The following is a 70,094-nucleotide window of genomic DNA, read 5'->3' as shown; positions in this document are numbered from 1 at the left end:
CTGGCTTTTCCAGAAATAAAGCAGCTGCTCTGTGGCGCTGGGACAAAACTACAGGGTAATATTTTAAGAAAGCAGCCAGAGGGACTGCCTGCAAAATGCCTGGTGAGAAGAGGAAGGGTGTGAAGAACAGGTGACAAGCTGACTTGTCATTTATAGCTTTTTTTTTTTTCCCCTTCAATAATTGACTGTTTCTTGAATTGGCCTCTACGTCTGGCACTGCGGGGACCAGCAGAAGCGCAGAAAGGCTTCCTCAAGTCACCCAGACCTCCAGCTGGTACGCCTCCATCCAGGCCTCTTCCCCCAGCAGGATTACCTGATCTCCAACTGGTTGGGATCTGCACAGTGCAAAGATCATCTGAGGACTCATCCGTCGACGTGCCGATGAAATCAAAGTTCAGGCAATTATGAGTGAGCTTTAGAAGCTGCATGAGCAGACCGTGCTGGCTCTCATCATTGAGGTTCAGGTTCTTCCCAGAAGCCTGTAAGAGATGGAGGATTTGAAAAGCATAGGTAAGAAAATCGAGGTGCCAGCTGAGGCTGGGAGCCCAGCTCAGCTTCATGGGGATGCAGCAGCCACAGGGCTCACGGAGCAGCCAGCCCTGCTGCCCCACAGACAGCATCTACACTCAGTCTTCACACGAGGTGGGTAAACACAGGGCTTCCTTTGCCACCTGCTTTGTGCTGCACAGGAGAGAAGCAGCCAGGCCTGCCAGCATGCAATTCTACCGTGAGATTCCCAAGATACAGAAGCTCTCATTGAGGTTAAACTCAAGAACACGCGTTGTGCTGACAAGCACCGGGCAGCAGGGCATCCTGTCGCTCCTCCCAGCCCTCAGATGGAAAGGAGTGCATTCGCTTGTGCTGCACAGCTGATCTGTATCAGCCCTGCTCCAGTTGCAGAGCTCTGGCAAACACGCACACTCTCAAGTGGCACAAAGAACTCGGTGGGTCTGAGACACGAGGTGGCTTCACTGCAGCTTAAATGCAGCACTCGGGGCTGCACTCCAGGGACAGGCCGGCCTCTCTCTGCTTTCTATCGCTGCTCTGTGCTCGAAACAAAACAAACCTCTCCCAGCTTAAGCCCGTTGCAAATAACACTGCAGTGTGCTGACACTGCCAAGAGCCGTGCCAGCAGGGCTGGAATGTCTTCTTCACTCCCTCCACAATGAGGGGATTCTTCTGGGGCTGCCTAACTGCCTGCTGTTTTATGGATGCTGACAGAAGCGCGATCGCTGCTTTCTGGCAGCCCAGCGTAGCTCCAGTTACTCTCAAAAGGATTTGGGCGTTCAGATTAATCCAGTCCTGCTTCAACGCCTTCCACAAACACCAGCAAGGCTGCACTATGCTCCAACCCTCAGCTCAGCCACCCGGCCGGGTGCTTCTCTTCACAGAAGTGGAGGAAGCCCACTCGAATGCATCCTCAGCTGAAAGAAGTAGCTGAATTCAGATGTTACCAGAGCTGCTCAGGGCGCACAAGGAATGAAAACCAGGGTAAGTGTGCAGGCCGTGCTTCCTTTGGAAATCAGGGTAAGAAAAAGAAGCTCAACTCACTCCCACATCCCCGCTTTGTTACTGGCAGAACGAGAACTGCTGGTTTGAAACCATCTTTAAAATAAAGCCTGCTTTTCGCTCTTTGTGCTATTTGTCAACGCCGACACGTCGTTCAGCTGGAAGGATAAAAGCTGAACCACTCAAATCTGTGCAATTGCTGCACAGATAACAGAAACCCAAGCGGAAGCTTTCCTAAAGAGCAGAACAGAGCACACAGAGTTCCGAGATCCGCGTTGGCAGGAATGTCAGCCCAAAGGCCGCTGCCCCGACTCGCAGCCCCCAGGAATCGATGGCTTCCTTACCTGCTTCAGCAAATTGCATGACAGTGTGAAAATATCAAATAAAGATGAATCCCGGAAGGAAGAGGCTATTTTCCTGTGCTTGGTCAGAGGATGAGTAGTGTCAGCCTGGGCAGAGAGAAAAGCAGAGCTTAGAACCGGCGGGCAGAGGTGGCACGAGGCCAGCAGAACACACAGCAGTGCTGCAGCAGCTCTGGGGACACCAAGGCCTCCCTCCAGCACGGCACCAGGGGACACACTGCCCTCTGTGCTCCCTCCTCTGCACTGCTGGCTCACAGCGGAACCCCTCACCTACAACCCCGTTCTGCTGGATCCCTGGGTTACGCTCCAGTTCATCTGAACCCCCTCCAAAGCAGGACTGCAGGTGGCATTTGCAACGGGATGGAATCATGGAACAACTCGAGCACTGCTTTGTGAAGCAGCCCTGAGGGCTGGATCCTACCTGAAGCCGCTGGGCAGACACTCGGTCAACTACTAGCAATTAAAAGGCCACTTACAACATCCCCTCCTGCACCTGCACAGACGGGAACAAGACTAGCAGAGTTAACCAGCAGCACACAGTTTGGACTTCGGTGTATCTGTCCCAAACTCCAGGCCTGGATCTCTCATCGTATCGGAATAAAAGGTGACGCGTGGTTTGGGAGGCAGATCAACACAGATTGCTGGACAGGGGGTGACAAAGGCACCGATTCAGTGACTGCAGTCTGAACTGGATTGGCTCGTGGCAGCACAGACTGCCAGTCTGCAGGCTGCTTCGTCTGAGCGCAGGATGCTCGGTGATGGGCAGAGCAGCAGGGCTTCCCACAGCCATTACAAACCTCCCTGCTCATAGCAAACAAGAGTTTCCCTCTCCTTTAGCACGGGGTGTAACTCAGAGAGCTCCTGGAGGCACGCAGCACCTCCAGGCAAATCCGTGCAGCTCTTCAGGATGAAAACTGAGACCTCTACACAGTTCCTAAGCGCTCTATTCCATTTGCGCTGCCAGCTTTTAGAACACCAGCTTTAGTCAACAGAGCTTCAGCAATTTCTGCTCTTGCACAACAGAAATGGAAGTTTAAATAGTTACCAGAAAAAGCTTGAGGACAAGGTGGGATTTTTTTTTTTTGCTTGTTTGTTTGCTGTGTGCTTGACCCCGCTCTGACGAGTGGGAATGTGGACAGAAGGGTTGTTGTGCAAGCAGTGGCACTTTGAGACATTCCAAGATGAGTCAGTGGATGCAGCCCTGCGCAGGGCCAGCACAGAGCGCAGGAACGCACAGCAACCTGAGGCAGATTTGATACGCCAGGTTTTAGGGAGGGAATTCTGAGTGCAGACTCGGAGTTCGTTGCTTTTCTGTTTGTTTTTACATCCATCTGTAGGGAGCGGGGAGGTGGAACAGGTGCCAGATTGTGGCTGATGGCTGCTGTGTGCACAAGGGCAGCCCTGCAGGGATGCTGACTGGGGGGGCAGGCAGAGCCCCTCCATCCCTGGTGTGAGGAGGTGCAGGACCTTCCTTTGTGCAGATGAAGTCACTGCAAGGAAACTGTGGCAGCAGCGAGGCAGGAGGAGCTGCAGGTTGGGATTTACTGACCTGGCCAGGCTTAAGAAAGTGAATTTGGGTCTGCAATGGTTGCAGATGCTGTTCAGGTTACAGAGAAGGGCTCGGGAAGCTCAGAGATGCTGAACTTTAATTTCAGCAGGAGAAACTGGTGCTTTGACCTGGCCAGGATAACACCTCCACCATTCCTAGTTCTGCAGACTGCCTGTCATCATCTCTCAAACCCCACACACGGATCAGTGCATTCTGGTGCTGGGATTAGTCCATTCATTAGCAGAAGTTACAGTTTTCCTTAGTTAGACACTAAAAATAAAATAATCAGCAAAACCCACTGAGTTCTATGGGCAGTGGAAGCCACCAACGGTGCTGTGGCAAACTCTGTGCCACTCGGCAGGGAAGCGATGCAAGACAGCACCAAGCAAAGCCACAGCACTCCTTAACCCCAGTGAACCTGAACTGTTTGGGAAGGGGCCAAAATCCAGCACTGAGTGACCAGGCTGCTTTAAAAGCCTCCACAACCTGACAGACCCTCTTTGTTTTGTCTCTCCTGGCACAAGAACCGAGCTGTTAACAACGCACAGGGTCTGACCAGGGGAGCTGGCAGCGATGTCCCGATGCTCTGGGCCTGGATTCGCTGCTCCCTCCTTTCTGATCTCAAAAGGTTACATGGAAGTATGAGAAGATGGAAGATGCCAGTGAAACAACACAGCTCCTCAGGCCAGGAGGAAACAGCATCTTACGGCCCAGCTATGGGACTGGGTGAGAAACAAACAAGGAAAGAAAAAAAATCCCACCCGCTACACAATGCTCCCCACACCAACGAGGAAAAAACAACCCCCAGAAAGACAACCAAAAACCCCCACCAAGGCACAGACACGGCAGGACACAGCAATATGAATGAGAAAATTGGACACTTACTTCACTGAGGAAGGCTGTAGCACTTACTTGATTAATTTCATTAGTTAGTTGGGACAGGATTGTCACTCCTATGATGCAGTGCTCTACACTATCCTGAGGAAGGAGGGGACAGGGAAAGGAGTTACTGCTGGGCTGCTTTCAGCAAACATCACTGCCACTCACAGGTCTTTCTGCTTGGAAGACTTCTAGACATCTTTCTCTACAGCTGCTTTATCCCTGGATTATTACGACTGGGAAGAAGCCTGGGAGCAGCAGCAGATGAGAATTTAAATGCAGTTAGGAACGACTTGATCTTATGAGCAAGGTTTGATGAGGAACGTGGTGATGTGAGCTCGTAAATAACAGGCTCCTTTTATTTAGCAGCTTAATCCCCGCGTTTGTTTCATACCCCAACCCTGAGAAGATTGGTGACGACGATGGTTTATTTTTAAACCAGTTCCCTTGGTTTTAACAGCAGCTGTGCAGACATTGTGACATCAGGGCGGCTCCAGAGCTGTCAGGTGGCAACTATGGGAACAGAATTCTTCTTTCTGAGCTGCAGGCCTGGAATAACAGGAGCAGCAGCCCCACGGCCCATCTCCCAGGGAAGGGAGCCCATTCTTCACAGCCTTTTTGGCCTCTGGTTGCACTGCAGACTGCCCACAGGGGCCCTGTTGTGAAAGGAGCCTGCTACAGCTGCCTCTTGACTAGAAACAGCAGCCCACTCAGAGATGGCTCCAGAGAAGTGACCTGCATTGCTCCTTTGCCCCAGCTCCTGTTCTGTAGCTAACCTGCGATGCTTCCTCCCCTGGCTCCACACCTTGGTCAGCACATCCTGCTCAAACTGCCCTGATCTCTTCCAACTTCCAAGACCAAACTCACCTGCGACACAAATCCAGGCACGTTTTGGTCTGGGACTTCACCACTTCTTTATGGGAGCCACCTGTTGCCCATCAGCTCAATGTTTGCACACTATCTATACAGAAGGCACTGGGAAACCTCCCTGCTATCAAGATTAAATGAGGACAGCTGGCAGAGCAGGTCGATTTTTTAGCTTTTAAGCCTTGGAGTCACTCCTCGTGTGTTCAGTCAACAAATGCAAATCAAATGAAAGACCAAACAGAGCTGCAGAGCAACGCAGAGCCAACGCAGAGACTTTCAAATCCCACAAGACGTGCATTCATCTTAAATTCTGACCTGCAAGAACCTTGTGACATCTGTGATCACGTTCCTGAAGACATATTCATCCTTCTGACAGTCAAACCAGCCCAACTTAGTGATCCTGGCATACAGCTGGATCAGTGCTTGTGTGACAAACGTGGCCAGCTTCGGCCTGGTGGCAAGGTAGTTGAGCACATAGTTTCCTGGAACACAGAGAAGAGGTTTGAGACAAAAACACGGCAGCTGGAGGCGAGATGGTGCCGCTGTGTTAGGATCAAAGTATCCTTGTGAAAGCAGGTAAAGGAAATAAAAAAATCAACCCTAAGATGAGCACAGCAGTGGGTTGGATAAAAAGGTGGGTTTTGTTTGTGCCTTCGAGGCGTGAGAGCTGTGGGACAGATCTGGAAAGCAGGCAGCCAGGCGTGAGCTCCTCCCCCAAAGGCACCTCGCTGTGTGGCACCAGATTAAATCCCATCCTCTGTGCGCACGTGTGAGGAGGGAGAGAAGCTGGAAAGGTTCCTGAGATCTCAGGGACGATCGTTTATTGCATCACTTCTACAAAGGAAAGCAGATTCGGAGCCCTTCCCTGGAGGAAAGGAAGCATCAGCCACAATCCAGGGAAGAGCGCTGCGACACAACGGCTGCTCCCTTAGGAAACACTGCCTGATATTCCAGAGAGCCAGAAAAAATTCACTTTGGAAAGCGTGCCCTCCGAAGGGGAAATAGCATGTGTGTGTTCAGGTGTATTTTATATTCATTTACACATTTTATATGTGTATGTTAAGGTCCAAAGGGAACGTTTCCAGGATTCATTCACGAGCCTCACAGTCACCAATCCCCTCCATCTCCTCAGCCCTCCAACTTCAACCTGGAGCTCCACCAGGAGACTCCATGCAAGACAATCCTTGCTTTCCACCCCACGCCTCAGTGTGAGGCGCAGGAGGCTGCACAGGGCCTCCCAGGCGGGGATGACAGCGTGCACAACAACTTCTCACGTTCACTCGGCAAACCCAAGCCCTGTACTCACGGATATCAATTCGCTGCTCCAACGGTAGCGGGTTGTTTGTGCGTGACACGAGTTTCGTAAGGCATGTAGCTGCCAGGAGCTGGGAGTAGGACGACTGTGAAGAGAAACAAGGCACTGAGAGCACATTTCACAACAGGAGCATCAAGCGGCAGTGCTGGATGCTAAGCTAGCTGCCTGCTGGCAATCCGGGTTTCAGATATTGGTTTTACTTCCTCTGAACCTCTGTGCACACACCATCCCCCCCGCTGCCCTTGTAACACCTTCCATTTGAAGCTTGGCACGGCTGGGTGGCAGCCTGCAAACAACGCAGCAAAGCCCACCAAGAGCTGACAGCTACGTGCAGCTGATTCTGCTGCAGCGCCTGCCGTCAGCGCGCCAACGCTTTCCTTGGCAGAGGATGCCTACAAATCAAGACAGACACACAAGCACGCCGCGTGTGCAAGACAGACAGCGCAGAGCAGAACCCGGGGCCAGCAGCCCCATCCACGTCCAGAAGACTGAGACCCGCTGGAGGTGTTTGTGCTTTACATACACTCCCTCTTTCTAGAAGCAGCTGGCACTTGCTCAGGCAGTCGGGACTGTTGGTGAACTCAACCAGGGCCTTCTCTGCCTGCAGCCGTGTCGCAGTGTCTGTGGTCTCATACAGCTGCTTGCACAGGTTCTCTAGCTGGGCTAGGCTCTGGAACAGAGAGGAAAAATAGATGAGAAATGAGGTTTTGCAGTTTACTGAAAGCACTGTCACAGCTGTTTCTGTGCCAAGCAGCGGCGACCCCCCCATCTCTGTTCGGATTCCCTTTGCGGGGCAGGGTGACAGATCTCAGCACCCCAGGATGCTGGGAGGACTGAGAGGAAGCCTTCAGCACTGCATGCCAGACTACCTGAAGCACAAGAGAACCAACGATGCGACGGCTGCCTCTGTGAAGGGAAATAAAAGCACCAGGCAGGCTGTGCTCAAACAGTTGGGGAATATTCACCCTGAGCCAGGCAGATGGTTTTCCCCCAAGGCGTCCCAGCTAAAAAGCAGCTCCATGGATGGACATCAATACTCCCTCAGGTTCTTCCTGCTGGATTGACAAGCAGGTGTTTCCCACTGCTGTAGGGCTGCTTGCACAGCAGGACAGCATCGGCTGCTTGCTTTATTCCTGGACACATCCTCACGTCAAAACCACATCTGTGCCATGGTCAGTGCACAGCCCAACGCTCCTCATGCACAACTGCAGCAACTTCACACAAAGCTTTTGATGCTGCCAAGGCCACCAGATGACACAGCATCACAAGAGACCCAAGGAGGGACCCTGGTTGCCCTTTCCCAGGTAATGAACGCATCTGCTGGTAAGTCCTGCAGGTGGGGTCCCCTGCAGCGAGAGAAGGCAGGACCCCGCAGCCTTTGTTACTCCTGCTAAGGAGGCAGGGCAAGGAACTCAAACCCAGCAGATGAGTCCTGGGTGCAACTTCACTGCTTTCTGGCAAACCCGTGGCTGGCAGAGGGCTCCCCAGGCACTGCGTTGTAAGGATCCACTGCCAGTAGTGGAAAAGGGCTCTAGAGAGCGTGTGACACCTCTGGCAAGAAGCACTCGTCCCTTTAAGAGCTCTTTCTGCCCAGTTTTGCACCCCCTGCAGGAATTCCTCGAGCTCAGGCACAGAGCTTCCTCGCAATGGCCCTCGCAGCTCCAACAGACTTCAGGTCTCCCTGCTGTGGGGCTCAGCAGCACTGCCCGATGGCTTTTGTTCAGCCTGGCTGGGACCTGAGCCAGCCCATGTGCAGAACCCGCCGCCTTCACTGCATCAGAGCCGCACAGCTCTCACAGGGCTCCAGCAGAACCTCCTCAGGTCACCCAGGAGTCAGGGCCGCCGTCAGGGGATGCTGCAGCCACTGCAGCACAGCTTTCAGGTGAAAAGTGACAGATGTAGGAGAGCTGCCCCCAGTTATCCAGCAGCTCCGTGGAGAGTCCGTGTCCACGCCAGCTGCTGCCACTCATCCCATCTCCTGTGGCGCTGCGTGAGCCGTCCTGAGCATCCCAGCAGCCCAGACCTCCAGCTGATGTTCGCTCCATGCTTCTTTCGCACACTGTCCCCAAAAGCAGAGCTGCAGAGGTGGCACACAGAGAAACAGCAAAGCCTGGGAGGGCGACGCCAAGAGCGAGCCAAGGCTCCACGTGCGGAGCTTTCATTCTGCGTGCCCACGGTAAACCATCATCCTCCCCACCAAAGGGACAGCAATGAAGCCAGCTTCACTCCTGCACGGCGACGCTGGGGCAGCAAGGAGGCAGGGAGCACCTCAGCAACGCCTCTCCTTCAGGCAAGATAAAAAGGCAGCACTCAGTGTAACGACCAGGCAATGCGAGCGCCCTGCGTGCTCCAGATAAGCACTAAAGCATGAGACAGCAGAGCCTGTGAAGCACGGAAAGGCTCCGGCACGCGGGGCTTTGCTAAGGGTCAGAAAGGTAAAATGGCACCGAGGGCAATTCCAGCTGACCAACCCCTGGGTTTTCTTTGCTCTTTTGAGAGCAAGGAGGATCTGAAAACATGATTTACAAAGCAAGATTCTGCAGGGCGGCTGAGAAGGCGGCCAGCTTCTGGTCTGAGGGCGTGCAGCAGGAGCAGCCCCAGGCTGCTGGGGATGCAGGACGGGCTGCTGGGGACACGGGGACAGCAGTGGAAGGAGAAGCAGCGAGTCGGCGTTGAGGTGCTGAGTCACAGCAGGCAGCCCTGGGCTCCCAAACCTCCCCTGCTGCCTTTGGCAGAGCACTGCGAGCCTGGGGTTCAGGTGGGATGCTGGTACAGCCGCAGCTCCTGCGGCAACCCAGGCCCTTCGGTCCATGTTCTCTCCCACACTTCATGCTGTACCGAGGCTCAACGACAAGCTGGAACCCCAGCCAGCAGCACTGAGCTCAACTGTGAGCCCAGAGCACTTATAGGAACGCTGAGCTGTGTTCACAGAACTGCTGTGCTAAGGCTCCTCAGCTCAGACACCTCGTGGCGTCGCTGCCTCCAGCCCCACACCCTTTCCCTGTGTTCACCTATTTGGGACAGCACCGGCCTCTTTCTGAACCCTGGCAAGGTTCGTTTCGCAGTTCTCGGGTTGGTTTTGCATCTCTTCTCACCCTGAGCACAACAAAACTGGGGGCCTGATGCAAACCCACGGGCAGGATCCACATCAGGGATCTTCCACGAGGGCCGGTTGCCCTGCGCACACAGCAGCCCTGTGATGAGATCTTGGCCTCGGATTCCTGCCTGCCGAGAGCAGCTCTGAAGCTCAGAACGCAGAAGAAAAGCAACCCATCAATCTTATTTCTACCACGAGCTGCAAATAAAACTCATCACCGCGCCGGGTTTTCCCCACGGTGAAGATAAACAACGTGCGATCATCTTTAAAATGATAAACACTACAAGGAATGCAACAGCTACCTAAAAAGGAGCCCCTGGGGGCTGGCTGTGGAATTGATCCCATATTACACGGTTGCTTAAGCAACGCTCTTTACATCCAGGGGTTGCAATAAGCTGCAGGCAGGTTCAGTTCAATAGGGTTTGACTTCAGCACGCTGGCAGTTCCCATCTCAGGCAGGGAAGGCTGTGCTTGGCAGGCCCAAGATGGAGCAGCACGGGGAGCCCCCAGCACAGCCACTAACAGGTTCATCACAGCCACCCAAGCTTTGCTGCCGCCTGGGTGTCATCCTGAAGGATGAGCACGGCTGGAGATGCTCACATTCCTTCCTCCTGCCTTCTTCCTGCCTCCCTGAGCCACAGGTCCTTCCATGTGCTCAGCGTTATCAGCACCCTGAGCACATCCACCCGCTGTCACAACTTGTTCCCCCTGTGTGTCACCAGCAGAGGAGGCCTGGGAAGCAGAGGGCACGCAATGAGCGCAGCAGGCAGCAGCAGTGACTGTGTGCCCACCTCCACGGCGGCTGGGGACCCCCAAGCTGCAGGCATTACCTGGCCTGGGAGGAAGATGATGGTGATGATGATGCTGAGGTCAGGGCTGGGAATGACTGTGCTTTACCAAACTCATGGCAGCAGTCGGAGGGCTGCGGTGACAGAAGCGGCTCGGGTCACTTGAGCTATTTCAACCAGGAATAAAAAAGCTTTTAAATGGAGCAATTCAACTCTTCAGCTCTGAGGAGCACGGTGATGCATCTCCTAAGTGCTCACCATTGTGAAACCCAGGGCTCGTGGCTCATCGCCCTCACTGCTAAGGGAATCTCAACTAGAAACGGCCCATTTCCATTTATGCTGCTAACAAGAGAAAGAAAACTTAACTTACGCCCTTCCAGAATATCTCAAAGAGTTATTTAGTGCAGCAACGCTTCCAGGCATCTCCCAGGGCATCACTAAAGAGCTCTCGTTTATTTCCTTATGACGAATGGCCTTCAAGTCGAGCTGAAGAGGACTCCTCTCAGGTCCAGCCCTGCTATTTCGCCGTGCAGCCCCACAGCAGCACTGACACCCCTGTAAGCCAGCACTGCCAACAAAGCGCCCAGAAACAAGGATGGATTCCATCCCACGGAGCTTCAAAATGAGGACCTGATACCCTGAGCAACTGGAGAAACCACTGAGACACGGCACAAACCCTTCAATATTTCAGCTGGCTGCAAATAAACACCGCTGCTCCACCAAGGCTTTGCTCCGGCAGGATTTGCTCAGCTGCGTTGAGGAACCGAGAGCAAAAGGGAGCAAACAGGAGGCAGAGCCCCAAAGCTGACTGCTCTTCAGGGGCTGATGGGCGAAGAGTCAGAGCAACCTCTGCATTTCTGCTCCCTCCTGGCACGGCTGTGCAGCTGCACACGGCTCTGCTGATGCCCACTGACACTGCGGGAGCAGCAGATACAAATCCATATCCCAGAGCAGCTGAGGGATCGGTTCTGCCCCAGCAGGGCCCAGGCAAAGAGAACAGCAGCCCAACGCAGGGCGCAGGTGCTCCTTTCATTTGGGAACAGAACAGGAGGCTGGGCGGCAGCAGCACCTTTGTATGGGAGAATGAGTCACTGCCATCTCTCTTTGCCTTCTTATTTATGTGCCACATTCGTGTGCTGCTTCAGAAATTGCAGCAATTCCTCTTCTCTTTTTGAGGACTGAATGTTCCCTGCTCACCTGAAGGCTTCCCGCTTGGCAAAGGTCGGCCGTTTCCTAACGAGCAGCAACCAGGAAATTAGGAAACAGCAAGCACAAGGCACACGTGGGAGCAACACAGCGCTGAAGGCAGGGAGGAGGAGAAGCTCTTCCACAAACATCTCCCTGCCACGCTGAGCCGAGGGAGGCAGCAGAAACCCTCTGCACCAAAACGAACCCGAGAGCTCAGCGTGTTTTCCACCATACGAAGTTCTAAAGCTGCTCCGGCGCTGCTCAAAGTCAGCAGAAGCATTGCAGGTTACCTTCGGCGCCCTGTTTGAGCTACAGACATTATCTGCTGCGATGAGAGAAACAGCACAATTCATTTTCCCAGCACGACGTCCTTGGACTCTCACTCCTGCAATCAATGCTTTCACAAACACCGCGCGGTCGGTGCTGCGAGGGCACCGAGTTTTCCGACAGGAGCCGAAGGAAAAGCGTGGGGATGATGCAGGAATCGCAGCCCTGCTCCGTGGGAACACGGCAGACGGGAGCAGGTCGGAGCAGAGGGGCGAGTGCTGCTCACCAAGCACTGCTTGGCTGCTCCGTGCGGCCGTGGCAGCATCTGCACCGTGTGTCTGCTGTGCAGCGCCTGCTCCGCTGGCTCCCGTTTGGTTGCATTTGGCTGCGGATGCCCAGAGCTGCTGTGGGAGGGATGCACCAAAGCTGGACGAGGAGAGCGAACCCCCAGATGACAGCGGTGACTCTCAGATTCTTACAACCGAGTCACACAGCTGCACCAGCAGAGCACAGAGCATTTGCTACCAGCGAACGTCGAAGCAGAAAACTACCAGCAAAAAGACAATTGGAAGCGGTAAAAATCGAAGTTCGCCTCTGTTCCAGCAGACCTGAACCCTGCAGGCTTCTCAAAAGCACCGAGGGCAAGGAGGCGTTACCAGCAATCACAAAGTTACTCTGCTTTCCGGCCCCAACCCAACACCATTGCTGTTACTTTGCTGCCTGGGTGCCGAGCATCCAAGCAGCACCGGTTAAAACAACAACAACTAATTTGCAACACAACTGCTGCCAGCTCTATTTTTAATGGAGGCAGCCCGCACCTCCCCGGGCCCACAGCACTGCCCTGGGCTATTCTGAGATCAATACAAGCCCTCAATGGAGCAGTGACACACAGGAGGTGAAACCTTGAGCTAAACCAAAGCATTCCAAACGACTGCTGGGCCTGCCTGTGTTGTACCAAGCAGGTGCAGGGTTACAGGAGAGCCAACGGAGCCACGCAGTGCAGGGCCCAGGGTTCCCTCTGTGCGCTGTGGGTTTCTAAAGCCAAATTTGATTTTGTGCTTGAGCCAAAATGACAAAAGTCTTCTAAAATATGGAAACAAGGGAAAACAAAGCTCCTGTTGGGGATGGAAGCACCCAGCTGAGCAAAGCACCTCAAGAAGCGCTGGCTGGGAGATGCTTTCTGAGCACGGCAGCAAACTGAGGCCTTCCAAGCCCTCCTGCTGTCCCTTCTGAGCACACCCAGTGCCCCCAGTCCTGCACATCTCTGCCACGCGTGGGGATGGAGCCAAACGATGCCCATCCCAATGCAAATCAAGGTTGCCTCTGCAATGGCTTCCAGACGAAAGCAGCAACCTGCCTGCTGCCGACCCTCTGCAAAGCAGGATCCAACACACAGCAACGTCCAAACCGAGCCCACAGTCAGGTAACACATGGGGAAATCCTTTGGGATGCCAGGTTCCACGTTCTTCTATAGCAGCAGCAGCTCAGTGCCTCTCTTCTTGCATCTCATTCCTCTCAGCTCGCAGCCAGGTTACCCCAAGCAGGCGAGAGGGGCTCGCACAGAACTGACAACAGCTTCCACGTGGCACAGTCACTCGTCACAACTCCACACCAACACGACGCTCCACGCTCAGAGCCACAGCATCAATTCCCAGCAAACATTCTCCTGCGGGGACATTCACTCTCAGGAAGCACAAATCCCATCTCAGGGCAACGGCACGGAAAACATCCAAGCGTAAGGAAAGCAGAAAGCAAAGATGAACAGATCCGTTTGCACCGTGTGGTGGGATAAAGGAACAGGGAATTTGCCCACAGAGCTAAAGGGTGCTTGCTCTGCTCTGTGAACAAGTTTAGGCCGTGCTTCCAAGCCTGGGATCAGCAATATGCATCCGTGAGCTGACAGATGGGCAAGCTGGTGTGCAGCAATTCACCTGGAGAACGCAGGGCCCTTCAGCCCCACCACAACAGCCGGCTGCACTCCTGCTGCCTCAGCATCACAGCACAAACCCAGCAGCCTCCTCCCGCTCAGCAGCGCCCAGCTGCAGCTACAGGGCATCGCAGCTCGGTTTGCATCACCTCCAGTTCCCAAAGCCCCGTGAGGGTGCGATCTCTCCCTCGCAAAGCTCTACAGGCTCACCTTCCTTCTCACTGCTCTGCCAATAACCTCTGCGATGGCTCTGTGTGCCCACCAGGCACCGTAAAACCCTGCCCACAGCCCGATTAAAGCCCAGCCTGCCGGCGCACGACACCCAAAGCAAAGCTCTCACAAACCCTGGGAACTCTGCACAGCTCCCAGCTGCCAGCATTTATTGGCAGTGGCGGCCCCTATTAAAACAAGGCCAACTCCCACAGCATGTGCCACTGAAACAGCTCTCCCCATTATCCACACTGGCAGCACACGTTGCAGGATAACTCGGTGACTGCGGTGCAGCTTGGTTCAGGCCATAAAATCATTAAGGATGCAACAGAGATTTAAGTTCATCAAACCCAGCCGTGCCGAGCGGGCTGGGCTTTGAGGTGACAGCAAGATCTCTGACACAATCACAGAACGGCCAGGGTTGGAAGGGACCCCACGGATGATGAATCTCCAACCCCCACCACAGGCAGGGCCACCAAACTCCACATTTCACAGCAGCCCAGGCTGCCCAGGGCCCCATCCAACCCGGCCTTGAACACCTCCAGGGATGGACGGGGCATCACAGCCTCTCTGGGCAGCTGTTCCAGCACCTCGCTGCTCTCTCTGTAAAGACCTCTCACCCCAAGCTCAATCTATTCACACAAAGCACCGCCTCCTGCAGGCCCAACACATCCAGAGTCAGTTTTGAAGGGAACCTCTGTGCCGAAAGGAACTACACGAGGCTCCCTGGGTGCTGCACCTGGAGCAGAGAGAAGAAACAGACCATCAGCAGCATGCAGAGCACACACAGCTGTAACGCTGAGCGACTCCTCCAGCTCTGTTTGCCCTGCAGGAACCACGCCGGGCCGCAGCTGCCCCAGCTCTATTTGCAAACCAGTCCCCCGAGCGGAGCATCTCCCACATTGCAGCCTTTAAACTTTAACTCCATAGAGCAGAACGCGGCCATCGCGACCCCGTTTGGCCGCTTGTAACTCACAGAACGGCCAGGGTTGAAAGGGACCCCACGGATGATGAATCTCCAACCCCCTGCCACACGCAGGGCCACCAACCTCCACATTTCATACCAGCCCAGGCTGCCCAGGGCCCCATCCAACCCGGCCTCGAACACCTCCAGGGATGGACGGGGCATAACTCCCACTTACTGAACGCAATATTTAACAAAGAAAAGCAAAGCGAGGAGGCAGGATTTCAAACCACGACAGCAGCAGCTTCCCGCAGCGCGCAGCTCAACGGCTTTAACGGCACGGCACCCAAACGCGGCCTTTCTTCAGCAAAGCGGCTGCGTGGCAACCGAACAACGCGGCCACCCCCGGGCTCACACACGGCAGATCCGCTCCACTTCTGTCCTAGGGATGAGGCGGGCCCGGCAGCGGCGAGGCCGGGCGGCGGGCATCGAGCAGGAGCCGCGCTGCAGGACCGGGCCGCGCTGCAGGAGCCGGGCCCGAGCTGCAGGAGCTCCGCCCCGCGGCACCGCCCCGGCCGTTAGGGACCCTCAGGCCCCGCCGCATCCCTCGGCCCCAGGCCCAGCCGCGGCCTACCGAGCCTCACCGCCGCCCGCCCAGAGCAGGCCGCGCTAGGCCGCAACCGGCCCGGAGCCCGTCCTCGGAGTCCCCCGATGGCCCGGAAAGGCTGAGAGGAGCCTCCCCGAGCGTCCCGGCCGTCCGCGGCCCCCCCTCACCTGCACATGATCCGCCATTTTGCTCCATTCATGCTCCGCTCCCTCCGCCTCCGCCGGGCCCGGCACGCGCCCGCCTCCGCCCCCCCCACCCCTTCCTCAGCCACCAGCGCCGCCGCCTCAATGCGCATGCGCGTCGCGCCCTCCCGCCTTTCGGCGCCTGCGCCGTTCCCGCCCACACCTTTGACCACGCCCACCCCGTCTAACCACGCCCACTTCACTTGACCACGCCCAACTCTCGTTACCACTACCGCCGTTGACCACGCCCACCCCCTCTGACCGCGCCCACTCCATTGACCTCGCCCAATCACTTGAACGCTGCCGCCCCTTGACCACGCCCACTCACTAAAGCCACGCCCACCTGCCTCAGTTCCCCCCCCGCGGAGCGCGACGGGAACAGCGCGGCGCCCGCTGCGGCCGAGTGACGTCACGACGCCGGCGGCGCCGCGGAGGGAGGGGCGCGCTTTGTTGACATCGCTCTTAAAGGGGCCGCGCTCCCTTTTCGTCCCCGCGTGCTGCTCCCGTGCTCGCCGTGCCCCCGCCGCCCCGCCGCCCCCGCCGCCCCCTAATTCCTCCGCAAAGCACGGAGCGGGGTTTTGCTGGGCGTCACCCAGCCCCGTCCTCTCCCCCCCCCCGCGGAAGTTCTGTGCATGGGATGCTGCCCCCGCGTGGCCCGAGGGTGAAATCGCGAAGGGCTGAGGAGCGCCCGGAGCTGCTGTGCAGAGCGCCTTGGGGTGCAGCTCTGCGGGACCGGGGGATGCATTCCCTGCATGCGCTGAAGGGCTGCGGTGCTCCGTGTGCACCAATGGACGCATTTCTTGCACGCATCGCGCGATCCTCTGCATGCAGCAAGGGATGCAGTGCTTTTCATGCATCTAGAATGTATTCCCTGCAAGCACCAGAGAATCCCGTGCATGCACTGAGCGCTGAGGTGCAATGCATGCACTAATGTGCATGCTTCCTACGTGCACTAACCAATGAGGTGCTTTGCCTGCACTGAAGAATGCATCCCCTGCATGCAGCAAGGTCTGTAATGCTCTTCATGCACCAGCAGCTGCTACGCTTTGCGTGCACCAAGGGATGCATTCTCGGCTCGCTGCACCTCCTGCACACCCAGAGGGCTTCATTCCCTGCATGTGCTGACAGACACCATGCATAGGCTGCATTTCCCACGTGCAGCATGGGGGGGCTTCCCGCTGGGGTTCAGGGGGGCTGTAAGCAATGACAGCGGGATGTGCAGCACCCCGAGCATCCTTGAGCTGGAGGATTCCATGGTCCTACAGACCCACCCCCGCCCCCCGCCAACCCATGCCCACCTCCACCCCACGCCATGCACCAGGGCAGCCTGCAGCACAGGATGAGCAGCAGCATCACGCTGCAGACGAACCACGGGCTCCCACCCACCCAAACCCCAGCGCACCCTCCCCCCGTTTTTCAGGTCCCCATTGCCACCCCAGCAGCTTCTCAGGGCCCCGCGTGCAGCTGTGCACCCGGCTGCCCTTTATGGTAACGGTGCGAAGGCAGGAAGCTGAGCATGGGGAGGAAACAGCAGCACCCAACCGCACATCACGTGGCGTCGGTGCAGACGGGGCGCTGGGGAACAGTGAGTGACAGAGGGGCAGCACAGACGGATGCTCTGGGCTGCAGGATGGAGGAGGCGGTGGTGAAGCAGGGCGTGCTGCACCTGCAGCTGCAGCAGACCTTCGGCAAGGTGAGGGTGCAGCATTGGGGGGGCTTCCCGCTGGGGTTCAGGGGGGCTGTAAGCAATGACAGCGGGATGTGCAGCACCCCGAGCATCCTTGAGCTGGAGGATTCGGTGCTGGGATGCAGCGTGAAGAGATGCAGTGCAAGCAGAGCACCTGTGCAGCTCTCGGGATGGGGATAGGAGCAAAGCGATGCAGCCCCCATGCGCCGTTGCTTCAGGGGGAGCTGCGGTTCGGCGACGGTGGCTGCTGCTCTTGTGCAAGGAGGAAGGAGTCATTCGCCACGCTGGGTGGGGAGGATGAGCAGCCAGCAGGATGTGGGGGCTGCAGAGCAAATGGGGTGGGTTTGGAGCTTGGCTTTAACAAAAGGTGCAGCAATTCGGGCTGCTGGGCCCCACAGGTTCCCCTTGGAGCCCCTGCAGGAGGTGAGTTTGGGTGCAAAACTTCCTCTGGGGCTGCACACCTCCCATGCAAAATGCAACGAACTTCCGTGCCTGCTGAGAGGGCGTGAGTCAGGGGTTGCTCTGAAGGTGGTGGTTTTAGGAACAGGGGAGTAAATGGGGAGCTGGAAGCCCTTTGGGGGGGCATGGATTTTGGGGCGATGCCATGGGTAGGAGGATGGGGGGATGCAATGAGAATAGGGGTGCAGCGGGCAGGGGAATGGCATGGATAAGTGGGTGCCAGGAGTAAGGGGATGCCATGGGTGGGGGGATGCAAGGAGAAGAGGGATGCAATGGGCAGGGGGTGCCATGGATAAGGGGCTTCCATGGTCAGGGGGATGCCATAGGTTAGGGGGTGCCATGGGTAAGGGGATGTCATGGATAAGGGGTTTCCATGGTAAGGGGTTTCCAGGGTAAGGGGATGTCATGGATAAGGGGTTTCCATGGATAAGGAGTTTCCAGGGTAAGGGGTTTCCATGGGTAAGGGGATGTCATTGATAAGGGGTTTCCAGGATAAGGGGTTTCCATGGGTAAGGGGTTTCCAGGGTAAGAGGTTTTCAAGGATAAGGGGATGTCATGGATAAGGGGTTTCCATGGATAAGGGGTTTCCAGGGTAAGGGGTTTCCAGGGTAAGGGGTTTCCAGGGTAAGGGGATGTCATGGATAAGGGGTTTCCATGGATAAGGGGTTTCCAGGGTAAGGGGTTTCCAGGATAAGGGGTTTCCAGGGTAAGGGGATGTCATGGATAAGGGGTTTCCAGGGTAAGGGGTTTTCAAGGATAAGGGGATGTCATGGATAAGGGGTTTCCATGGATAAGGGGTTTCCAGGATAAGGGGTTTCCAGGGTAAGGGGATGTCATGGATAAGGGGTTTCCAGGGTAAGGGGTTTCCAGGGTAAGGGGATGTCATGGGTAAGGGGTTTCCATGGATAAGGAGTTTCCATGGGCAAGGGGTTTCCATGAGCATGGAGATGGTTTCCCCACATCCCCCCAGGCTGGGCGATGCTGAGCAGCCTTCAGTTCCCCTTTGCAGCACAGGGACCCCGTCTCCCTTATGCTGCGCTTGGGCTTGGAGATGCTTTCCCCACCCTGCCCAGACCCCCAGGGCCCACGTGGGCATTTTGGGGACGAGCCGCCACCCGGATCACGGAGCATTTTGCACCAATGGCCAACTGAAATTCCCTGGAACGGCGAAAGCGGCGCTGCTAACCCTGCCTCCTTTCGCTGCTCCACATCAGAAATGGAAAAAGTATTGGGGCGTTCTGTACCGCGAAACCCCCTGCTCCACTGCCCGCCTGGAGCTCTTCGAAAGCGCCGACAAACCGCGCAAGGGCGAAAGCAGCCGGCGCCTGGTGAAGCTGAGCGACTGCGTGCACGTGGCCGAGGCGGGCGACGAGGCGGGCTGCCCCAAAGCCACGGCCCCGTTCCTGCTGGAGACCACCGAGAAGCGCTACCTGATGGCGGCCGAGGGCGGCGAGGCGGAGGGGTGGGTGAGGAGGCTGTGCCAGCTGGCGTTCCCGGTGAGAGCTGGGGGATGTGGGCGTGGGTGGGTGGGAGGATCGGGGTAGTGGGGGAGACGGGTCCTTTTGGGGGGTGGGATGAGCTTGGCGTGGGGATGCTGGGTCCATTTGGGGGATGGATGGATCCGTTTGGGGTATGGATGGATGGGATAAGTTTGGCATGGGGGATGCTGGGTCCACTTGGGGTATGGATGGGTCCATTTGGGGGATGGATGGGTCCATTTGGGGGATGGATGGGTGGGATAACCTTGGCATGGGGATGCTGGGTCCATTTGGGGGATGGATGGATGGGATAACCTTGGCATGGGGGATGCTGTGTCCGTTTGGGATATCGATGGATCCATTTGGGGGATGCTTGGGTCCATTTGGGGGATGGATGGGTGGGATAACCTTGGCATGGGGATGCTGGGTCTATTTGGGGTATAGATGGATCCATATGGGGGATGCTTGGGTCCATTTGGGGGATGGATGGGTGGGATAACCTTGGCATGGGGATGCTGGGTCCATTTGGGGTATGGATGGATCCGTCTGGGGTATGGTTGGGTCCATTTGGGGGAGGGATGGATGGGATAACTGTGGCATGGAGGATGCTGGTTCCATTTGGGGGATGGATGGATCCATTTGGGGGATGCTTGGGTCCATTTGGGGGATGGATGGATGGGATGACCTTGGCATGAGGGATGCTGGGTCCATTTGGGGGATGGATGGATCCATTTGGGGATGCTTGGGTCCATTTGGGGGATGGATGGATGGGATGACCTTGGCATGAGGGATGCTGGGTCCATTTGGGGGATGGATGGATCCATTAGGGGGATGCTTGGGTCCATTTGGGGGATGGATGGGTGGGATGACCATGGCGTGGGGATGCTGGGTCTATTTGGGGTATGGATGGATCCGTTTGGGGTATGGATGGATGGGATAACCTTGGCATGGGGGATGCTGGGTCCATTTGGGATATCGATGGATCCATTTGGGGGATGGTTGGGTCCATTTGGGGGATGGATGGGTGGGATAACCTTGGCATGGGGATGCTGGTTCCATTTGGGGTATGGATGGATCCGTCTGGGGTATGGTTGGGTCCATTTGGGGGAGGGATGGGTGGGATAACTGTGGCATGGGGGATGCTGGGTCCATTTGGGATATCGATGGATCCATTTGGGGGATGCTTGGGTCCACTTGGGGTATGGATGGGTGGGATGACCTTGGTGTGGGGATGCTGGGTCTATTTGGGGTATGGATGGATCCGTTTGGGGTATGGATGGATGGGATAACCTTGGCATGAGGGATGCTGGGTCCATTTGGGGGATGGATGGATCCATTTGGGGGATGCTTGGGTCCATTTGGGGGATGGATGGGTGGGATAACCTTGGCATGGGGATGCTGGGTCCATTTGGGGGATGGATGGATCCATTTGGGGGATGCTTGGGTCCATTTGGGGGATGGATGGATGGGATGACCTTGGCATGAGGGATGCTGGGTCCATTTGGGGGATGGATGGATCCATTTGGGGGATGCTTGGGTCCATTTGGGGGATGGATGGGTGGGATAACCTTGGCATGGGGATGCTGGTTCCGTTTGGGGTATGGATGGATCCGTATGGGGTATGGTTGGGTCCATTTGGGGGAGGGATGGGTGGGATAACTGTGGCATGAGGGATGCTGGGTCCATCTGGGATATCGATGGATCCATTTGGGGGATGGTTGGGTCCATTTGGGGGATGGATGGGTGGGATGACCTTGGTGTGGGGATGCTGGGTCCATTTGGGGGATGGATGGATCCGTTTGGGGTATGGATGGATGGGATAAGTTTGGCATGGAGGATGCTGGTTCCATTTGGGGTATGGATGGGTGGGATAACCTTGGCATGGGGATGCTGGGTCCACTTGGGGTATGGATGGGTCCATTTGGGGGATGCTTGGGTCCACTTGGGGTATGGATGGGTGGGATAACCTTGGCATGGGGATGCTGGGTCCATTTGGGATATCGATGGATCCATTTGGGGGGTGGTTGGGTCCATTTGGGAAGGGATGGATGGGATAACTGTGGCATGGGGGATGCTGGGTCCATTTGGGGTATGGATGGATCCATTTGGGGGATGGTTGTGTCCATTTGCTGTATGGATGGATGGGATAAGTTTGGCATGGGGATGCTGGTTCCATTTGGGGAATGGATCCATGCAGGGTATGGATGGTGTAACTGGGCTGTGGGGTGGGCTGGATCAAATTGGGATATGGATGGATGGGATAACAGGGTTGTGAGGTCTGCTGGGTCCTGCTGGGATATAGATGGGTGGGATAACAGCAGTGTGGGAGCCAAGGCTCAGCCCTGTCTCTTTCCTTGCAGAGGAGCCAGGAGGAAGAGGCAGTGGGGAAGGACAGAGAGCTGAGCTCCGACAGCGAATTCTCCATGGCTGAAAATTCCCTGTACAGCTCCCACAAAGGCGAGTGTCTGGGTGTGGGGAGGAGGCCGTGTCTGTGGGTGAGCAGCGTCCTGCAGGCAGCACGACTTGCAGAAGTGGCCTTTGGGTGCTTTTCCTGCGCTGCGGTTAGGCTGGGCTGGGTTTCATTGCGGCTTTCGCCTTTATCAGCCGGACTCCGCTTCCCCTCCGGGGCTGTGAGCTGCAGCACGGTGCAAACATCCCCTCCTCCTCCCATCCCCAGGCGTGGAGCACGACTTCGAGGTGACGCTGAGGGCCACCGAGTCGTCGGAGCGCTGCCGCCTGCGGGGCCGCTTTGTGCTGCGGGCGGGCGAGGAAGCCTTGGAGCTGCGGGACGTGAAGAGCAGGGATGTCCTGTACAGCTGGCCCTACCGCTTCCTGCGGCGCTTCGGGAGGGACAAGGTTTGGGGATGCTCAAAGGGTGGGATTGTGAGGGAGGAGGACTGGAAATCGTGGAACTGTAAAATGATTGGGCTTGGAAAAGACCCCCAGGGTCATCAAGTCTAACTGTCGTCCCGTCCCCACCGTGCTCATAGAGTCGTTGAGGTTGGAAAGGACCTCTAAGGTCATCAAGCCAAATGCTGACCCATCCCCGTTGTGCCCACAGGGTCAATAAGGTTGGAAAGGTCCTCTAAGGTCATCAAGCCAAATGTTGACCCATCCCCACTGTGCCCATAGGGTCAGTAAGGTTGGAAAGGACCTCTAAGGTCATCAAGCCAAATGTTGACCCATCTCCACCGTTCCCATAATGGTCAATAAGGTTGGAAAAGACCTTTAAGGTCATCAAGCCAACTGTTGACCCATCCCCATTGTGCCCATAAGGGTCAGTAAGGTTGGAAAGGACTTCTAAGGTCATCAAGCCAAATGTTGACCCATCCCCACTGTGCCCATAGGGTAATTAAGGTTGGAAAGGACCTCTAAGGTCATCAAGCCAACTGTTGACCCATCCCCATTGAGCCCATAAGGTCATTAAGGTTGAAAAAGACCCCTAGGATCATCACATCCAACTGCTGACCCATCACCGCCGTCCCCACACAATCACTGAGGTTGGAAAAGACCACTGAGATCACCCAGTCCAACCAGCCCATCCCCACCATCCCCACCATCCACGTCCCCAGGCTCCACCTCTCCCTTTCCCAGGAGAGATGATGCAGTTCCCCTCCTCCAGGTGACCTTCTCCTTCGAGGCCGGCCGGCGTTGCGCCTCCGGCGAAGGGAACTTTGAGTTTGAGACCAGACAAGGCAACGAGATCTTCCAGGTGATCGAATCGGCCATCGCCGTGCAACGGGAACGGGGCGGCCCTGGGGACGAGGGCACACGGCCGCGCCAACCGACCCAGCTCCCCGAGAGGGCTCAGGAGCACGAGGAGCACCGCGCTAAGATCATCTACACCGAACCCCGCGGCCCTCTGATCCACACCGCCCCGTCGGCCGGGCCCAAAGCTCCGGAGAAAGGCGTGAGGAAGGACGCTGTGGATGAATTGGAGTACGCCGTTCCCTTCGATACCATCGCCAAGTCGCTGATGGTTGGAAAATTCGGGAGCATCCTCCAGGGCCCCGCCGATGCTCCGGATCCGCTGTATGACAGCATACAAGAGGCGAGCGGCCATCCGGCGTTGCCTCGTCCCCGCGCCAAACCGGAGCACATCTACGATGAGCCTGAAGGTGTGTGCGCCCACACTGTCTACGATGAGCCCCAGGAGGTGAAGGGCGAAGCGTGGAGGCTGCAGGCTGCCCCCGAGGAGCCTTCGGGGCACAAATATCCCTACAACCTACAGCGGGACGACTACGCCGTGCCCAAGAGAGCCGTCCCGCTGCGGCAGGGCAAGGAGTGGATTGGGGACACCGAGTACGACAACGTGGTCTTTCAGTTGGCCAAGAAGAGGAACAAGAAGTGAGAGAGCGCGGGGTGCTCGGCCCCATCGCCAGCGGTGCACATCTGGACAGCTGCGGCCGCTGGAGGGCACTGCGCGCCCGCGCTGTGGGGTCGGCACCGCCGGACTCGGAGCGGGGCACGGTGCGCTCCAGAGCCCGGCTAAGCGTGGACACAAAGAGTGCGTGCCCCACAGCACAGAGGCGGAGTAAGGAAGCACGGAGCCAGGGGTGCGCGTACCTCAAAGAGCTGGGTGGTGGTGAACGTCCCAGGGGTGCACAGCCTGCACCATTAGGGCTGGATGCGGATGGACATGCCAGGGATGCACATCCCACACCGTGAGGGCTGGATGCTGGTGTACAGCCCTCCCTCTAAGAGCTGGGTGGTGGTGAACATCCCAAGGATGCACAGCCTGCACCATAAAGTCTGGATGCTGATGGACATCCCAGGGATGCACATCCCACACTGTAAGGGCTGGATGCTGGTGCACAGCCCTCCCTCTAAGAGCTGGGTGGTAGTGAACATCCCAAGGATGCACAGCCTGCACCATTAGGGCTGGATGCTGGTGCACATCCCAGGGATGCACATCTCACACTATAAGAGCTGGATGCTGATGCACATCCCAGGGATGCACATCCTGCCCTCTAAGAGCTGGGTGGTGTTGAACATCCCAGGGATGCAGAGCCTGCGCCATTAGGGTTGGATGCTGATGGATATCTCTCACTCTAAGAGCTGGGTGGTGGTGAACATCCCAGGAGTGCACAGCCTGCACCATAAGGGCTGGGTGGTGTTGAACATCCCAGGGATGCACATCCCACACCATTAGGGCTGGATGCCTGATGCACATCCCTCCCTCTAAGAGCTGGGTGCTGTTGGACATCCCAAGGATGCACAGCCTGCACCGTAAGGGCTGGATGCTGATGCACATCCCTCACTCTAAGAGCTGGATGCTGGTGCACATCCCAGGGATGCACATCCCACACCATAAGAGCTGGGTGGTGTTGAACATCCCAGGGATGCACATCCCACACTGTAAGGGCTGGACGCTGATGCACATCTCTCACTCTAAGAGCCAGATAGTGGTGAACATTGCAGGAATGCACAGCCTGCACCATGAGGGCTGGATGCTGAGGCACATCCCAGGGATGCACATCCCGCCCTCTAAGAGCTGGGTGCTGTTGGACATCCCAGGGATGCACAGCCTGCACCGTAAGGGCTGGATGCTGATGCACATCTCTCACTCTAAGAGCTGGGTGGTGGTGAACATCCCAGGGATGCACATCCCACACTGTAAGGGCTGGATGCTGATGCACATCTCTCACTCTAAGAACCAGGTAGTGGTGATCATTGCAGGAATGCACAGCCTGCACCATGAGGGCTGGATGCTGATGCACATCCCTCCCTCTAAGAGCTGGGTGCTGTTGGACATCCCAGGGCTGCACATCCTGCACCATAAGGACCAGCTGGCAGAGCACGGCCTCAAGCCCTCGCACCCCGCGCCGCAGAGGCAGCAATGCACAGCTCTGGCGCTGCACGTTGCACGTTGCACAGCACAAGGGCCGGCTTGCGGGATGTGCAGGCTGCAGGGATGCACGTTGCACAGCATCCAAGTTGATCCCCAAGCAGAGCCGCCGCGTCCCGGCGCTGGGGAACGTTCCCCGTCACCCCACAGCTCTTCCACCCAAGGCAAAGCGAAAGCCATGAATTATTTATGCTCTCTCTCAATCAAATAAATGGTTAGGTGCTTGAGTTAATTTCCTGAAGCCTGAAAATCCAAAGTGCAGACTTTTAATAAGGCAAATTAAGTGCTTTATATATTACACTGATTAAAGCCGCGTATCAATCCATCTATCACACGTTGAATGGAAGGGGCTGGGAACAGCCAGGGCGCAGGGATGCTCCGGCACAGAAAATCCTACGAGTTTAAAACAGAAAGAAACGATCTCTAACGTGTGACCAAATTAATTAGAGCTCATTATGGCGGTTATTTATTATTAATGGGTGTTAACACAGTCCTCTCCTCCCCGCTGCAATCCCATCGCGTCGCCTCCGGCCGTGATTTTTCTTCGTTAACTGAAGGAGTGGTGACAACTTTGGGCTCCGATATCCCATGGGTGTGACGGGATTGGCACCGTGCTAATGAGGGAGCTGCTAATCACTTTGCGAGGGGGTCGAGCACGGGGCGGTCGGATTCCCTCCTCAACGGGTTCCCTTTTTTGGGTTGGACGAAGAGATGTGAGCTGGGATGGAAAGGCCAGAAAAATGGGATGCGAAGGCTGGAAAACCCCTTTGCAGCGCTCAGCATGGGAGCGTGTGGAGCGTGAGATGAGAAAACACAAATCGATGGCGGAGAGAGGGGGAAGAGATTAGAGCACAGAGCCCCAGACAAATGGAGAGCTGTAATCTGATTAGCTGTCGTTACTGCGTTATGCTGATTATAAATCATTTAGGAGCGCGGCTAATCGCAGCAGAGGTTTGGTCAGAGATTTAAGGGTTGCTGCCTCCAGCAAAGCCCCAATGAGGGCAAACTCAAACCCGAGTCCAAAAAGTCAAACCCAGGTAACCAAAACCCAAAGCCAAATCTGAATCCAAACCCAAATATAAATGCAGGCCCAAATCCAAAGCCAAACCCGGACCCAAATAACTCCAGCCTGTATCCAAACCTAAACTGAGATCCAAATAACACAGAGCCACATCCGAAGCCAAATTCAAATAAATCACGACTCAACTTCAAACCCGAAGCCAAACCTAAATCCAACGCCAAACTCAAGACCAAACCCAAACCCAAACCCAGAGCTAAGTCACTCACATCAAAACTCAAACCCAAATAACAAATAACACAAACCCAAACTCAAACCCAAACCCGAATAACCCAAATCCAAACCCTAATAAATCAAAACTCGAATCCCAACTCAAATCCAAACCCGAAAACGAACCTAAACCCAAATCCAGACTCAAATAACTGAAATCGAAACTCAAACCCAAAGAACACAAATCAGGACTCAGTGCCAAAGCCAAACACAGATCTAAACCCAAACAGCTCAAATCAAAACTCAAACCCAACCCCCAACCCAACCCCAACCCAACCAACTGCGATACAAATCCCAACCCAACCTCAACTCAACCCAACTCCAACCCAACACCAACTCAACCCAACCCAACCCCAACCCCATCCCAACCCAAATCCAACCCCATTCCAACTCCAACCCAACCCAAATCCAACCCCATTCCAACTCCAACCCAACCCCAACCCAACCCAACCCCAACCCAACCCAACCCCATCCCAACCCAAATCCAACCCCATTCCAACTCCAACCCAACCCCAACTCAACCCAACCCCAAACCCATTCCAACCCCAACCCAACTCCAACCCAACTCCAACCCCAACTCAACTCAACTCAACTCAACCCCATCCCAACTCCAACCCAACCCTAACTCAACTCAACTCCATCCCAACCCAAACCCAACCCCATTCCAACTCCAACCCAATTCTAACTCAACCCAACCCAACCCCAACCCAACTCCAACCCAACCCCAACCCCAACTCAACTCAACCCAACCCCATCCCAACTCCAACCCAACCCCAACTCAACTCAACCCAACCCCAACCCAACCCCATCCCAACTAAAACCCCATCCCAACCCCAACTCCAACCCAACCCCAACTCAACTCAACCCAAACCCAACCCAACCTCAACCCAACTCCATCCCCACCCAACCTCAACCCCATCCCAACTCCAACTCCAAACCAACCCCAAGCCCAACTGAACCAAAACCCCAACCCAACTCCAAACCCAACCCAATCCCAACCCACCCCTATGCTCCCCCAGCTCTCCCCCTGTCCATCTCCCCACATTAGGGCTGCTCTCTCTCTGCAGCACTGCCCGAATCCCAGGCGCCACAGTGCAGCTCCAAACTGCATTAGCGTCGTGCCGTGGAGTCCCTAATACAATTATGGGGCTGCATTAGAGGTGCTAATTGACAAACCCCTAATCAGTGCTGGGATTTATGGCAACCAGCCCCTGGGTAGGGCGGGGCAGAGCCCTTCATTCATAAAAATTGCTTAATGGAGGGGTCTGGGTTCTGTCCGCTGTCTCGTGCGCACACCCAAGAGATGGGAAATAGGAAAAGGGATGGCAAGGTGTGGGGGGGAAGGAGTGAGGGGGGTCAGGTGGGTTTTGCAGACTGTTTTGGGGGGGTTTAAGCACTTTTTGGTGGCTTGAGACATCGCTGGAAGGGTTGCATGGAGAAAAGGAAAAAGGAGGTTGTTCTCACCTGCCCACCCAGCATGGAGGATGCGGGCTGCTTTCCTGCCCTCGGCTGCAGCGCAATTAATTGGCAATTACCAGCAGGCCATAAAGCACGGCCTTTCTTGGGGAGGAAGCCGTAAAACCGCGCGTCCTCGGCCGCATTTCCTTCACTCCTCATCGATCCCACGGCCTCGGGGCGCTGCACCCCACCGACCCTCATCGATCCCGTGGGATTTCGGTGGGATGTGGGCAAACGGCGAGAGCGCGGCCCTGTGGGCGCCGTGAGCAGCAGGTCCAGATCCCAGAGCCACTTCCTCTCCCTGCACAGGAACAGCACTGTGCAGGGCAGGGCAGGGCAGGCACGGTGCTGTGCAGGTGCAACGCTTTATAGGTGCAATGCTGCTCAGATGCAATGCTGTGCAGCTGCAATGCTGTGCAGGTGCAATGCCGTTCAGATGCAATGCAGTGCTGAGCAGCTGCAATGCTGTTCAGATGCAATGCTGCTCAGATGCAACGCTGTGCAGCTGCAGTGCAGTGCGGGCTTTGTGTTGTTCAGATGCAACGCTGTTCAGATGCAATGCTGTGCAGGTGCAATGCTGTGCAGGCTTTGTGTTGTTCAGATGCAATGCTGTGCAGCTGCAACGCTGTTCAGGTGCAATGCTGTGCAGGTGCAATGCTGCTCAGAGGCAATACTGTTCAGATGCAGTGCTGCTCAGATGCAGTGCTGCGCAGATGCAATGCTGTGCAGGTGCAATGCTGCTCAGATGCAACGCTGTGCAGATGCAATGCTATGCAGGTGCAATGCTGCTCAGATGCAATGCTGTGCAGATGCAATGCTGTGCAGGTGCAATGCTGTGCAGGTGCAATGCTGCTCAGATGCAACACTGTGCAGCTGCAATGCTGTGCACCTGCAATGCAATGCTGTGCAGCTGCAATTCTGTTCAGATGCAACGCTGTTCAGATGCAATGCTGTGCAGCTGCAATGCTGTTCAGCTGCAATGCCCTTTGCAAAGCCCCTTTCTTGCAGAGCCCACCCTGCTGCGGCGTGGCGTTGCCTGGTGACCCTGACGCTCGGAGCAGGGGATGCACAGCAGACCCTGCAGCTGGGATGCATGGAGCTGCTCATGGAAAGCCACGTCCCACCTGTGTCACCCTGCACGAGGGCCACCTTCCCCAGGGGCGTGCACTGATCGGAACAGGAGCTGGGAAGTGGCTGCATTTCCACCCCGCTGCTCTCGGTTATCGCAGCGAAAGGGGAGCCAATTACCAGCAGCTGGTGAGAGCCTCAAATTATTATTAATTTCAAACAAAGCATATGCTTTGTGTTAACAATCCTCCGCCGTGTGGCAGAAGGGCCAACGCCATCCAGATGGCTTCGACGTGCTGCGGGAATGAGTAATGTGCAGCTCTGCCACCGCATCGAGTGGGGATGGGGAGAGGGGGGGTGAGCAGCGTGGTGAGGGGTCACAGGTGGCAGCCGTGGCCAAAAAATCCCTGTGCGTGGCAGCTGGCGGCCTGCAGGCACTGCCGCATGCAGGGCAGGGATGCTGGCGATCCTATGGGGATGCTGGCGGTCCTATGGGGTGGGATATTGGTGGTTCTGTGGGGATTTATGCTGGTTACGCCGTAGGGATGCTGGTGGTCTTATGGGAGGGATGCTGGGATCCTGTAGGGTTGCTGGTGGTCCCACGGGAAGGGATGCTGGTGGTCCTATAGGGAGGGATGCTGGGATCCTGTAGGGTTGCTGGTGGTCCCACGGGAAGGGATGCTGGTGGTCCTATGGGGACGTATGCTGGTGGCACCATAGGTGTGCTGGTGCTCTCATGGGAGGGATCCTGGGATCCCATGGGGTTTCTGGTGGTCCTATAGGGAGGGATGCTGACAGCCCTATGGGGTGGAATGCTGCTGGTCCTATGGGGATTTGTGCTGGTTGCCCCATAGGGATGCTGGTGTTCCTATGCAGAGGAAAGATGGTGACACCGTAAGGGTGCTGGTGGTCTTATGGGAGGGATGCTGGGATCCTACAGGGTTTCTGGTGGTCCTATGGGGTGGGATGCAGGTGATCCTAAGGGGAGGGATGCTGGTTACCCCATAGGGACGCTGGTGGTCCTATGGGGAGGGATGGTGAAGGCTCTCATGAGCAGAAAGCCACGCAGGGTTGGTGTTGGAGGGGATCAGCGATGTCCCTTTTCCCCCCACACCTGCCCTGCTGGCAGAGGGTTTGCACAACCCTGTCCCACCCTCAAACCCTTTCCCACTGCAGGCACGGGGAGCTGCGGAGCTGAACTCACAGAGGAGCGGCGCGGAGAGGCGTTAAGGCAGAGCTCAGAGCAGCACTTCATCCAAAGCTGCAGGGAGCAAAACAAAGGGTGGCTCGATTTCCTCCCATCGTTGGGAACACACCTGGGCAGGTCTCCCCCCCACCCCCCCTCTGCATGTCATTGCCCCATCCATGGGGACACAGAGGGGCTGTGACGGCGGCCCTAAGGGTGACGGTGACAACAGAGCTGCCCAAAATCCCACACCTGGAATTGAGAAAGGAGCATCTCTGGGAGGAAAGGGGTAAAAATAGCTCTGTGTCAGTGAGAGCAGCGGGGGGGGAGTGGGGGGGGGAAGAAAGGGGGGCAGCCGGGGGCTCCATGAGGGCAGGCAGTTATAAATAGGAGTAATTACTGCAGTGGGGGTGAGCAGCTTAATGAGGAGTTGAGCTGATGGAAGCAGTGGGATTGAGGGATGCATCCCAGCATTGGGGCGGGCAGCGGTGGGAACTGCAGCGCTGCAAGAAGGGCAGGGGGGTGAGGGGACCCCCGGGGGGGGCTCTGTGCCCCCAGGCAGGCTGTGAGCATCGTAAGGATGGGAGAAATGGACAGGTCTTAATTCCGTGCCCTTCTGCAGGGCTGCTGCCTGATGGCTGAATAATTGCATCCAGCAGTTAATTTTAATTAAAACCTGTGGCTGCCTCAGCTTTGTGTATGGGCAGAGGCGTGGGTTCCCTGCTAGGGGGGAGGCTCAGCTCAGCCCCAAAGCCAGCTCCCCTCACCCCTGTGCGATGCAGTGCAATGCAGTTCAGTGCAAGCCAAAGCAGTGCGATGGGACGCGACCCCAACCCTCACCAGTGCAAAGCAAAGCAATGCAACAGACTGCAGTGCAGCCTGAACCCTAATGCAGGGCAAAGCAATGCAGTGGAATGCAGTGCAACCCCGACCTTCACCTACTGCAAAGCAATGCAACAGGCTGCAATGCAACAGGCTGCAATGCAACCCCAACCTTCACCCAGTGCAAAGCAATGCAGTGGAATGCAATGCAACCCCAACCCTCACCCACTGCAAAGCAATGCAACAGGCTGCAATGCAACCCTAATTTCCACCCAGTGCAAAGCAATGCAGTGGAATGCAATGCAACCCCAACCCTCCCTCAACGCAAAGCAATGCAACACACTGCAATGCAACAGGCTGCAATGCAACCCCAACCCTCACTTACTGCAAAGCAATGCAACAGGCTGCAATGCAACAGGCTGCAATGCAATCCTAACCTTCACCCACCGCAAAGCAATGCAACACACTGCAATGCAACAGGCTGCAGTGCACCCCTAACCTTCACCCACTGCAGAGTAATGCATTGGAATGCAATGCAACCCCAACCCTCACCCAGTGCAAAGCAATGCAACAGGCTGCAATGCAGCAGGCTGCAATGCAACCCCAACCTTCACCCAGAGCAAAGCAACGCAACAGGCTGCAATGCAACAGGCTGCAGTGCAACCCCAACCCTCCCCCAGTGCAAAGCAATGCAGCGAATGCAGTGCAGGGATTCACACCCCATCCGTACCATGGATGCCATACGGGTGTTACAAAGGAGACAAAGCAAACCCCTCTTGTGGGGATCTTGGCACTGCAGCTGTCCCCATGCCCTTGCTGCTCGCTGCACCCCAGCACACTGCGCCACGGCCCACACGCAGCGCTGGGCAAAGCGGGGAGCAGCGCACAGCAGAGCATCTGCTGGGAAGAGGTTTAAAACCAAGTTGAGCCAGTGCACCAGCATCGGAGCTAACTGAGTTAGAGCCCATCACTGAGCCGCAGATCCACTTTGCCACGAGTTCTGAGCACCCCAGACTTCTGTTCTGCTTTGAATTAACGCAGCCTCTTTGGCTCTGCTGCTGTGCGATGCTTTCCGAGCCGCCCGTCCTCCTCCTCCCACCCCCACGTCTGCGCTCAGACCCGCGCTGGAGGCTTTGCACAGAGCCCCTCTCACTGCACACGAGGACAGGGCTGTGCAGGGAGGACCCCAAAAGCGAGGCGCTCACCTCCCTGTGCCAGCACCCCTGCATTGCCATGGGACCGCCAGGCCGAACAAATGCTTCCTCCCACCCCAATAACCTCCTTTGGCATCACAGGGCTGAGGGAGCAACACAGCACCCGTGGGTCAGCACCCCTTCCTCCTTCAGCCCCATTAGCAAAGCCCCTGATTGCTTTTTGCCCCATTAAACATGGGGCTCCTGCAGCTCCCCCCGCTGTAACCTCATGCTCGTTATTGCAGCCCATTTCCCATTTCCCGTCCCCCAAAGCCCCATCAGCCACCATCTCCGGCCCCTTCTGCACTTTGTGACCTTTGCTCCTTCGGTCTCACTGCTCCCCCAGTTTGCTCCTGTCAGCAAATTCCAGGGTTGCTGCGCTCTTTGCTTTCTCGGTTATTGATCCCTAAATCCCTCCCATGGGGACTTTCCCTGTATTTCCCTCAGTCCTGCTCCAGCTGCTCCATCCCTGCTTCCTTCACACCCCAGCACCGCGCTCACATCCCATCCAAGCAGTTCCCTGTCTGCTGCCCAACTGCAGGAGCGTGCATTGCATGCAGACTTCACATGCAAACAGCAACAAGCAAAGCTTAAAGTTGCCAAGGGGGGATGGATTAGCAGGAAGAACTTCTGGGCAGGTCGTAAGCTGCACTGCACCTGCACAGCATTGCACCTGCACAGCATTGTACCTGCACAGCATTGCATTGCAACCTGCACAGCATTGCACCTGCACAGCATTACACTGCAACCTGCACAGCATTGCACCTGCACAGCATTGCATTGCAACCTGCACAGCATTGCACCTGCAAAGCATTACATTGCAACTTGCACAGCATTGCACCTGCACAGCATTGCACCTGCACAGCATTACATTGCAACCTGCACAGCATTGCGACCTGCACAGCACTGTACCTGCACAGCATTGCATTGCAACCTGCACAGCATTGCAACCTGCACACCATTGCAACATGCACAGCATTGCAACCTGCACAGCATTACATTGCAACCTGCACAGCATTGCAACCTGCACAGCATTGTACCTGCACAGCATTACATTGCAACCTGCACAGCATTGCGACCTGCATAGCACTGCAACCTGCACAGCATTGTACCTGCACAGCATTGCATTGCAACCTGCACACCATTGCAACCTGCATAACATTGCAACCTACACAGCATTGCAACCTGCACAGCATTGCATTGCAACCTGCACACCACTGCAACCTGCACACCATTACAACCTGCGCAGCATTGCAACCTGCGCAGCACTTCCGCTTAACCCAGCAGGAGAACAAAACGAGAGCTTTTCCCCTCTGCATAACAAAACTGCCGTGCCATGCCTCCCCAGCAGAGCCCCACTGCAGCCCCCTCCCCTTCATTTACCCCCACCTCATCAGCCCCAGCTGCTCCGAGCTGAGATGTGGCTGCTGTGCCCCTGCACACCCAGCCCCAAAGCAGCTCCTAAAGGGAATCCACGTCAAGCCTCCAGAAAATTGGGATCTTGCAGAGCTGCTCCTTGTCAGGATCCACAGCATCCCTGCTCCTTTGCTTTGTAGTTGCTTTGTTTGTTTGTTTGCACTCGCTTGTCAGCTCCCCCCTCAGCAGCGTCCCAGATGAGAGCAGATTGCATGCTAATAAATTCTGGATTGGCAGCAGCACCCAGAGAGGGGGGAGAAGAGCAGCTTGAGCTACAAAGGGAGCATCCGTGCCGCACCTGTGTTTGGTTCTGAGCCCTGGGAAGGCGGGAAGGGGGGGAGATGCAGGATGGCAGGGGCAGGAGCAAGGGATGGGATGCAAGGCGAACCAGTAGCAGGCAGCGGAATGCACACCGCCGCACGTGCAGCAGTGCTCGCAGCCCCTCTCCGCTCCCCCTGCCCATGCACTCACACACCCTGCTGGTGCAACCCCCTCCCATCTCCTGCCAACCCCCAGGATCCAGCAGCAAAGCTGAGGGCTGTTTCCTTTTCTTCCACGAGGAGCGTAATCCCCCCTTTGAAAGGCACATCCTTCTCTTGATGCTTCCTGACATTAATATTATCATCCCCAAGCAGCCGCAGAGCCCAGCTGTCGCCGGCGATTAGGGGGCTGACACAGATCGGTGCAAGATTTCACCAGCGTCTCATTACTGCTGACTCGGGTTCCACGCGCTTTATATAAGTCATCTTGCATCAACCTGTCACTGGAGGCACGGCTCCGCATGCTGAGCAGGGCTGGCTGTGGGGGACAGTGTCATATCCCCCCTCTCCTCCCATAGGATTGGGGTCCCGCGTCTCTTTCCAGGAGGATTTATCCCTACGGAGCATCCTGAGCTGTGGGGTGAAGGCCGGATTGAGGCTCAGGGCAGGGAGCTTCGGGGACAAGGAGAAGGGACGGCATCCTGCCAGCTCTCAGCTCTCAGCATCCCAACTCCTCGCCCAGTATCCTGACAGCCCTTCCGCATCCCCGAACCTCCCAGCGTCCCCAATCCCCCCCCCCAGCAACCCCCGCCACCCCCCAGCCCCCACTTGGTGTTCCCTCATCCTTGCCCTGCCGATGCTCTCTCCCGTCCTGATCGCAAATTCAGGGGAGATCTTAGAGGCAGAATGTAATTACTGTGGCTGGAGCGGGGCCAGAGCTTTGCAGTGAGCACGGGGACTCTTTCAGAAAGTGCTGCGGGTTCATTAATGGCCTCGAAAAGCCAGGGTTCCTCTCTCTGTTTGCTGCTGCTGGATTCTTTGTGCCTGCACCGCGCAGCCTGCAGCCTCCAGCAGCACAGTGGCTCCTGAGCACCGCTGCACAGCCAGCTTGGGGACACGTGGTGTCCTTGCAAACCATGCTGGGGGCCAGGATGTCACCGTGTCCCTTCAGCCTCCCTGCTGCTCTGCGTGGCTGTGCATCCCTGCAGTGCAAAGGCACCGCTGTGACCATTCACCCCTCTCCTGCAAAGCACCAGCACAGTTGTGCATCCCTCCTGTGCAAAAGCACCGGTGTGACTGTTCATTCCTGCCATGCAAAGCACCAGCACGGTTGTGCAACTCTGCTGTGCAAAAGTACTGATGTGGCCGAAGCATCTGTGCCGTGCAAAAGCACCAGTGTGGTCGTGCATCCCTGCTGTGCATCCCTGCTGTGTATTTCTGCTGTGCAAAAGCACCAGTGTGGTTGTGCATCCCTGCTGTGTATTTCTGCTGTGCAAAAGCACCAGCATGGCTGTGCATCCCTGCCGTGCAAAGCACCAGCACGGTTGTGCAACTCTGCTGTGCAAAAGCACTGATGTGTCCGAAGCATCTGCACCGTGCAAAAGCACCAGTGTGGTCGTGCATCCCTTGCTGTGTATTTCTGCTGTGCAAAAGCACCAGTGTGGTTGTGCATCCCTGCTGTGTATTTCTGCTGTGCAAAAGCACCAGCATGGCTGTGCATCCCTGCCGTGCAAAGCACCAGCACGGTTGTGCAACTCTGCTGTGCAAAAGCACTGATGTGTCCGAAGCATCTGCACCGTGCAAAAGCACCAGTGTGGTCGTGCATCCCTGCTGTGTATTTCTGCTGTGCAAAAGCACCAGTGTGGTCGTGCATCCCTTGCTGTGTATTTCTGCTGTGCAAAAGCACCAGTGTGGTCGTGCATCCCTGCTGTGCATCCCTGCTGTGTATTTCTGCTGTGCAAAAGCACCGGCGTGGCTGTGCATCCCTGCCGTGCAAAGCACCAGCATGGTGGTGCATCCCTTGCTGTGCAAAAGCACCGACGTGGCCGTGCAGCTGGGAGCAGCGCTTGCACTGTGACCCCGCTCCCCAAAGGGCTCATCAGCACCGAAAGGAGAAACGCGGCTCCTCTGTGCAATTAATCAGAGCAGCTGTTTGGAAATGAAGGCATCCACTGCTCCTCAGCTGGAAGTTCCTCCCGTGCTCCTCTTGCCAGACGGTCCGAGGGTGGCGGATGATGAGAAGGAGCTGCCTTGGATTTCTTTGTGTGCTTTTCCTTATTGCTGTACCCGCGATTGGGAATATTTGGGGTCGGGTGTGGAAGAGCCCCAGGCAGCCCCAGCTCACCTCATTGCTATGGGATGATTTCCATCTTATCTCAGCCAGGTGACGCCAACATCTCCCACATCCCAAGGTGCTTTGGTGCCAAAGATCACATGGTTCCGATGGGCAGATCATCCTCATCTTCCTCATCTTCCTCTCTCTCCCTCCTCTCCCTCCTCATCCTCCTCGTATTCCTCATCCTCCTCTCTCTCCTCATCTTCTTCTCCCTCCTCATCCTCCTCATTTTCTTCTCTCTGCTCTCCTCCTCTCCCTCCTCACCCTTCTCTCCCTCCTATTCCTCCTCATCCTCCTCATCTTCCTCTTCCTCCTCTCTCTTCTCCTCTCCCTCCTCATCCTCCTCTCCCCCCTCATCCTTCTCATCGTCCTCTCCCTCCTCATCTTCCTCATCTTCTTCTCTCTCCTCTCCTCCTCTCCTTCCTCACCCTTCTCTCTCTCCTCTCCCTCCTCATCCTCCTGTCCCTCCTCATCCTCCTCATCTTCCTCTTCCTCCTCTCTCTTCTCCTCTCCCTCCTCATCCTCCTCATTTTCTTCTCTCTGCTCTCCTCCTCTCCCTCCTCACCCTTCTCTCCCTCCTCTCCCTCCTCATCCTCCTCTCCCCCCTCATCCTCCTCATCCTCCTCATCCTCCTCATCCTCCTCATCCTCCTCATCCTCCTCATCCTCCTCATCCTCCTCTCCCTCCTCATCTTCTTCTCCCTCCTCATCTTCCTCATCCTTCTCTCTCTCCTCATCTTCTTCTCCCTCCTATTCCTCCTTATCCTCCTCTCCCTCCTCATCCTCCTCATCTTCTTCTCCCTCCTCCCTCTCCTCCTCCTCCTCCTTTTCCTCCCCTCTCTCCTCTTCCTCCCCCTCCCCAAGGAAGCAGGCAGCCTCACTAAGCATGCTCTGAGTCTTGAGGTTCCCCCCACTCCCCCCAGCCCCCCACCCCCCACCCAGCTGCCATCAATGAGAGCCGTAGGGCCGTTCATGTTATCAATGGAGAAACGGGGAGGTGGGGTTTGCTGCGCTGGGTAATGGGAGCATCGTGTCTCCAATTAAAGTTTGGAGGATTCATCTCGGAGCCAGGGCCGTCAGAGCTGACATTTATTGGGCTGTCAGACTCAATCTCTTTCAGGAGCCGCTTCCCCGAGCCGAGTGGATTATACATCATTTATGCCTTTGCTATGGGGGAACTCAATTTGGGGTGGTGCTTTTATAGCGCGCGTGGCTTCGGGTATCCATCATGTTCTGCTTCCTCTGATGGGAAAACACCACCTGACCCCACTGCAATGAAGCCCCTTCATTAACTCTCATTACTCCCTCATGCAGAAACCCGGAGCAGGAACTCAGGCCCCCCCAGTGAGCTCCTTTCCCGTCCCCATTCCCCTTCCCTTCCCCTCCATCCTTCCCAGGAAGGCTCAATGCTGACAGCTCTGCTGCTTTCCTCATCTGGCACCACAGCCCTTATTTTTATCCTCTGCTGTTGTGGCTGCTGCTCCCCGACCTGCACAGGGGGACAGGAGGGGATGGGAAGGGCTGGGAGCTGCCTTCTGCACAGCCCTCAGCCCCATTGGGACGCACTTGGGGGCTTTCCACCCCATTTTCACCCGCTGTGATCCTGCATTGCTTTGGGATGGTGCTGGGCTCTGTGGCTCCCAGGCGTCCCACATCGATCCCGTATCGATCCCGTATCAAGCCTGTATCAATCTCACATCAACCTCCTATCGATCCCATATGGATCGTGTAGCAATCCCGCATCAGCCCCCCGTCCATCCCACATCAATCCCACATCAATTCTGCATCAGTGTGTCCTGTCCCCATCTCATCCTCTCTTCCACGGAGGTACCATGGCACGAGGGGTGTTGGGCTGAACCTGACTCTATTTATCATCCCTGGGGGGCAAAGAGAAGGACCTCAACCCGACCCCAACCCTGACCCCAACCCTGACCCCAACCCCGACCCCAACCCTGACCCCAACCCTGACCCCAACCCCGACCCCAGCCCCGACCCCAACCCCGACCCCAACCTTGACCCCAACCCTGACCCCAACCCCGACCCCAACCTTGACCTCAACCCTGACCCCAACCCCGACCCCAACCCTGACCAACCCTGATCCCAACCCCGACCCCAACCCTGACCAACCCTGATCCCAACCCTGACCCCAACCCTGACCCCAATTCTGACCCCAACCCTGACCCCGACCTTGCAGCATAACCCAATGCATCTCAGCCTGGCTGCTGCTGCCATGGAGGGGAATGGGGGGGTGCCCTGCTCTGCCCCCCCAGCTCGCTCCCATCAGCCCCCCCAGCCGCCCTGTTACTGGAATCCCATCTCCCAGCAGCTGCCTGGCCGGGGTTATTACAGGATATTATCCAGACCATTTGCATGGCCACCTCCAGGTCATTTCGATCACTTTAAGCTACTTATCTGCCCATTTCTTCCCCATAATATTTGCCTAATTCGATTACTCCGCAGCCTCAGCATGCGGCAGCCAAATAATCAGGAGATATTACCCAGAGCAAGTCGACTGCATCCACATCTCCCACCGCTGCTCTGCCCATCCGGGGCTCTGCTGCTGCCTTTGCATGGGGGGCTGAGGGGACAGCAGGGACCAAAAAGCACCGGGTCAGGGGGTGAAAGCAGGCAGGGCTCATTTAGGGGGAGAAGAAGAAGCTCCCTTCAAGCTGGGAAGGGAAATCAAGCTGCAAAGAGGGGGATGCCCCCCACCTGCTCATTGCAGAGGGATTTAGAGGAGCCAGCCCAGCTTCCAGGTTTGGTCCTTGCAGCTCCCGGCACGTCGAGTAGTGCTAATGAGAGGCCCTGAGCTAATTGGCCTAATGAAGATACAGGATGCATGGGAGAAACTGGGAGCTGCCTGGTTTCCAAGCTGGACACATCTGATTTGTGCTTGCAGCCTTGGGGAGCTCCGTCAGGGCTCAGCAGATCTCAGCGCTCCCATTGCAGCGCTGCAAGGGCTGCTGCAGCACCCAAACACCAGGCTGTGGGGATCAGCGCTTTGCTGAGCTGATCTGCTCCACTGCAAACTCCATGCAACAGTTTGCCTGGCTTCCCAAATCCGGCCTGCTGCATTCCTCCAGAGCAAAGGCAGGGCGTGCAGCATGCAGCGTGCAGCGGGGGTGCCTGAGAGCAAAGCATTCCTGCAGCGCATGCATGGGGGCGTGCTTTGCAGCTGGAGCTTGGGATGCAGAGCAGCGCAGGGGGATGCACATCCGGCTCTGAACATCTCAGAGGGAAAAGCTCTCTGCCTTCACAGCTGATTCGCATTTTGCTATTGGCATTTGGCTTATAAACAAAAAACGAGGAGGGATTTGAGGGGTTGGGGTCTGAAGGAAGGGGGGGAGAGAAGGGGGGAAGTTTCCTGGCAGGCACAGGGCTGGATTTTGTGATGGGGTTTTGCAATGCCTTTCCCACGGGATGCTCGCCCTGTGCTGGCAGGATCTGCAGCTCACGGAAGGCTTTGATGATTCGCAGCATTCCCGTCGCTCTCTGCAAGGATTGGCAGCAAGATTTGCACCCCACAAACGCTGCGTGCCCCCCCAGATCAGGTGGGGGTACAGAAGGTGGAGCTGCTCAGCGAGAAACGCTGCCCTGAAAGTTTTGCTAGAGATGTGGTGCTGTGCCGGGGGGGGGGGGGGATGGAGGTGGGTGCTGCCTGCAGGGCCAGGTAGGGATCAGATGGGGAAGAGACGAGCCGCCGTCGGGCCGGGAGCAGAGCAGCTATAAATACGGTGCTGACACAGCAAGCAGGGCTCAGAGCGCAAGGCAGACAATAAAAGGAGTGGGGGGATGTGGGGACGTGGCAGGGATCGTTGCACGGCTGTGGGCATCTCTCGCGATGCCGCTGCTTCATAGGGGGTCTGTGAGGCTGAACCCAATTGCATGGGGTTTGCAGTGCATCATTCCTGCTGCCTGGACACCTGCTGCTTTGCTCTTCCCCCCCCCCCAGCACGTTGCATGGTGCAGTGAGGTCACTCAGAGCCCCCCCACCCCATCGGAGCCCCTTTGCCCCCCCTCCCCACCCTCGCCTTGATCTGTAGGAATGCGAGGCTGCTTCCTGCCACAGGGCCCCGTCCTGCTAACAGCGAAGGCACGGGAAGCTTCATTCGATTATGTCAGATCCACTCAAGCCCTCCCTGCCCCAACGCAATCCATGGCAATGACCCCTCCCTGCATCCGACGAGGAGCTGGAAATCTCATTCCCCAGCACCAGTGTGTGTGTGTGGGGGGAGCTTTTAGTGAAGCCTGATGTCATCGCTGCCTGATGCTGCGACGCTGCAACCTCACCCCCCCCCTGCTCTCCCCCACATCCATCTGCAAAGCCCCATTTCTTTTTCCTGCCACCCTCCCCTCCATCCTGGCACAGAGGGAGCAAAACGCCATCGGCACACAGAAACCAGCTTTGCGGGGTCCCCTGATCCACGTGGGCTCGGATTTTGCGGATGGCTTTGCCGTGCGTTGCTCCCAAACCCCTGCAGCTCTGCGCCCAAATGGGGGGACGAGGGAGGGATAAGTTTTCCCTGGCAGAGGTTAAAGAGGGAGGATCAGCTCTGGAAACAGCAGCGAGGGAAAAAATAGCCCGCGTGTGCATGGAGCTGTCGGGGTCCATCAGCGTCGGGGTGCAGCAAGGACTCCCATAGCCAGTGGCTACGAGCAGCTGCTGTCAGCAGCCCTGCAAACAGGATCCCTAAGGAGATTCCCAAAGGGAGAGAGGGGTGACGGTGCCATGCTGCGGTGCAGCCCTGGGATCTGTTCTTGGTGGGCACCCCGATGTGGGGAGGAGGATGGAGACCAAGTGCTGCCCCAGCGGAAAGCCGAGGGCAGTTTCGTGCTCTGATGGTTGGTTGCAGCCTTTCGGATGGCAGAGGTGATCCGTGCACTTCTGGGTCTGCATCCCCTGCCCTGAATGGGAAAAATCCTGGAGCTTTGGAGCAAAAAAAGAGCAGAGCACATGGTGCAGCCCATGGCATGCAGGAGACAACGCGTGGATGTAACTCGATGGCTGTCCTGGCCGTGGGAGGGGACACCAGGATGGGGCCTTTCGGTGACGTTGTGCTGTCGTTCCGTTTGCTCTGTGCTGCGGCATAATGAGCTCGTTTGCTTTCCAAACACAAATGTGTGCAGGGCTGCATTAGTGCACGCTCCTCTGATCCCAAATCAGCCCTCCCTGAAGCCTCAGCCTCCCTCCTGCATCCCGCATCCCCAAAAGCCTCCTTGTGTGTTGTCGCATCTCCCTCTACAGCACGGTGCCACCCGGCCCGACCCCCCAGTCACAGCTTCACACCCAGGGCCCCCCTTGGCTGGAGGGGCTCCGAGGGCCTGAAATCCTCCCTGGCAAGGAGAGGGGTGAGATTAAACCCCACAGGTCCCTGCATCAAACCCCACACAAAGCAGCCACCCTTCAGCTCGGGGATTTAGGGCAGGGATACGGGGACAAGGACGGAATGAAGAGAGACGTGGTTTTGTCTCCTCAGGACTGGCGCTGGGGGTAACCCTGCAGCAGGAAGATGAGTGTGAGCACACGGTGAGACCAGAGCTGACAAAATCAAAGTGATGCCGGGCAGTTAAGGACACTGCTTGGCACTGCTGGCTGCATTTAGGCTCCGTGAAGCGCAGTCACATCCTGCTAAACTGCTGTGCGCTTTTTTGGTGTTTGGCTTTCTTGTTTTTTTTAATTAGGAAAAAAAAAAAAAAGCAAAGACAAGCAAAGGAGAGCAAAGAACAGGAGAAGAATAGGACGGGAAGGGATGTTAAACAGGAAGCCTCGCTAACGATTATTGCTCTGATCTGTTGTTCGTGCCATCCTCGTCTTCCTTTCTGCATCTTCACCCAGCACGGTGAGCTGTGCCAGCACCTCGCTGTCAGGGGCAAGGCTGTGTGGGGAGATCCCTTGTCAGCTCCAGGTAGAGGCAGAGAGGTGCTCCCAACCCCACCCCCATCTCCATCATCTCCATCTCCATCTCCATCTCCATCCCACCCCATCCCACCCCATCCCATCCCACCCCATGCCATCCCATGCCATCCCATGCCATCCCATGCCATCCCATGCCATCCCATGCCATCCCATGCCATCCCATCCCATCCCATCCCATCCCATCCCATCCCATCCCATCCCATCCCATCCCCATTCCACCCTCATTCCCGTCCCCGTCCCCATCCTGATTCCTATACCCATCCTCTCCTCACTCCCATCCCACCCCATCCCCATCCCCATCCCCATCCCCATCCCCATCCCCATCCCCATCCCATTCCATCCCCATCCCCATCCCCATCCCCATCCCCATCCCCATCCCATTCCATCCCCATCCCCATCCCACCCCGTCCCCATCAGACCCCATGACCCACCAGGTCCCCCCATCCCCATGGTGCAGGGACCGGGGCTGGGGAGGGAGAAGGGGAACAGGGGGAGATGGGGGTCTGCACCACAAAGGAGTCACCTCGGGTCCCCCATTGTGCACAGGCTTTGCAGCTGCAGGGGGGGTGGAGGGATGGGGGGCTGGGGGGAGGTTGGGGGCACATAGATGGGGAGATATGGGGCCAGAGTAACAGTGGGACGCAGGGATTGAGGGAGGGAGTGATACAGGGATGGGGGGCGGAGGGACGGGGATGGAGGATCACAAGGAGTGGGGATGGAGGGATGGACGGAGGAAAGGTTGGAGGGACACGGCGGTGCAGGGATGGGGGAAGGAGAGCCGGGCGTCCCCCAGCCGCGCTCTGGGCGCAGCCCCGTCCCCAGCCCTACAGAAGGGCGACGGAAGGGCGTCCGCGGCCGCGCTCCCCCCGCGCTGCGCTGCGCCCGAACCCCGCGGAGGGGCGGAGAGCGGCGGGGAGGGCCGGGCCGGGGCGGGAGGGAGGGAGGGACGGGCGGCACCGCCGGCTCTGCCCCTTCTCCTCCGCCGCCGGCGCTCGGCGAGAGCAGCGGGGCCGGGGGCTGCGGGAGGCGATGGGGATGCGGGAGGCGGCGGGACGGGGCTGAGCGGCCCCGCAACGGGCTCAGCGCACACCGCGCTCCTCCGCAGCGCTCCTCACCCGGATTTGGGATCTACCTGGAGGATCGCGTTGGGAATTGTCTTCGTTTTCTTCCTTTTTTTTTTTCCTCCCCCTTTCCCCCCCCTCCCTCCCCCCCTCCCCATTTTTTTTTCTTTTTTTCCTTTTTTTTTTTTAACGCACGTGGAGGAACTCGTGGATGTACTAACATGATTTTGGCCAACGCCTTCTGCATCGTCCTCTTTGTAGGTGAGTGGCACCGGGGACGGAGGGCAGCGGTGCGATTCCTCCCCTCCGCGCTCTGCGCCTGCACCGGGAGCAGGAATTCAGCCGAGGGCAGCTCGATTTTCCCCGTCTCCATCCAACTTAAGGCGGGGATAAAGCCCGGCTTCGCAGGGCCGTGCCCCAGCGAGCAGCGGGATCAGCCATCGGAGCGCGGCAGCCTCCCGTCCCCTCTCCCCGCAGCGCTGTCTTTGCATTTTGGGTTCTGCTTTCCCCCCTTTGCCTTCGTTCCCCCCGTTCCTTGCAATGCCTTCCAAGCGCAGCGTTCAGAGTCGCTCGGGAAAGTTGAGCCGATTGCATGTGTGAGAGCACAGGGAATTGCCGTCCCCGCTGCTGCAATCCGTGCGCTCTGCTTTCGTCCGTGTGCGCGTTGTTCGGAGCTCCGGCTGTGCCAGGAGGGGCTGTAGGGCAGCCCAACGCGGAGCCGAGGACGGCACAGCCAAAAGAAAGCGGAGGGAAGGGAGAAAAGTCGGAGGCCGAGGGGTGAGAAGGGAGAAAATCAGGAAGAGGGAATCAGGAGAGTGCGTTTTTTGTCCTGAAATCCGTAGGAACGCGGTTTGGTTGCGTGCTGCGCTCCAGCTGCGCTCCAGCACTCAACCGCCATCCCATCGCCCTGCTGTAACGGAGCCTGGGAGCGCCGACGGGGTGAAGGGATGGGAGAGGTGGATTTCGGCGCACAGAGCTCCCGGCGGAGCCCCCCGTGTGTGCGGGGAGCCTTTGGGTGTGAGGTGCTCGGCACCGCCGGGGATGCGCGGCTGTGGGGATGCGCCGTCCCCGTTGTGAGATGGGGAAGGAGAGCCATGCTGCTGGAGGGCTGCGGGTCCCGTGCTGCTGTGTGGGGTGGGAGAAATCAGAGCCCTGATTTGGGGCGTCCTTCCCTGTAAGGCTGTTGGGCGGGGGGAGCGTGAGGCTTCCCAGCCAGGCAGTGAGAGGTGGGGTGAGATGGGGGGCTGCTGGGGGGCGGCGGTGTGGATGCTCCTTGGGCTCAGTCGGAGATGTCGGATGAGGAGCTTCCAAAGGATGGGCACCTTCGGGATGGGAAGCACTGGGTGCATCCTTGAGGCGTCGGGGTATCTGAAAGCCGGACCCTCTGCCTCCATCCCCATGCCTTGGGGTGGGCAGGAGGGAGCCCAGCTCTCAGCGTCAGCTTCTTTTCTTCCCGGAGAGGCAAAAAAAAAAAATCCCTTTTGGTTGGCGATAACAGGAGCGAGGCTGCGTGCTCCTCAGCAGCGCCTTTTATTTATCGCCAAGTTGTGAGGATAAACATTCACCTCCTAAGGCTGCCTGCACCCGGAGGTCTCTGGCACAGCCGCCAAAAGGAAACGTGCATCGCAAAGAGGGGAGAAAAGAGGCTGCAGAGCACAGCGGGGCGGTCGCGCTGCTTGCTGAATGCTGGAGCCTCGTGCGTCCGCCTGCAAACCCCGCGTCGTTGCTCCAGCGGCACCCCAGGGATGGACGGGATTAGGTTGAAATTCTCTGCAGATGTTTTATTGATGTGAGTTTAGCGAGTGCGTGCTCCTCCATCCCCACCTCGCAGCTCGGGGGAGGTTTGGGGGTTTCGCCCTGCTTGGCGGTGCCGTGAGGCGGCGGGAGGTGAAGTGCAAGGGGGAAAAAAAAAAGCCTCCATGCCTTCTGATCCAGTGGGTTTAGGGGAAAGATCTGCGCTGCCAAAAGGGGACGGCGATTGGAAGCTGCTGGGGTTGTGCCCTGGGGCCTTGGGAGCGCAGCGTGCGGTCGGTGGGTGGATTTACTGCTGAGCTCCTCGCCTGGAACCTCTGGATGCCCACCCCAGCACCTCGCTGCCCAGGGCGTCACCGACCCTTGTGAGGATGCTCTGTGATGCCCCAGCGCCTTTCGCATCGGAGCAATGCTGTCGTCTTCCCTGCATCATCCCAGCATGCGGAGCAAAGAGGTGGGAGCGCGGCCGGAGGAGAGGCTTCACACCAAGGGCGTGCAAAGAGGCTTCGTGGCATCAGCAGAAAAACGTGCAGCTGAGCTGTGGGTTTGCACAGGAGCTGGAAGGACGTGCAACCGGAGAAGCTGAGCTGTGGGATGGCTCTGCACGTCCTGAAGCAGCAGCAGTGTGTCCCAGCTCAGTGTCAAGCTGCAGTTTCCCCATCTGCGAGGATGCGGTGCTGGCCCTGTGTTGATCAGTGCGCCACAACCTCACCCGTCTCATGGCCAAGAGCTCGTGTGTCTGCCCACCTCGCTGCATTTCTGCCTCGGGGAGCATTTGGGATGCCACCTTCTCCCCCTTTGGTGTGCAGATCCTGCCCACCTCCCCTGTGGAATATAATCGTGACCGGCCGCATGCCGCCCTGCATTGGATGTAACGTGGGATTTCTCTCGGGGACGTCGGATGGAGCCCAGCAGGATGGCATCATTCCACGGCCGGATGGCGGGCAGCAGATGTGCTCTCACAGGGTGCCCACCCCCCATCTTGCTCCAAGAGCCACATAGACCTCAGTGCCCCTTATCCCCCCCCCCCATGGCCTTGCATTGGCTCTGTGGCACGCTGCTGGGGACGTGGAGCAACCCGCGTGGCCAAGTGGACACAGGTGGCCCTTGTCACATGCCTGTAGGTGTCACTGTCCCCACGCAGTACCCGGCCGAGCTCGGGGGCTTGGAGCTGGAGGCTGATGTTGGCTGTTCCCAAAGCAGGGCACAGCGGGGCACCAGGCGGGGTGTCCCTCCATGGGGACCCTCCAGGTCCCACTGCGTCCATCCCGAGGTTGCAGGTGGGCTCAGGAATGGTGGAAGCTCTGCATTCTCCTCCCTGCCTCCGTTGTGGCTTTGGAGACGCACGATGCCATTGCAGCCCATCCTTGTGCCTCTGTGAGCAGATCGCGGCCCTTCCTGGGGCCGAGACAGTGAGAATAATTTGGAAAGCAAAAAACAAAGCCAAAAGAACAAAACCCAGCTGAGAGCACAGGGAATGGCTTTTAGTGAGGGGAGGGCACGGGGAGGGTGGCCAATGGAGGCAGTGGCCGTGCAAGGATGGGGCTGGAGCACGGCCACATCCCATAGGCAGGCGGGGGGCCTTGCTGGGGGCACAGCTTGCACCACGCCAAGCCACAGCCCTGCCAAACCCGAGCGCTCAGAACCATGAGTCAGATGCCCTAAAAATCCCATGGCAGGGCTGCAAACGCCGAGCTGTGAACTAAAATCAGCAGCACGCAGCGGGGGGTGGGGGTGGGGAGGGGGGGGTCAGATCCACGCGCTGCTTCCCTTGACTCTGCAGAGGTCAAGCATGGCGCATTGCCTCCCCATCACCGGGGCTGGGAGCACACTGCGTTTCGCTGCTGTTTGCTGTCGATACGAGCAGAGAGGCCCCACGTCCTCGTGCAACGCGCTCACCCCGCTCCCATGGCTATGGCATGACCTTGCTGTAGGGGCACAGTGGTTGCACAGAGCCCCGCTGCTCCCTCCAGCCCATCCATCACATATGGCCGTGTTTTACAGACCCCTTTTGCAGACCCCCTTCCCATCCCTCCCCACCCCCTCAGGCTGCTGTCTGCAGAGAGCAGCGTTGGGAAGAAGCGGAAGGATGCTCAGAATTGGGGAGAAAGCGATGGGATGCGCTCCGTTTCCGGAGCAGCGCCTGGTTTCCAAAAGGCTGAGTGTGATGGGAAGCACCCACAAAAGAGGCTCCCAAATCCCTCAGGTGTGGGGACAAGGATCAGCCCGTCCGATGGATGGGGTTGGAGAGGGGGCACCGGGTACGAAGCCCTCCCCTTACAGCTCCCCCTCACCTCTCTTTGCCCTCATCTCTCCCCTCATCTCCCCACGCTCAGATGAGACCCTCCGCTCGCTGGCCGCCCCCCCGTCCCCCCCCGGGCAGGACCCGCAGGGCTGGAGGGTGCCGGTGGACTGCGTGCGTGCCAGTGAGCTGTGTGCATCCGAGGGCAGCTGCAGCTCCAGGTACCGAACCCTGCGGCAGTGCCTGGCGGGACGAGACCGCAACACCATGCTGGCCAACAAGGAGTGCCAGGCGGCCCTGGAGGTGCTGCAGGAGAGCCCGCTGTACGACTGCCATTGCAAGAGGGGCATGAAAAAGGAGCTTCAGTGCCTTCAGATCTACTGGAGTATACACCTCGGGCTGGCCGAAGGTATGGGACGTTGGGTTTGAATTTGCACGGGGTTGCGTGGGGAGAGCGCTCGGAGGATGCTGGTGGGGGAGGATGTGAGGATGCTCTTCCCTCATTCCAGCCTGCAAGAGGTTGGGGGCCCTTCTCTGCAGCCTGGAATGGGGGCAGCTGCTCCAGATCTCTCTTGCCGTAAATGCTGGAGGAAATGGGGCTTTTTCCCGTGGATTTGGGCAATCCCCGTGTCTGCCGTTTCCATTTTAAAGCACCCTGAGTTCTGCAGAGGTAAAGGGCAGGTGAGGGTTTCCTGAGATCATTTCCCCTTCCTCTGCTGCTCGCCCTTCTCAGCGAGCCCAGCGCTGAGGCTGAGGTCCTTGCAGCACTGCGGGGTCCATGGGCCCCCCCTGGGGGAAGGATTTGATCCCCATGGTTGCCCCCATCCCCCTCTAACCTCACTCAGAAGGGGTGGAAGCAGAGGGATATTGCAGCCCTCGGAGGCAGTCCTGATTGCAGCCCATTGGAGGCATAAATCAGAGACCGGAGCAGCGCAGGTAATTGAAATTGGATTTTGCCAGAGCAGCGCTGGTTTGTTCACAGAAGGCAGCGTTATCTGCTGCCTGGAGGCAGTGGGGCTCAGCCCTCACCCCTCTGTGGTCGCCGTGCTTTGCCCTGCCGTCGGGTGCTGGGTGGTTCTGAGCCACTTCCTTCAGATTTTGGGGGGCAGAACGCACTTTGACACAGGAGCAGCCCATCCTGGTTGAGGGCAGAGCATCCCTCTGAGCTGGGCAATCCCAAAAACAGCCCAGAGCAAGAATTGCTGCTAATTTCTCCCTGCCCCTCGTTAGCAGCCTTCCTTCAGGAGAGTCAGAGGGGTCTCGATGGGGATGGGAAAATGGGAGATGTCCCATTTCTGGAGGAGAGGTGGGGGCTGCGTGCGCAGAGCAGGGGGTGTAAAACTGCATGGAGCCCCAGGCAGAGCCCAACCTCGTGCCTCTCAGAAGCGTGCTGCATCCCAGCCCTTGGGCAGCCGCTGCCATTAAGGAGTGCTGCTTCCACTCCTGGAGGTTAATTGCATCTCGGTGAGCTCAAGAAAAGTCCACTGCCCTTCTAATGCTGGCTAATTTTCCTTGCGAGCAGCAGGGTTCAGCTGGTATTTAATTATTTATTGCATCGGCAAAGCAATATAGCGAGAGGTTACAGCGTTTCCTAAATGCACTTTAATAAAGGTGCAATTTGTCATCGGGGCATTGGGAAACCCAGCAGAACGGAGCTCAGAGCGCACTGCTTCCCCACCAGCAGTGACAGCAGAATCGTCCCCTGCCCCATAGCAGCGCCCAGCATCACCACAGGGGGCAGGACTCTGCCCAAAAGCCCCATGGAAATCAATGCTCTGGGCTGCAGGTCAACCTCAGGCCGGGCTTTCCCAGCCTGGCCATTGATTTCTTTTTGGTAGGCATATTTGTATATGTTATTATTCTTTAAACCTTGTGGCCGATGGGGTTGGAGGAGAGCGTTTCCTCTGGCTGGAGCTGCGGGCGGCTCTCCTGACATCCTGACGTGGGGCTGCACCAAGAGCAGGGTGGAAAGCATTTCACGGCAGTGCTTTGCTTTGAGTAAGGAAATGCTTTTTTTATGCTTTTTTTTAAAATATTTTTTTTCCCCATACAAAAAAAATGGAAAAGAATTACTCATCCAGCACCGAGTGCAGGCCCCAAACCTCCATCCTGCAGCAGGAGCACCGACCTTTCGCTCTGAACGGAAGGGATGCACTGAGCCTCTGCCAAACCCAAACCTGGACACCAGGCAGCTGCCGGCACCAAGCTGACCTGAGCAGCCCCACAAGGGCCCCCCACCCCTGCAGAGCCCCCAAGCCCCTTTTTTTGCTCTGCCCTTCCTCGCAGGAGGGAGATGCTCGGAGTGGCTGCGCTCCTTCTCTTTCGTTTGCCTTTTGGGGTCTTTCATTTGCTTTCTCTCCCTTTTCTCTTCCTCCCCGCCCCACTCCAGGAGAAGAGTTTTACGAAGCTTCCCCCTACGAGCCGATCACCTCTCGTCTCTCTGATATATTCAGACTCGCTTCAATTTTCTCAGGTAATCCATCCAGCCCCTGCTTTATCCTCTCTCACCCATGAATACATCTTGCAGCTGAGCTCCGTGGCAATGAGACCTGAAGCTGTGGTTGGGTCCACGGCATCTCCAGCCCTCCCCACTCCCCCATTTGCATCTCCCTCACGCTTTGGGCATCTCTCTGCTGGCAGAGCTGCTGCTGAGGGGCGATGCTTGCTGTTTCAGCCCCAGAGATGCTGCTCAGAGCCTCTCGGAGCTCTTGGGAGCCCAAACCCCACACGGGTCCATTAGGAATTTCCTTTTTGCCATCTATTTCCATGACAACCCTCTTTCAAATTTAGGTCAGCAGCTCCGTGGCTTCTCCTTCTCCTCTGAACCCTTTTCTTCAGAGCCAGGTGGGAGCTTTGAGGACCCTGCTTGATCCCTGGGACCCCTCCACGCCTTGGAGGACCCTTTTTGCCATCGCCTGAAGGGTTTGGGTGCTCAGCACTGGATCAGGAGGCGATGCCACTTCCTCCCATCTCCTGCACGCCTTTTTGGATTACATTACCGTCAAGGAAATATTTTAGCTGCTGGAAAGTATGAGAAGCGGAGCGTCTGGAGCGGGGGATTAAATGCTCACGGGCTGATTTATTCATAAAAGCAAAGCAAGAGCAGAAGGAAAACCTCTGTGCCTTTTGGGGAAGGGGAATGGGATGTTCCGCCATGGCCGTGGGGGTGGGCTTGCTGCTCCCATCCCAGCCCTTCTCCATCCCCCTCCCATGCAGGATTTAAGCAAGGCTGGGGGTGAGGGCAGCCGGGAGCCCCGACCCACAGCCCGTGTGCTCGAAGCAAATGAGCTGCTCTTGTTGTTTCTGGATAACAAGGCTGAGCCGGCACGCTGCTAATTGCCTATGGGGATAGCGGGGGATTACATTACCCTGCTGGAAGGAAGGGGCTGGGGAAGCAGGGAGCGATGCTCTGTGCGGGCATAAGGGGGGGAGCGGGAGGTTGGGGGTCCCGCGAGGCAGAGCAGCAGGTGAGGATGCTCGCAGAGCGCCCTGCAGAAGCGGCAGCCTGCATGCAAAGCAGGAGCGGGGAAGGAGGGAAAAACCTCAGCTCTGGTTGCTGGCATGAGGGGGGAATTGGAGCAGCAGGATCAAGTGCATTGCCCAGGGCTGCGCGGGGAGCGCGGATCGGTGCCAAGGTTTGCACGGCTCTGCTTCACACAGCTCCCAGTCGGGATCAGAACTTTGCTTGGAAGCTTTGGGGTCGTCCCACAAAAGCAATGGGCATCACGGAGCAGCGCTGCCTCCCTCACCCCTCTTCTTCCTTCCCCCATCTCCATCCTATGCTCAGGGGTCGGCCGGTGGCACCGCGTCCCCCAGCGCTCCGCGGCCCTTCTTCCCTTTCTGCCTCATGAAATTTTCATGCTTGTGCTTTATTAATGAGCTCCCCAGAAACGCCGCGCTCCAGAGCAGCCGCTCCATTAGCATGCAGCCAGGTCCCTGCAGATCCGGGGCAGGGCAGCAGCTGCTCGGGAGGATTAGGCAGTAAATCGGCGCTTTGCACAGAGCCCACGGGTGCTCTGTGAATCCCAGAGCTGAGCAGGAGCTGACCTGAAGCAGGAAGGAGGGCCACGCTTCCCCCATCCTCTTCAAATCCTTTTCCCCTTTCTGTTCTGCTGGCATCAGCGTCATGAGCTGCCTCCATCCTCAGTTGGAGGGAACCCATTGCACGGCAGTGTTGGCGGGCTCCTGCAGTCAAATTCCAGCCCCAACCCCATTCTGGGCCTGCAAAGCCCTCTGTGTCTCATCTTTGCTCCTTCCTCCCCCTCTCACAGCTTTATTCCTCTCGTCTCCAACTAAAACGTCTCTCTTAGCTCAGACAACCTTCCTGCTTCTCACACTATTTTTCAAGGCAGATCTGCTTATAAATCATATATCATAAGGACTCACTTTACGCATGTCGTGTTGAGCTCCTCGCCCTGCTCCCATGTGGGGCATTCATCACACAGGTGACACTTGGTGGCATCCCGAGAGCAGCTCAGGGATGCTGGTGGGGGTGCATACGGGTTTACCTATGGGGTGCAGGAACTGGGAGTTTGCATGGGGCAAAACGAAGGGAAGGGTGTCATGCTTTGACTTTTAATTGGGATCTGTTAATGCAGGCGGTGTTTGCGATCATCCGTGTTGAGATGCCCACATCAAGTTGGGATGCCCACACTGGTTGGGATGCTCACACCGAGTTTATTAAGACCTCTGGAACAGAGACCGATCTGGTCCTGTGCTGTCCCTGTGTGTCTCCCTGTGGGCATCGCTCCATGGAAAGCAAAGCAAGGAGGGGAGCAGCACTCTCCATTGCACCCGACTGCTGTTTGCTAATTAGCAGGGCCCTACAAATACGCCTGGTAGGGAACTCTCCTCCGTGCTGTCATTTGTCTTTGCCAGCGGGAAGCAGGAGACAATGGAAGAGTCCACGGAATTGGCTGGGCTGCGCAAGGAGAGGAAATTAGGGGAGAAATTGCTGGTGCAGTCAGGTGACTTTAAAATAGCACCTGGCCTGCCAAGGGCAATTCATCATTTTGACAAAAATAAAGAAAAAATCAGCGCTTGTTCCTGCTCGGTGGTTCAGCTCCTCCCGTGCCCTCCTCTCCTCCGTGTTTGCTGACGGTTGGGATTCCCAATGGTGTGGGATGCAGCTGAGCGCTGGTGGCAGCTCTGACCTCATCCTTCCCCCCCGGGGCTCGTGGGGTGACCTGGATGTGGGGGTCCTGGTGGGGATTGCTTGGGCCCCCGTGCAGCTCAGCAAATGGTTCTGCTTTAGATCAGCCTGGATAATTAATAATTATTCTTGGAATAATTAACTAGAGAAAAAAAAAAACCAAAACAACTGCTGCAAAGTCACTGTGTTACGAACTGAGGGCTGCCTGACTGCATCCCTTCATGCACTGGGTGTGGATGGACCCTTTTTGTGCTAGAGGATGACCCTTCCCACCTTGGAGGAAGAGCTCCACGTCGCACACTGGGTGAAAACTGAGTGGATCTGCAGCATCCAAACCCTCCCCACCTCCGAACCCCACATTGCCGTCGCTCCCTTCTCACCTCTTCTCCCCTCTTGGCAGGAATGGACCCCGCCACCAATTCCAAAAGCAACCACTGCCTCGACGCGGCCAAAGCGTGCAACCTGAACGACAACTGCAAGCGCCTGCGCTCGGGATACATCTCCACCTGCAGCAGGGAGATCTCGCCCACCGAGCACTGCACCCGGCGGAAATGCCACAAAGCCCTGCGCCAGTTCTTCGACCGCGTGCCCAGCGAGTTCACCTACCGCCTCCTCTTCTGCTCCTGCAAGGACCAGGCGTGCGCCGAGCGTCGGCGGCAAACCATCGTCCCCTCCTGCTCCTACGAGGACAAGGAGAAACCCAACTGCTTGGATCTGCGCAACGTGTGCCGCGCCGACCACCTGTGCCGGTAACGGGGCTGCGGGATGGGGCTGCGGTTGGGTTGGAGGCGCTTTCGTCACGTGGCTCTTTGCGTCTTCCCGGGTCTCCTGCTGCGCGCCGGTTTGGTGCACGATGAGGGAGGGTCGTGGCTGTGGTTGCTGGTGGAGAGGTGTTGGGCTGGGAGGCGGCCTGGAGCGCGTGGAGAAGAAGGCTTTGTTGTAATTCAGCTTTATTTCATCAGCCCAATATTTGGTTGCTCCTCCCCCTTATTACACTCCAGGTGAAATGCCTCCTATTCTTGTTTGTGCTCCACATGCAGTGCTGCTTGCTCTTGTTTTCACTCTGCGTGCACTTGAAAGGCCAGAGTTTCTCTGCTAAGGGAGCCTTTGCTCTAGGGAAGTCCATGGGGCTTTTGCAATCTGAGCTTTATTCAGCATGTTTTGTCTACAACTTCCATATGCTTGACTCTTCCACGATGTAAAAGACAGCAGGATGTTGTGAATTTAACTCTTTTTGAAGATGGGTGCTTCCTCATCGATGCCACACTTATTTTTTTTGTGATTAGTAGTACAGTAACATCTCCAAAATGCATGGAGTAGGAGGAGGCAGCAAAGCCTTTGAGCCAGAGATGGCTTTAAGATAGGAAGAAAGCAGAGGGTAACAGTCCTTGTAGGTGAGCCCAGGGGTTGGAGGGTGCTTTGCTCCATCTCCCCAAGCTGTAAGGCCGGCTAATTGACACTGCCTTGAAATGAGTGACAAAGGCACAGAGCTTCAGTGCCCACACCAACCGAATCCCATCGCTGTGCTGTCAGCACCCCCAGCAGAACCTCACTGCTGCCATACGCGCTGTTTTCCGCGCGGCAGAGCGAAGTCGGGGGGAGGTGAGGCTTCTTCTCTATTATAAAACTCATTATTCATACAGCAAAAATCCTCCTGCCGCCCTCCAAGCCCCGGATCGGCCAAGAAGTTTCCTGCGAGGAGGAGAGTCTCGGTGCCATCAGGGTGATGGAGGTTCCCGCAGCCCGGTGGCAAAATAAATAAGAGCGTTCCGGGTCTTCCTCTGGCTGCGTTCAAAGCGTGGGAATGTGGCTTTTTATCAAAAAGTAATACAATACGCCAATGGGTGTGAATAAAAGATAGCAGGGCTGTGCTGAGCCGCAGCCAAATTAATGGCAGCACCTCTCCATCAGTGGGAGACGCTTGCTCAGGAGTTCGGTGCCGCGGAGGTGAATAACCCACGTCAGCAGCTCTGGGGCTGTTTTGCTCCATAGGGGAATGCATTTTTTTGTCAGTGCCCGGCTGGTGGATAAACCCAGCATTTCTTTCTGGGGTTTGGTGTGCAGAGCTTTGCTTTCCTCTGAGCCTTTTTCCTCCCCGTGATGGGACCCCTGTGTGTGTGCAGTCTGACCTGGGTTTGCACTGAGGTCCCACCCCATCCCTGCTAACCCTGGGGGGGGCTGGGGAGTGTGGGTTGCTTTGCTCCTGGCTGTAAGTAGCTTGCATGGAGCACTGGGGTGCAGGAGGGGTTAAGAGCCTTCGGGGCAGCCAGGGATGCTGATGCTCTCCCCCTGAGGGATGCTGACGCGCTCCAGCAGCTCGCATGACCTCAATGTGTTTGCAGCTGTGAGAACACTTTAAAGCTGTGACCTATCCAGGCCAAACCACCTGAGCTGAACTCTCTGCAGGAGTAAAAAGGAAAGGATTTGTTTCCCGATTGACGTTGCTTCACAGATGACAGAGGGTTTCGCCACTGGAGGTGTTTGGGATGGGGACACAGCGTGCCCTGCTGCTATTTCAGCCTGGAGCCCTCTCTGTACAGCACTCCACGGGGGATGCTCTGTTACAGGGGCAGCCCTGGGGCCACCAACCCCTCCCCACGGGATGCCCGGTCCCCAAGCTCAGCTCCCAGGGTGCAATCAAGCCCAGCTCGCTGCAATTTGCACAGCTCTTTGTGCCAAGAAGCTTTTCCCAGCACGGCGGAGGAGCCTGACAAACTCCCCGAGCTTTGTGTCTGATTGCAGCGGACAGGTTTTAGCTCCCAGAATATAAAAACCTTTTGCAAAACACTAACCTCAGCTAAGGGGAAAGGGAAGGAGAGGGGAGAAAAGAGCTGATTTCAGCAGCTGCAGTTTGCTGTATTTTTCATCTTGCATCAGCAAGTCGGGAACACAAATAATCTGGTCTTATATGCTTCACTGATGCTGGTGCTGAAGAATTTCCCTGCCTCCACTCGGCATCCAAAGGCAGAGTGGTGGTGTTCAGTTGCCTCAGTTTTCTCCATTTTTCAGTGCTTTCCAGCAGTTCTTGTGGCTGGGGATGAGGGATGGAGGCAGCAGTGCCCCTAGGAGAGGCGGTGGGGTTTGTTTTTGCAGAGCTGGGCTGGAAATGATCCCGTTTTGGCTGTGTTTTGGAAGCTGTGCAAAGCCCTGGGGAGGGGAAGCATTTCTTTCTCGGGGAGGTTTGGCTCCATATTGATCCAACGGGAACAGCACGCGTTCCTTCAAACCTTCGCGCCCTTTGTTTAGCACAAAGTGCCATCCATAATGGATGCTTCCTTGATAAACAGCAGAGCAGCAGCTCAACTTTCTCATTAGCGTGTAATGAGCAGCTCAGGAGCGTGGCTCAGCTGTCTGCATCCGTCTGGGGAGGAGGGGAAGAATTTATCAGCCATTCTGGGAGTGACACAGGGGAGCAGTGCTGAGGGTTTAGTCAAGGGGGTCCCAATGGGGTCTTGTGTGGGACATGGGGCCGTCAGTAGGGTCCTGAGTGGGACACGGTGTGGTCAATGGGATCCCAAGGGCATGGAGAGTGGGATCTCAATGGGGTCTTGTGTAGGATATGACACAGTCAATGGGGTCTTGAGTGGGACATAGCATCACTGGGGTCCCAACAGGGTCTTGAGCAGGATGTGGAATGGTCAAGGGGGTCCCAATGGTGTCCTGTGTGGGATATGAGGGGTCAGTAGGGTCTTGAGTGGGACACGTGTGGTCAATGGGGTCCCAAGGGCATGGAGAGTGGGACCTCAGTGGGGTCTTGTGTAGGATATGACACGGTCAATGGGGTCTTGAGTGGGACATAGCATCACTGGGGTCCCAACAGGGTCTTGAGCAGGATGTGGAATGGTCAAGGGGGTCCCAATGGTGTCCTGTGTGGGATATGAGGGGTCAGTAGGGTCTTGAGTGGGACACGTGTGGTCAATGGGGTCCCAAGGGCACGGAGAGTGGGACCTCAGTGGGGTCTTGTGTAGGATATGACACAGTCAATGGGGTCTTGAGTGGGACATAGCATCACTGGGGTCCCAACAGGGTCTTGAGCAAGATGTGGAATGGTCAAGGGGGTCCCAATGGTGTCCTGTGTGGGATATGAGGGGTCAGTAGGGTCTTGAGTGGGACACGTGTGGTCAATGGGGTCCCAAGGGCATGGAGAGTGGGACCTCAGTGGGGTCTTGTGTAGGATATGACACGGTCAATGGGGTCTTGAGTGGGACATAGCATCACTGGGGTCCCAACAGGGTCTTGAGCAGGATGTGGAATGGTCAAGGGGGTCCCAATGGTGTCCTGTGTGGGATATGAGGGGTCAGTAGGGTCTTGAGTGGGACACGTGTGGTCAATGGGGTCCCAAGAGCATGGAGAGTGGGATCTCAATGGGGTCTTGTGTAGGATATGACACGGTCAATGGGGTCTTGAGTGGGACATAGCATCACTGGGGTCCCAACAGGGTCTTGAGCAGGATGTGGAATGGTCAAGGGGGTCCCAATGGTGTAATGGTGTCTTGTGTGGGATATGAGGGGTCAGTAGGGTCTTGAGTGGGACACGGTGTGGTCAATGGGGTCCCAAGTGGGAGACGGTGTGGCCAATGGGGCCCCAAGGGCATGGACAACAGGGCCCCAATAGGGTCTTGTGTAGGATATGATGTGGTCAGTGGGGTCTCAGTGGGGTCTCGAGTGGGGCATGGCATGGTCAACACCAGTGGGGTCCCAAAAGGGTCTTAAGCAGGACACGGAATGGTCGATGGGGTCCAAATGGGATCTTGGGTAGGGCATGGCATGGTCAGTGGGGTCCCAGTGGCGAGCTGCAATATGGGGAAAATCTCCAAATTCATCTTAAATATCAAATGTGCGAGGATTGGTGGCTTTGGCTTCTCACCGAAGGAAGGAACAGGGAGGATGGAGAGGAGGGATGAGGATGAGGTGCACCCTGTGGGCACCCGTGTGTGGAGGCAGCCAGCAGCAATCAAGGCTTGGTGGCCGCCTCGCTCAAGGCTAAGCACACTCTTAACAAAATAAGTCAATTCACACTGAATAATTAAATAGAGAGCCTTCATAAGTATTGACTTAATGTGACAGCAAGTCTATACTGACTCAGGGTTTGCTTATGTAAACACAATCTCCTGTTCGGCTTAGTTAGCAGTTCAATGAAATAGAACAGTCCTTCAATTAAAATCAAATGATGCGTGTGTTTAATTCTTCCCTTCTCTTGCCGGGTAATGATAGGCTTTGAGCATAGGCAAGGGGATAAAAAAAAAAAATAAATCATTGAACCGCTCTTATCAGTGATGAATCAAAACGCAGCGTCCCAAAAATACATCTGGATGAACAAACTTCTTGCTTAGTGGCTCCCAGCTCAGCCCTGTGTGTCTCCATCCATCCTCAGTTCTCTTTTTCTCTTGTCAGCTCAGCTTCTCCTGCTCTGTAGTTTGGGGTTCTCCTGTTGGAGAAGTGAGCAGGGTGGATGGAGGGGACCTGGGGTTTCTTCGTGTTCTGCTGGGCTTTGCATCTTGTAGCCTTGTGAGCATCTGCTGCCAGGGGTGAGACATGTTCCTGATGCACATCTCCGTGCGAGTGTCTATTAAAGCCATTTTTCCTTGGTCCCTGTAAATTGCCTGTGAAAAACACGTCTTGAGTAATCTCGGACATTTTCTGCATGAAATATTCAAGAGCCTGATACCGTTTGCTTTGATGGATAGTGAGTTATCACCAGCGCAGGGCTCGGGTTTCGTACAGGCATGCGGTGATGGGAACAATTAGCACCCAATTAGGCACCTTGCATCTGTTGCGGGGAATTTTCTGCTTAGAAATTGCGATGTGCCAACAAGCAGAAAGAAAACCAACCATCAAAGCCCTCTGCTGTGCAGGTATCTTTGAATATCAGAGGGAGGTGTCGTGCTGGATTCCTGCACACAGCAACGCAGGCAGAGAGCAGTGGGACGGATGGGATCCCTGCAGCGGGGCACAACAAGCAGGGGATGAGGCACCACGAGTCCTGGCCATGACCTGATGCTCCAGGATGGGTGCAGGGGTCTTGCAGAAGGGCTGGAAAGAATCTAAAGATGAAAACATGAAGGGTTGGCTTGGAGGGGTTTGTATTTTTGGGGGGGATGTATGAGGGTCAGCTGGAGTTGGGCAGGGAAAAGCAGCAGCAAACCCTTGGCATCACCCACGTCCTCCTACCCCAGCGATCAAACGTTTTGTAGCTGCATCAAAGGGGAACAGCTTGGGAAGCCCAAGCTATGAAATCAGCGCTCAGGCTGGCTTGAGGATGCACAACTGCAGAAAATTACTGGTTTTGCTTCTCCCTTCTCCTCTCCTTCGTGTCCTCGTGGCTGCGCTCGCTGCCTCCTGTGCTGACCCCCAGCACTTTGAGGCAGGGGCTGGCCGAGCCCACCTGCCACCCCGCGTAACAAGGCAGCACTTGGCACAAATCCCTCTGTTTCTGCTCAGATGCACTTGGCTTCGGCTCCATCTCCCTTTCGCCTGGGCACTTAAAAGCAGAAATCTGAGAAGCCATGGGCTGCTTCCAGCAAGGTTTATTCCTGGCAGTTAGAGCCTCATCCACCGACTCCAAACTCATTGTATACAACGGAAAGAGTGACATCTGGCTTGGATATTCTGGAAAGATTACCAGCTGGCTTGTCATGTATTATGAAAAGAATAACATTTGCCTTAGAGGATGCTACAAGCCAGGAGCATGGCCCCAGGGATCAGCATGACAAATTTTTGTGGCACTCCGTGATGAACTTGCCACAGTTCTTTAAGAGAGCTGACGTGCCTTCGCCTCTGATTTGGGGAGAGGAATGATGTTGGAAAATCTTATCTCAGGCAGAGCAGAGGGGGAGGCCAAAATCCTATGGAAGGGAGTAGGGATAGAGATTTGCTGCAGCGCAAAGCCGTGTGGGCTTTCCCTTCTTGTCCATGTTGAAAATGGGAGCAAGACCCCAGCTTTTCCTATGCAGATGAGCAGACATCCCCACCTGCAAGGCTCAGAGGTGCAGTAGCACGATAGAAAGCACAGCAATGATAGCAGAACAGTGAGGTCCCAGGCTACAGCAAGCGAGGATTTGCTTAAATGAGGGCAGGGAAGGGGTGAATCCTGGCTCCAGCCCTTCGGGTCACTCAGTGCATTGCATTGCACGCAGCTGAGCTCCCCTGGGTTGGCCCTGCCTTCCCACCAGGTGCTCCATCACTGCTCCAAGCCATGACCCAGCATTTCCACTACAGGTGCGTTGCTGCTATTTGTCAGCACTCCCCGTGTGCCATGAGGCAATGGGGCTGAATCTGCCCCCTCCTTCCCCTTAGTGCACTTGAGACCCACGGTGCTGAGAAGCGTTGGATAAACGCAAGGTATTTCTGCAGAGCCCTTCTGCCTCGTTCAATCACCGCTTCATTTGTTCCTCCATTTAATTTGATCAAAAACCTCCCGAAAACAAATCATTCCTATTTAAAAAACAACACAATTTCCAGCCTTCGCTTCCATCAGTTCTTATGGCTCCAGGCAGGTAGCGCGGGATGATTCAATCACTGCTTGGACAAAGATGACATTTAATTAAGAAGGAAGGGAAAGGAAGGAAGGAAATAATGTATGCCTCCTTTCTATATGACGTGCGAGGAAAGGAACGGAGGAGATTTTCTCTTGTGAAACGCGAGGTCTCATCTCCGGTGTCAGCAAATCAGCAGTTCCTCTGTGTGATTGAGATCCAATGTGGGCCACAGCTCAGCCTCACGTCCATTCATTTGGTGTCCGAATCTGTGGGGAAAGCTCTGCGTCCATCTGTCTGCCCACACCGTCCGTCCATCCTCTCCTCCATCCTTCCCCTCCTCTTCGGCCCTCACGCCGTTCATCCATCCCAAGCGTTGTGCTGAGGCTGAACGCGCACCGTGGGATTTTATTTCATTTCTTCTGGTGTGGATTTGGTTCTGTCAGCAATGCTGGGGGACCGATACACCCAAATACAACCACGTTTCCATCCTCCCTGATGTCTGCACTTCCACAAGTGGAGGAGGGCAGTAGGCACGTAGGGCAGTAGGCACGGGGGCCCATCCCTCTCCTGGGTTTTCTGCTTTGTTGTTTTCCCTTCTCAGTCACAAAAGGGAAAAAAAATATGTCTCTCAACCTTTAATTGCACTCTAAGCTTTCACGTTTTAATGGGAGATGAAAACAAGTAGTCAGATTTTACAGTCATGTAATGATGCTGGGAGCAGCATGATGAGATGGCGACATTGATGGGATGTTGGCAGCGTGGTGAGCGGAGGGGAATGGGAAGCAGCAACGGATGGAGATGAGTGTCCCGTGCTCAAGGCTTCGTGCAACTGCTGAGCCTCCAGCTCTCCTCTATCTCTCCTCTATCCCATTTATTTTTATTTTTTACTCTTAAGATTTTGCTTCATTGCAGAAGCGTGAAATCCTGTTTCCTCTCTCTGCACTCTGCCCCCAGGTCCCGACTGGCTGATTTCCACGCCAACTGCCAGGCCTCCTTCCAGTCACTGACCAGCTGCCCTGGGGACAACTACCAGGCGTGCCTGGGCTCCTACACAGGGCTCATTGGTGAGTGCTGTGACGGGTGGGAGAGAGCTCCCTCCAGCCACAACCTCTCCCTGAGCCTTCATTTCCTCTTCCTCATCCGGTGCAGGTTTTGATATGACGCCCAACTACGTGGACGCCAGCACCACCAGCATCACCATCTCGCCCTGGTGCTCCTGCAAGGGCAGTGGTAACCTGGAGGAAGAGTGTGAGAAGTTCCTGAGGGACTTCACTGAGAACCCCTGTCTCCGTAAGGCTCTCCCCCATCCACCCCATCCCATCCTACCCCATCCCGTCTTACGCCATCCCACCCCATCCCTCCCCACCCCATCCCACCCCATCCCATCCCATCCCATCCCACCCCATCCCACCCCATCCCACCCCATCCCATCCCACCCCATCCCATTCCATCCCATTCCTACGTCCACATGTCAACACCTTCTCCTGCCCTCAGGAAACGCCATCCAAGCCTTTGGCAACGGCACTGATGTCAACCTTTCTCCCAAGAACCCCTCACCTCCCATCACAGTGCCTCCCAAGATGGAGAAAAGCCCCGCCTTGCCTGATGACATCAATGACAGCAACACCATGTATGACACGAGCATCATCACCACCTGCACCTCCATCCAGGTAGGAACTCTGCAGCTGACTGGTTGCGCTGATGCAGGGAATTGTAGAATCATTAAGGCCAGAAAAAACTGCTGGGATCAGCAAGTCCAACCATCAACCCACCACCACCATGCCCAGAGGATCACAGAATCGTTCAGGTTAGAAAAGACCTCTAGTCATCAAGTCAACTGTCAATCATCACTGAGCCCACCAGCTCAGCTCAGCACTGGATGCGGTCTGGATGGGCTGTTGGTACCCCACGTGCGTGGCCACCACAGTCCTTCTCTGAGTGGCTCTGCAGCCAGAGCCACTGCTGTGCCTGGTGAATGCTGTGCACACGGTCAGCATCGCCTTCACCCACACAGCATCACCCGTGGGCAGCCTCCGGTTAGATCCGTCGTGCTTGAGTAATCAGCTCTGCAGTTTTCTGGTTAATGGCTCTGTGAGACGATCGGCGGCTCCATTTCCCTGCCTCCTGGGTGCTGGGGGAAGGAAACTGGGAGCACTGGGGGCTGAGGTGCAAGAACAGGAGGATCTGTGCTCTACTCCGTGCTCAGGACCTGCTCTGAGCCCCACTTATGCCCTTGGCTTGGTCAGGATGAAAACCAATTATGCTCCATGTTATTTTGGGCAATCTGGAATAGGTGCGTTTTCTTGCATTTTGCTGCCTTGCTGCTTTGCTCTGGGGTGGGAGCAGGATGGGGACATTGCCTTCTACATGGGAGGATTTGCAGCAGGGCGTGGGCCTGGGGCTGAATGCATGCTTGCAGCTTTTGGTTGCAAAAAAAGAAAGTAATAAAGTGTGTAGCAAAGATCCCGAGCCACCTGGGGTGCAGCCCTGTGTGCACGAGCGTGCCCTGAGTCTCCTTTCTCTCCTCCAGGAGCACGGACAGAAGCTAAACAAGTCCAAAGAGCAGAGCCTGTGCTACTCAGAGGTAATTTGGGGCAGGGGGAAGGTTGGGAAGGAGGTCTGGTGCTGGGAGCTTCAGTTGGGTAGGGACCTGTCACCAGCGGATGGATGGGGACCCATGGACTGTTGTTTTCATTGCTTAATGAGCCAAAAAAAAGAAAGAAAGAAAGAAAGAAAAAAAAAGTGATGTGTCCCAAAACTGAATGCTTCCCCCCAATATTCTGAGCGCGCTGCTGATCCCCGCTGTCCCCCATCCCAGACCCAGCTCACCACGGACACCATGCCAGACCAGAAGACCTTTGTGGACCAGAAGGCAGCCGGCAGCCGACACCGGGCGGCCCGGATCCTTCCAGCTGTGCCCATCATGCTGCTGAAGCTGCTGCTATAGGGAAGATTGCCGCATCTCAGCGGGAGCGCTGGGCTCACCTCGGGCTCCAGACTGCAAGCGGAACACCAGCGATGCCCAAGGCCAGAAGGACCCTCACAGTGCTGGGAAACTTCGTTGGTTTTCTTTTTATTTTTCCTTTTTTTGTTGTTGTTTTGGGTTTGTTGGTTTTTTTTTTTTTTTTTTTTGGCCTTTCTGTTCGTTCCATGGTGCGTTGGGGTTTCTACGCTCGAGCGCTCGCCCGGCACGACCCACCTGGGCACCCACAAAGGGGAACCGACGCGATCAACGGCACCGGGGATGGGAAAAAGGCACCGAGCGGAGCTCTGGGACAGGGGCTGCCTGCAGGGCCACCAACCCAGCGTGCTGCAGGGACCCGCTGGGGACGTGGGACGTTTGCGCATCGCCGCGGCACGGCGCTGCCACTGGGGCTCCTTTGGGCACAGGCTGAGCTCCGCCGCTCCACGTCGTCCCCGGGATCATTTCCTTTTCCTTTCCCGTGGTTGGTGAGAGTTTTAAAATCAGAAAAGAAACCAATATTCAAACGGTGTGAGGTTGTCCTGATGTTTTCTATCTGCCACCCGGAGGGGAGAGATTTTCCTTTGTATTATTTTCCTTTGCTTTGTCTTCCCCTTTAATCCTTGTTTCCCATCTTCATTCCATCGGATTTGGTTGGAATGGGACCCAACCCCAGCAGCGGTTGGAATCCCACGTATGTTACTCAGTTCTCTTTTATATATACATATATAGCATATGTATATAGCACTCACCTATACCTACAGATACGTATGTAGATACATAACCATGTACATCTATGGCGTGGCTTTCTAAGATTTCCTTTCCTCTTTCTTTTTTAAAAAGGAAGCGCTCAAACGGGCGGCGGCTACAAAATGTATTATTGTAAAGTTTATTTTTTTTAAGCAATGTCTATAATGGAAATTAATAATAATAACAATAATAATAATAATAAAAAGAAGAAGAAAGAACCAAGAGGGAAAACAAAGCACCACCCCTAGGGGAGGAGGGGTTCGCGTCCCATAGAGCATCCCAAGCCCTGGTGCTGTGCTGGGGGGATGCTCAGCTATAGAAAGGCACAGATTTGGGTCAGTCCCAATGTCTTGCAGTGCTGCAGACGAACTCCCTGGCTGTTTGGCTCTGGGAGATGAGCAAACAAGCAAACATTTCAAAGGAGCTGACACGTTTTTTGTTTTTTATTAATGTGAAATAGCTTTGTTTCTGAAAGCACCTCTTCCCTTTGTGCTCTTTTTTTTTTTCCCCCCCAGCGCCTTAAAGCCCAAAAGAAAGGTTGAAATTTGGGTCACGCAAAACCTCGTGTTCCTCCTCCCCCCTTCCTCAGTCAGAAGTCCTTTTCCCATCTTGGCGCCATGGAGCAGCAGCAGCACCAACCTGCAGGCAGCGGGGCTCCAAGGCTGCCCAGACCCCACTGCAAAAGGAGGGGTGAATATTCCCTACTGCAAAGCAGGGAACGAAAACACGTTTGATGTGCAAGTTGGCACGGGGAAAATAAACATGTCACGTCTCTCGCCGGAGCTGTGCTGCAAACCCAGGCTGCTCTTTAACATATTCTCTCCTCTAACAGCCAGGAAAATGACAGCTCTGAAATAGAGAGCCAGATGTGCTAAGCAGTTTGGCACCGGGGAAACATCAGAACGTCTTGGCTTGGGGGTGGGGTTGGGGGTGAGCCCAGCCAAAATGCGCCCTGGTTTGGGTATTTCTGCGGGAGGAACAGCGTGGTGATGCATGAAGGGAATGGCCTTGAGCTCCTCATGGCTGGAAACACCCCAGGCTTCTCTGCTTCTCTGCTGCTGAGAAAGCTCGGAAGGAAATCTCCCTTCTGATGCCCCCATTTGCCAAACGTTTCCCTATCCTGACCCCATATGTCACTCTGATGTTCCTATCTCCCCGCTCCCTGCAGCTCTTGGGTTCTCCATTGGCATCAGGGAGCATCCAGTGTGTGGCTGTGGGCATCGCAGGGGTTTTGGTGGAGTGCCCACAGGGAAAGCAGAGCAGAGCTTGGGGCTGCTCGGGTAGCTGCGCTGTGCTGGGTCCAAGGGGCAGACGTTGTGTTGCTGTGGGATGCTCACCTGTATGGGATCGATGGGATCTATGCATCCATGGGGTCTGTGGGATCGATGTGACCTATGTGACTGATGGGATCTGTGCAGTTTTGGGACCCATGAGACCTATGGGGTCTGTGCACTTCTGGCATCTATGGATCTGTGAGATCTATGCACCTGTGGGATCTATGGGACCCATGAGATCTATGAGTTCTATGGGATCTATGGGACCTATGAGTTCTATGGGATCTATGGGACCTATGGGACCTATGAGTTCTATGGGATCTATGGGACCTATGAGATCTGTGGGATCTATGGGACTTATGGGACCTATGAGTTCTATGGGATCTATGGGACTTATGGGACCTATGAGTTCTACGGGATCTATGGGTTTTATGGGACCTATGAGATCTGTGGGATTTGTGGGACCCATGAGATCTGTGAGATCTGTGGGATCTATGGGATCTATGGGACCTATGAGTTCTATGGGATCTATGGGACCTATGAGTTCTACGGGATCTATGGGACCTACGAGATCTGTAGGATTCGTGGGACCCATGAGATCTATGAGATCTGTGGGATCTCTGGGATCGATGAGATCTACGCACCTATGGGATCTGTGAGATCTGTGTAACCTATGAGATGTATGGAACCCACGGGATCTACGAAATCTATGAGATTTATGCACTGATGGGATGAAGACGCCACGAGGAGCAGCAGTGAAGGCTCCATGCGGGCTCATGGTCTGCAGCCCCCAGTTCTGGAGCACTGTGAGGAGGCACTGGGGGCTGTGCAGGCTCTGAGGGGCCCAAAGCGTTGTTGCCTGCATTGCAAACCTAGCACCAATGTCCACACCTCGGTCACGCATGGGGACTGTGATTCTGCAGCCTCGGCTCAACAAGGAGGAGTGGAATCCAGCTGCAAAGCCCACGCTGAGGAGCCAACCGACCTCCTTGGAGAAAGGAAAATACAAAAGGATGAAGGGCTGTTCGTCCTCCTGCAACCTGCGTGCGAGTCCTCCGTGAGTGCTTTAGGATTTGGCCGCATGGATTTCATCCCATCTTCCACATCCAGCAGCACTGAGGGACTTTTCCACCAGGAGAGATGCTCGGAAACGAATGGGAAAGCACCTCTGCCCTCTGCAGTTAATCCGACGCTCACCTTCCTCCTCCTGTTTCTTCATCCTCCATTAAGCGAGCTGTCACCCTGGGGCTCTCCTGACACCTCCAGCTTTCCCACCAGCAGACACTTTTGCCTCGTTAACTTTGCTGAGCTGCTTCACTTCATAAGGAACACCTTTTTTTTTTTTTTTTCCTTTTCTTTTTCCCCCTCACTGCGCCGTATTTAATTGTTAAGGCATAAAAACAACACCTTGCACACGCGAGGCAGCCACGGGCGCAGGGCGCGCAGAGCAAGTGCTTGAGCTTAGGAGTCCAGAAACACAGAAATTTGGAAATCCAGGCATTTGGAAATCCAGCAACTATTTAGGAACCCGGAAATGTAGAAATGCAGGACTTTGGAAATCCTGAGATCTACAAACCCACCGTCTCCCAGCTGCAGGAGCAGGCGCTGTTCTCTTGGTTCCCTCCCCAATGGCCTCGTTCCAGCCACAATTAGCAGCCTCTGAGGGACTCTGGTGTCCTGTGTTACAGCTTTCCTAATATAATTACAGCAGTGAATGAACAATGAATTAAATCAAGGAGAAAAGCAGGGGGAGAAACACAGTTGTGTAGCGCTGCCAGGGGTCAGAGCTCTGCTTGGCTCAAGGTAGGCAATCCCCAGGGCTTCATAAGGGCTTTTCTTCTCCGTGTCCTGATCAGAAGTTGTATCCTCAGCACAGGAATGGCAGCCTGGGATGTGGGGCAAAGAGGAGGGCTGGTGGGCCTGAGCTTGGGGGGATGGGGGAATGGATGGAGGAAGGGATGGATGGATGGATGGAGGGATGGATGGAGGGATGGAGGGATGGATGGATGGATGGATGGATGGATGGATGGATGGATGGATGGATGGATGGAGGGATGGAGGGATGGATGGATGGAGGGATGGAGGGATGGATGGATGGAGGGATGGATGGATGGATGGATGGATGGATGGATGGATGGATGGATGGATGGATGGATGGATGGAGGGATGGACGGATGGGTGGGTGGATGGATGGAGGGATGGATGGATGGATGGATGGATGGATGGATGGATGGATGGAGGGATGGAGGGATGGATGGATGGATGGATGGATGGGTGGATGGATGGATGGATGGAGGGATGGATGGATGGATGGATGGATGGATGGATGGATGGATAAATGGTGGAGGGATGGATGGAGGGATGGACAGATATGTAACACCAGAGCTGCAAGACCTGACAAAAGTGATATGGGATTTTATTTTAAAGCAGATTTCAGTTGCTTGGAGTCTAAGAACAAGGTGCCCATCCAGCACCCAGACAGAGCCAAGCGGAGGGGGTTCATCCCTTCCTCAAGAGACGATCTTTTCCATTGTAAGAGCAAAGCTCTTTGATGCATACTGACATCCCTGCTGGCGTTTGCTGTCCTGCTCTGCTGGCCTGCAGCAGGCACGCTTTTTATTTGCTGGGCCTGAAGGTGGTGAAATGCAAAGAGCTGCCCGCACCTTGGAGACAGCAGGTCGTGTAGCAGCTGATGCACCTTCAGACCTGCAGGGCGTCCCCTGGCTTCGGTAGCAAACCAGAAGGACCTGGGAGCTTTGGGATGGATGCAAGGTTTCTTTGACCCAGGATGAGAGCCATGCCGTGTGCTCAGGGCTCCCTTACACACAGGACGGAGCTGAAAGGATCCCTTCATCAGCACTGGAAAGTTCCCTTGGTGGAAACCGGCCATGGGCAGGGAAGGCGTCGAAGAGGCTGCGTGTGTCCCCCTGGCTCTGCAGGATGCTTGGAAACCTTGGATTGGTGACAGCAGCTGCTTCTGCCTTTGGGAAACACAGCCCTAATTCTCACCACAGTGCAAACAGGGCTGCCAGGAGCGCGCTGCAGTTGTGGAAATCCAAAGGTTGGAAACAACCCAGTGAGCACTGAGGCCATTCTGCTTCCATGCTTGCAGCCCTCTCCAAAAGCTTCGCCTCCCCCCCCCTCCCCCCCCAAGATCCTCCAACCGAAAAATAACCCCAGATACTTTCTGCAATGTATTCTGAGTACATTAATTACAGGAAAGAGAAATGCCTGTGCTTCCAGTTACTGCGTGGTGGTGAAAAATGACTGAGTGTAAAACATGTCTGCGAGATAATTAACTTCATAGATAATTTCTTCTTCATTTTGACTCAATTACTTCCTTGATATGAGAAAGTGCTGAAAACACTATTATTTCTTTTTTTTTTTTTCTTCTTTTTTTTTTTTTTTTCCTGGATGTTGCATGAAACAATAATTGAAGAAAGCTGGTGGAGCTTTTTTGCAGCGAGAGCCCTTTCCTTAGATAAAGGAGCAGGGAAATGTTTGCCTTTAGCTGTGGCTCTGGGGTCAGAGTGCAGCTGGGCACCGCTGAGCGGTGAGAGGTGCTCTGTGCTTTGCTGCATGGAAGGGCCCACAGGCTTTGCACCGCGCTGTGCAATGCATTCTGCTGCTCCTGCTGCGTGCATCTCGCGGCTCCAGCAACGCCAAGCACTTCTCCAAGCTTTGTGCCCAAGTCACAGCAAACCATCTGATTGTAACAGATTAATCCATTAGGATTAATCTTCTGTTAATTGGGTGGAAGCTTCCACATTGCAGCTGTGCCTGCACCCGACCAGCTAGAAGGCAATCTAAATACAAGCAAGCAATTTAACCTAGTTGGAGACCGAAACATCTCGCTCGACGCTGCACAGCAGCCTCACAGCCCTTTGCTCCCAGTTGTCAGCTCTGCAGTGACACTTGGGGACGGGGCAGGGCAGAGGGGATGGAGCGCTCGTGCCCTGCTGGGTCGCTCCTTCCTCCCTGGGGCTCTCACCTCTGCTCTGCTGCCTGCTGCCGTAAATGGAGCTCAGCAGCAGGCTGGCTCGAGGCCCTGAGCTTGCTTTCTGCTCACAGCCTTCTTTAAAGCAGGAGAAATCCTCCCTGCGCCGCTCGCAGGAAATGCCAGCCGGTGGGAGCGCTGAAATCGCAGCGAGCGTTTGCAGTGATATTTATAAAAATAGCTTCAGTTTGTACCCAAAATAAAAAGCACAAAACTGAGGTACCATCCAAGCTGGGGAGTGGGGAGCACTTTCTGGAAAGCTGAGGTTAATAGAGCTGCAATTTGCTGGGATGGGGCCAGAGCAGAAATCTAGCTGGGGTGGGGGGGGGGGCACTGAGAAGGGCTCCAGGGCTGAGAGTGCAACCTCTCCTCTTTTGCTGCCTGAATTACATCCACCAAAGCTCTTTGCTTCACTTTCAGCCTTGGGTTACATCTGCATTTCCATGCTTGATGTGCAAAGAGCTCCCGGGTGTGACGTGAAGAAAGCAAAGGAGGAGATGACCCAGCCATACGTTTTGGAGAGATGAGATCAGAGGCATTACGTGGAGGGCTGGGTGGCCTCATTCAGCAAAAGGCACCATTGGGTTTCGCTGGGGTGCCCTCAACAGCTGAAGGCTGCAAGGCTTTGCTGCTTTGCCCAAGGTGGGACGATGCCGTGCGGCTCCTTCCTGCCCTAAGGAATTATTTCTCAGTGCCAGCTCGAGTGCTGCATCTTCCTATCCATTAATTACGCTCAGTGGGTGAAATAAAACCGAGCAAAGGCTCCTCTGGTTCCCCATCTGTATCTTCATTACAGAAACAGCAGCAACCGAGATGTCAAGGATTAAGTGGTGAGCTGCAACAGGTGGTTGCAACACGTGTTGCAACGCACACCGCAGCCCTTTGCAGCACGCATAGGGTGCTGCTGCTGGGCCAGATTGCAGCACTGCCCCTCAATGCATCGGCACGACTCCATCAGCTCTCCAGCCCTCGAAGGCACGGCCGGCACTGAGCTGGTTAAGGTCACCCTCTTTGCAGCCCCGTTGCGCTTGGCACCCCGGAGCTGACACATGGGTGCCCCAATCCCAACCCTCCCCACACAAAGACGTCCTTCTGCAGCCTCCCGACCCTGGCCATCGGGGCACACAATGCTGGCAATTCTTCTCCCAGCACGAAGCTCCTTTGGAAGCTTCCACGGAACAAGGGCTGCAATGTTTCCCTCCGGCTGTGCGGCCTCAGGGTCCCCTCGGTGACCTTGCACTGTCGGATTTGGAGAAAACAGAGCACATATGGAAAGGGGGGCTCCCACCGCCTCTGCACCCTCCCCACGGATGGGTGATGCTGGGGGCACCCGTGGGGCCGTACCCCCCCCCTCCACATCTC

The 70,094-nt window shown here is 56.0% G+C and overlaps 3 protein-coding genes across 3 annotated transcripts in view; 2 read left to right on the top strand and 1 right to left on the bottom strand.

Annotated features, from left to right (window-relative positions):
- XPO7 (exportin 7) overlaps positions 1-9,312 on the bottom strand; it is a gene marked incomplete at both ends in the record, with an annotated part of 24,879 nt that extends 15,567 nt beyond the window's left edge. The window contains 8 exon segments of the mRNA XM_079547525.1: positions 314-479; positions 1,854-1,958; positions 4,306-4,398; positions 5,482-5,648; positions 6,473-6,566; positions 7,005-7,151; positions 9,008-9,073; positions 9,076-9,312. Of these exon segments, the coding sequence (XP_079403651.1) occupies positions 314-479; positions 1,854-1,958; positions 4,306-4,398; positions 5,482-5,648; positions 6,473-6,566; positions 7,005-7,151; positions 9,008-9,073; positions 9,076-9,312 (1,075 nt within the window).
- A 7,969-nt stretch (positions 9,313-17,281) lies between these two features.
- DOK2 (docking protein 2) lies at positions 17,282-23,626 on the top strand (the record flags this gene model as incomplete). Its single annotated transcript, XM_079547524.1, has 5 exons — positions 17,282-17,344; positions 19,012-19,293; positions 21,636-21,738; positions 21,953-22,131; positions 22,898-23,626. 5 exons carry the CDS (start codon positions 17,282-17,284, stop codon positions 23,624-23,626), a joined length of 1,356 nt encoding a protein of 451 aa, XP_079403650.1.
- A 19,721-nt stretch (positions 23,627-43,347) lies between these two features.
- On the top strand, positions 43,348-62,696 carry GFRA2 (GDNF family receptor alpha 2; the record flags this gene model as incomplete). The annotated part of the gene is made up of 9 exons (XM_079547427.1): positions 43,348-43,387; positions 47,215-47,529; positions 49,510-49,593; positions 52,673-53,021; positions 60,704-60,813; positions 60,899-61,039; positions 61,244-61,419; positions 62,280-62,333; positions 62,568-62,696. The coding sequence occupies 9 exons, from the start codon at positions 43,348-43,350 to the stop codon at positions 62,694-62,696; spliced, it is 1,398 nt and encodes a 465-aa protein (XP_079403553.1).
- Between the last annotated feature and the right edge of the window lie 7,398 nt (positions 62,697-70,094).

Source organism: Tetrao urogallus (assembly GCF_951394365.1).
Source record: "Tetrao urogallus genome assembly, chromosome: 27".
NCBI lineage: Eukaryota > Metazoa > Chordata > Aves > Galliformes > Phasianidae > Tetrao > Tetrao urogallus.
This window is presented reverse-complemented; position numbering and strand designations above follow the sequence as displayed.